General features: G+C 33.9%; 3 protein-coding genes and 1 non-coding gene across 5 annotated transcripts; 2 read left to right on the top strand and 2 right to left on the bottom strand.

Moving 5' to 3' along the window:
* The first annotated feature begins 430 nt into the window (after positions 1–430).
* Positions 431–537, top strand: LOC145633349 (small nucleolar RNA R71). Its single transcript, XR_014112680.1, has one exon. It is a non-coding gene; the product is annotated as a small nucleolar RNA R71 (small nucleolar RNA).
* Positions 538–25,393: 24,856 nt separating this feature from the next.
* LOC145632181 (DEAD-box ATP-dependent RNA helicase 35-like) lies at positions 25,394–35,134 on the top strand. Of its 2 annotated transcripts, none has more exons than XM_081684491.1 (3): positions 25,394–25,525; positions 27,733–28,642; positions 33,966–35,134. In XM_081684491.1, exons 2-3 carry the CDS (start codon positions 27,738–27,740, stop codon positions 34,828–34,830), a joined length of 1,770 nt encoding a protein of 589 aa, XP_081540617.1. In that variant the 5' UTR covers positions 25,394–25,525; positions 27,733–27,737; the 3' UTR covers positions 34,831–35,134. The 2 variants fall into 2 exon arrangements, with proteins under 2 accessions (XP_081540617.1, XP_081540618.1); XM_081684492.1 differs by having other exon boundaries at positions 25,398–25,525; positions 27,724–28,642.
* Positions 35,135–35,325: 191 nt separating this feature from the next.
* LOC145630877 (non-specific lipid transfer protein GPI-anchored 14-like) lies at positions 35,326–37,028 on the bottom strand. Its single transcript, XM_081683006.1, has 3 exons — positions 36,618–37,028; positions 35,944–36,012; positions 35,326–35,525 (listed from the first exon to the last, which is right to left on the bottom strand). Exons 1-3 carry the CDS (start codon positions 36,952–36,954, stop codon positions 35,395–35,397), a joined length of 537 nt encoding a protein of 178 aa, XP_081539132.1. The 5' UTR covers positions 36,955–37,028; the 3' UTR covers positions 35,326–35,394.
* Positions 37,029–42,659: 5,631 nt separating this feature from the next.
* On the bottom strand, positions 42,660–50,570 carry LOC145632182 (carbon catabolite repressor protein 4 homolog 1-like). Its single transcript, XM_081684493.1, has 12 exons — positions 49,812–50,570; positions 46,342–47,095; positions 45,870–45,956; positions 45,719–45,790; positions 45,552–45,638; positions 45,334–45,423; positions 44,370–44,423; positions 44,199–44,290; positions 43,983–44,097; positions 43,755–43,899; positions 43,495–43,650; positions 42,660–43,155 (listed from the first exon to the last, which is right to left on the bottom strand). The coding sequence occupies exons 1-11, from the start codon at positions 49,967–49,969 to the stop codon at positions 43,505–43,507; spliced, it is 1,800 nt and encodes a 599-aa protein (XP_081540619.1). The 5' UTR covers positions 49,970–50,570; the 3' UTR covers positions 42,660–43,155; positions 43,495–43,504.
* Positions 50,571–72,089: the final 21,519 nt, after the last annotated feature.

Here is a 72,089-nt window from a genome sequence, read left to right on the forward strand (position 1 = left end):
AGGATTGTAGGTGTTGGAGTATGGGTTATTCTGCCTATAAGCTTGGAAGGCATTAACTTGCTCCACGGAACTCCTGCAATCTTGCTCCCAATGACCTACAATACCACAATTTTCACAGAAAGCCTCATTAGAATTATTATTAATTGCAGAAATATTAGCTACATTAGCAGTGCTCAGATTATCTAATTTTTGGCAAATAGAGGTTAGTTGAGCTTGCAAAAAGGATACAGAGTCGACACTATGCTTCCCCTTGTTAGCAAATCCTCTGGGATTCCCATATTGGGAATTGTGTATCGCCATATCTTCAATAACCTGACCTGCATCATCAACATTAAGATTCATAAATCTCCCACTAGCTGCAGAGTCTAAAATTATTCTAGAGGAATTTCCAATGTCGTTATAAAAGGCTTGGATTAACTGCCATTGCGCTAAATTATGGTGAGGGCATTCTCTTTGTAAGTCCTTGAACCTCTCCCAAGCCTCATATAAAGATTCATCGGCTTCTTGGGCAAAGTTCTGAATCGCACTCCGTAGTACTGCTGTCCTCTCTGCAGGATAATACTTGTTATAGAAATTCAAAACAAGAGTTTCCCAGTCAGTTATACCAAGTGTAGTTCTATTTAAGCCATTAAACCACAATTTAGCTTTTCCAGTTAAAGAGAAGGGAAAGAGAATCTCCCTGATTTGGTCTTGAGTGACCCCGGCTTGCCTGATGGTGTTACAATATTGACAATAGTTGGCAATGTGAAGATTCTTGTCTTCACCCTTGGCTCCACTGAATTGCTTCCTCTCTATCATCGTTATAAATTGAGGTTTGATTTCAAATTGAACCCCATCAAGAGCCGGAGTGGGGGTGAGATGTGGAAAATTCGTAAGCTTTGGTTGTGAATAGTCACTAAGCTTCTTTGGAGCCGTCATCTCTGATTCTGCGTCTGATCATGTCTCTGAATCGCTAGAACCAGTTGGAGGATTTCGGTGATTATTGTTATTATCACCAGAATCCGCCAAGATTTGCTTGTAGAAATTTTTCTGTCTATGGAAGGAACGTTCGATCTCAGGATCGAATTGGATGTAACCTGATCTGGAACACCTGGGCATAAACAAAAACTAGAAGCAAATATGAGATTTGTCTTAGAGAACTAACGCTCTCTGAGACAAAAGGGAAATAATCTAGACTACAAAAACAATCATAAATAAAAATAAAACCATTTCCCTGGCAACGGCGCCAAATTTTGACATGGTAAAGTCGTATCCCCTAATCAAAATATAATTCCTAAGTCCTCTAACTAACACACATAGGGAAGTAGGGTCGATCTCCACAGGGAAACAAGTCTTTTTACTCCTAATTAATTATTATAATCTAAATTATTTAAGTAACCAATATATATATTCGAATAAGAAACTAAACTACTAAGATTGAGAATAGAGAGAGAACAATATATGAAAGGATTCAGGGTATAGGTTCACCAATAAATAATATACCAGGGTAGAATATAATAATCATTCATCAATGCATATATTAATCAGATTATAAAGGGCTTTCGCTACGTATTATAATCACACAATTAATTTACCGGTATTAAACCTCATCTTTCGAATCTCGACCTAACCATTTATAAATTAACCTGCCTATTGAAACTAGACCTAAACATCAATTCTCATCTGTCGAATCTCGAATCAATATTGTCAAACTCATGCATAAAAGATCAGGCCTAATCTAGTCACAGAGCGTTAAATCAATCAATAGGAAATTAATCTAGCATTAATAATTAACAACAATAAATTACCCCTTCATATTATTTATGGATCCCCATAAACCCTAGAAACAAAACTACTCACACATAATTAAATCTAAACTAATCAAAGTAATAAAGCAAGACATGATAAAAAGAATAAAGTAAATAACTAAGATTAAGAGAAGAGAAATCGTTACCAAAATAAATCTGGAATTAAGAGTAGAATTAAGAACAAAGGTTTAAGAGAAAAGAAATCTAAGAGAATAATTAAGAGAGTAAAGAAAGAGTAAAGAGTCGAAGAAGAGCTCCTAAAATCGTATTACGGAGGATTATTTATACTCCATACAAAATCCTAAATTAAAACTACGTTAAACATCTCCTAAGAAATACACGCGCCCGATCGGGCGAGGCACCGCCCGATCGGGCGCGCCTTTTTTTGCTCCTAATACTAAACTCGCGCCCGGCCAGGCGCGTCACCGGGCGCCAGCCAAAGCTTCTCCCGCCCGGCCGGGCGCGCCTCCGGGTGCCAGCCTTTTTGGCCGGGCGGCTCATTTGGGCCACTATTTGGACTTCGATTGGGCTCCAATTCTTCGAGCCAATCTGGGTTTTGACAGGGTAAAGTCGTATCCCCTAATCAAAAGTAAATACCTAAATCCTCTAACTAAAGTAGATAGGGAAGTAGGGTCGATCTCCACAGGAAAACAAGTCTTTTTACTCCTAATTAATTATTATAATCTAAATTATCTAAGTAACCAATATTTATGTTTGAGTATGAAACTAAACTACAAAGAATAGGAATAGGGAGAAAACAATATATAAAAGGATCTAGGGCATAGGTTCACCAATAAATAATACTCCAGGGTAAAACATAGTAATCAATCATTGACATTGCATAAATAACATGATTAACAGGCTCTCGCAATTTATTAATCAACATAGATCTAACAGGCTCTCGCAATTTACTAGATCTAAGTTCTTATTGAAAATAGCCTTTAATATCAAATTAACATCTGCTCGATTCATCAATTTAATATTGCTATACTTTTACAAGCCGCAATTGTAAAACATTAAAACAATCCAATAAGAAATTATCATGCAATACCAATAATTAATAATAGTCAATCATCAATGCATCAATTAACCAGTTTGTAAAGGGCTCTCGCTACGTATTACAATCACACAATTAATTTACCGGCATTAAATCTCATCTCTCGAATCTTGACTTAACCATTTATAAATTAACTTGCTATTGAAGCTAGACCTAAACATTAATTCTCATCTCTCGATTCTTGAATCAATATTGTCAAACTCATGCATAAAAGATAGGCCTAATCTAGTCACAGAGCATTTAATCAATCAATAGAAAATTAATCTAGCATTGATAATTAACAACAATAAATTACCCCTTCATATTATTTATTAGATCCCCATAAACCCTAGAAATAAAACTACTCACACATAATAGAAACTAAACAAATCAAAGCAATAAAATAAATCATGATGAAAGGAATAAAATAAACAACTAAGATTAAGGGAAGAGAAATCGTTACCAAAAAGTAATCTGGAATTAATGGAAGAATTAAGAACAAAAGTTTTGAGAGAGAATTCTAAGGGAGTAATTAAGAGAGTAAAGAAAGGTGAAAAAGAGAGAAGAAGAGGTGAAGAAGAAGAGATGATACTAAAATCGTATTACGGAGGAGTATTTATACTCCGTACAAAATCCTAAATTAAAACAAATTAAAACTACGTTAAACATCTCCTAAGAAATACACGCGCCCGATCGGGCGAGGCACCGCCCGATCGGGCGCGCCTTCGGGCGCCAGCCTTTGTTCTCTCGCCCGGCCGGGCGCGCCTCCGGGCGCTAGCATTTTTGGCCGGGCGCCGACCTTTGCTTCTCCCGCCCGGCCGGGCGCGCCTCCGGGCGCCAGCCTTTTTGGCCGGGCGGCTCTCTTGGGCCACTATTTGGACTACGATTGGGCTCCAATTCTTTGGGCCAATCTGGGTTTCCTCTTTGGGCCTTGAATACTCGGTCCAAATGCCCCGGTATCACCTATACCGAGCCCTTAATCACCAGTTCGATGGCTCTAACCGGCCCTAGGCTATAAAATCTGGTCGTGTTTCTCCAATGCTCGTGATTGCTCCAAAATATCTCGGGAAAATACTCCAAAAGCATAAATCCCTGCAAAAGTCAACCAAATATACAAAAACACTAGAAAACACCAATTAGTAATAAAAGTGGCTCTAAAGAGCCAAAAACACTACTAATTATGACCAAGGGACGGGGGTAAAATACTATATAAAATAGACACATCAAACTCCCCCAAGCCAAACCTTTTCTTGTCCCTAAGCAAAGATCTCATCAATGAATCAATAAATATGCTTCACCCCAAAAAGTAAAAATCAAGCACAAACGATCCAGGGTAAATCAAATAAACATGCTTCAAAGTCAACCAATCAAATCCATCCAATTACCTTTCTTCCCTAACAATTGTCAAATATAGCAAACCACAACAGCATATAGAATTCAAGACTAGTGCTCACACACTCGACTCTCATTTTTGTGGCGAGTAAAAGATGTACTCAATCGCTCTCCATCCAACCCCTTTATGTGAACAATGCCCTCCCAACTCACACTCTCGTGTGTTTAAAACAATGAACGCTCAACCTACTAGTCGACTCGAAATATGTCAAATCATAACTTGCATTGATAAACAACACTTTCACATTCATACAATTCTATGCACAAAGGTCGGAAGGTCTTTAAAGCTTGTAATGTAAGGCTAGGGTAAAGGGTAGGAATCATTTGGGAACAAGTGAGAGTAAAGCTATGCTTAAGGGAGCAAATCCTAATAAAGCCCATGATCAAAATAAATAATTATCAACATCTCCTACATAACCAACTCTAACATCAACCAAAAATACTCCAATCATAATAAATAATCCCAACTCTTACAATTTCACTCATAAAAATATAATAATGAAGAAGTGGAGTGAATAATCAAACTTTATTTCCAAACTTGAGTTTTTCATTGAAGCTCAAGTTTTTTTTTTTTTTTATCGACCTCGAACTAGATCATTTGAACATTGAACACTTTTCTTTTCTTTTAAAGTTCACTTATTTTTTTACATTTTTTTTCTTTGAACTTCTATTTTTTTCATAACATCATGCTTTATTTTTTCAAGAAAATATAACTCTCAAACTCATCAAAAATAAACATGATCAACAACAAAACAACTTCTCAAAAGCCCATCCAAATTGTGCAAATAATAAGTACACTACAAACTCCCTCACCTCACTCACTAATAGCTCCCCCAAGCCAAGCTTGGGACTAGTAACCAATGGGGCAAAATAGGCTTGTAATGCGGCTAATAAACAACAAAAGGTCAAGGCAACAACATGGGTAGCAAGAAGGGAACAAATGTATCTACAATATCTGGAGGCTACCTAAAAGAACAAATGCCTTCGTCCTCCACAATGTGCATAATAATGAATCATATAAATATTACTAATAGTAGCAAACCAATACTCAAATTCATTGACATACCAGGAATTATGGAACTATCACACATTCCTTACCAAATCAACTAGTCAAGCACTATATTCACAAATAGTTGGACAAAATTGACGCATGTTAAGGTTTCAAGACAATCAAACATCAAATCATGATCAACTAATCCACAATGCTTATCATCAAATACTAGGAATCAAAACAATTTTTCTCAAGTAAGGGGCACAGGGAAGCATGATTTACAATTCATTGGAACAAAACTAACCTAAGAAAGTAATAAAATCTATACTAAGAAAAATAAAAATAAAAAGAGAAGAGAGAGAGTGAAAGATGTACCATACGAACACGAGAACCTCCCCCCAAGCTAAATCAGACAATGTCCTCATTGTCTTAAAGGGAAGCTAGTAGTCAAGGTGACTACTCTTCATCATCACCACATCAATGTCACCAAAGCCTCGAGGATTGCAATGCATCTCTTTGGAACAAAATTGGGCAAGAAAGAAACAAAGTGTTAGTGGGAAAAAGTTCAAATTTGAGTCAAGTGCACTATTCTGATCATAACTTTTTATTTATAAATGATAATACAGTTATTCCAATTTCATTGGAAACTAGACTTGAAGAGCTTTCCAACGACAAGTCACACGCAAAAATCGGATAAAAAACGCAAAAGTTATGGCCTGTCGAAGTTGACGTAGTTTGCTGACGCGTACGCGCGCCCGATCGGGCGAGCTCTGCCCGATCGGGCCCGTGCTACTGATTTGACGGGGCAGCTTGCTGCTGCTAATTGCCCCGGGATTCCTTTAGCCCTTCGATCTTTTCTCAACTTTTCTAGTATCTGTGCACAAAATCACACTCCCACAAATATAAGATATACTCTCCTCTACCTCTCTAAAACAAAACAAAAAGAAAACACACAAACAAATAAATAAAAAATAAATAAATAAAAAGCAACAAAATACGGGTTGCCTCCTGCAAAGCGCTAGTTTATCAAGGTCCCGCTCGACCATACTCCTTCTCTCAATCGGAAGAATTCAATGCCTTGAGTAACTTATCAAACGCTCCTGCAAACATTTCATTAAGCACTATATAGGGCTTAATAGCAAGCACATTATTTATCCCTACAAAGAAAAAGTTAGGAGCACATAAAGAGAACTCAAGGTAGAAAGAAAAATCAAAAGAGGGAGATGAAAATACACCACAACCTTCTACTTCCTCCGCTAAAAATTTAGAATTAATATAACGAACATGGAGGTAGTCATTGTCTTTATCATCCAATAATGACTTTAAAATTTTACCCTCACAAATAACCTCATCATCAACAAAGGAATTATCAACAACCGTTTCTACAACTAATGATTTTTCAATCACTGATTCGTCAACCAATGATTTTTCAACCACAAACTCTATAACCGATGGTTCTTCATCCTCAATAACATTCATATTATTATAGTGTCCATAGACTTTTTCATCAAGAGCCTTCCAATAACTTTCATTAGCAACTAATCGTTTCCGAATATGATCATATGTATACGGAAAGACTCTAAAATCATCCGGAGCACGCACTAAAAACTCACTATAAGGGCATTCAGGATTTTCATGACAAAGACGTTGACAACTACAGTAGTTAGGTGCTGCATAAAAATTATATAATTCTTGTAGTGACATAAGCATGGATATTTTCAACTCATAAAAAAAAATTAAAATTAAAAAAATAATAATAATAATAATAATAATAATAATAAATTAAAAATAATCTAGACTCTAATAATAACTAGAAATAAAAATAAAATCGTTTCCCCGGCAACGGCGCCAAATTTTGACAGGGTAAAGTCGTATCCCCTAATCAAAAGTAAATACCTAAATCCTCTAACTAAAGTAGATAGGGAAGTAGGGTCTATCTCCACAAGGAAACAAGTCTTTTTACTCCTAATTAATTATTATAATCTAAATTATCTAAGTAACCAATATTTATGTTTGAGTATGAAACTAAACTACAAAGAATAGGAATAGGGAGAAAACAATATATAAAAGGATCTAGGGCATAGGTTCACCAATAAATAATACTCCAGGGTAAAACATAGTAATCAATCATTGACATTGCATAAATAACATGATTAACAGGCTCTCGCAATTTATTAATCAACATAGATCTAACAGGCTCTCGCAATTTACTAGATCTAAGTTCTTATTGAAAATAGCCTTTAATATCAAATTAACATCTGCTCGATTCATCAATTTAATATTGCTATACTTTTACAAGCCGCAATTGTAAAACATTAAAACAATCCAATAAGAAATTATCATGCAATACCAATAATTAATAATAGTCAATCATCAATGCATCAATTAACCAGATTGTAAAGGGCTCTCGCTACGTATTACAATCACACAATTAATTTACCGGCATTAAATCTCATCTCTCGAATCTTGACTTAACCATTTATAAATTAACTTGCTATTGAAGCTAGACCTAAACATTAATTCTCATCTCTCGATTCTTGAATCAATATTGTCAAACTCATGCATAAAAGATAGGCCTAATCTAGTCGCAGAGCATTTAATCAATCAATAGGAAATTAATCTAGCATTGATAATTAACAACAATAAATTACCCCTTCATATTATTTATTAGATCCCCATAAACCCTAGAAATAAAACTACACACACATAATAGAAACTAAACAAATCAAAGCAATAAAATAAATCATGATGAAAGGAATAAAATAAACAACTAAGATTAAGGGAAGAGAAATCGTTACCAAAAAGTAATCTGGAATTAATGGAAGAATTAAGAACAAAAGTTTTGAGAGAGAATTCTAAGGGAGTAATTAAGAGAGTAAAGAAAGGTGAAAAAGAGAGACGAGGAGGTGAAGAAGAAGAGATGATACTAAAATCGTATTACGGAGGAGTATTTATACTCCGTACAAAATCCTAAATTAAAACAAATTAAAACTAAGTTAAACATCTCCTAAGAAATACACGTGCCCGATCGGGCGAGGCACCGCCCGATCGGGCGCGCCTTCGGGCGCCAGCCTTTGCTTCTCTCGCCCGGTCGGGCGCGCCTCCGGGCGCCAGCCTTTTTGGCCGGGCGCCGACCTTTGCTTCTCCCGCCCGGCCGGGCGCGCCTCCGGGCGCCAGCCTTTTTAACCGGGCGGCTCTCTTGGGCCACTATTTGGACTACGATTGGGCTCCAATTCTTCGGGCCAATCTGGGTTTCCTCTTTGGGTCTTGAATACTCGGTCCAAATGCCCCGGTATCACCTATACCGAGCCCTTAATCACCGGTTCGATGGCTCTAACCGGCCCTGGGCTATAAAATCTGGTCGTGTTTCTCCAATGCTCGTGATTGCTCCAAAATATCTCGGGAAAATACTCCAAAAGCATAAATCCCTGCAAAAGTCAACCAAATCTACGAAAACACTAGAAAACACCAATTAGTAATAAAAGTGGCTCTAAAGAGCCAAAAACACTACTAATTATGACCAAGGGACGGGGGTAAAATACTATATAAAATAGACACATCAGGTTTCCTCTTCCGGTCTTGAATATTCGGTCCAAATGCCCCGGTATCACCTATACCGAGCCCTTAATCACCGGTTCGATGGCTCTAACCGGTCCTGGGCTATAGAATCTGGTCGTGCTTCTCCAATGTTCGTGATTGCTCCAAAATATCTCAGGAAAATACTCCAAAAGTGTAAATCCCTGCAAAAGTCAACCAAATCTACGAAAACACTAGAAAACACCAATTAGTAATAAAAGTGGCTCTAAAGAGCCAAAAACACTACTAATTATGACCAAGGGACGGAGGTAAAATACTATATAAAATAGACACATCACTAACCCTAGTAAACTACAGCACTAATAACTAATCTAACCTTATAACATTAAATTATTTTAAAAAATAATTAAAAAACAATATAAAAAAAAAAATAAAAAAAAAAAAAAAACTCCTCCCCTACCCCACCTAGCCACCAGCAACTCCTCCATCTATCGGTGGCCAATTGCCCCACCCACGGACGGAAACGCTTGGCCGACGACGCCTATCCTCCCCCACCCCCACCTCCTCTCTTTCCCTTAACTTGATCTCTGATCCCAACCACCTCCCATTTCCCTCACCGCCCCACTGCCCCACCGCTGACCTCGACCCCGCCCAACCCACCTCGAAAACCAGTCATCCTCCTCGTTAGTCCTCCTCCCCTGTTCACCGACCCAAAAATCCTAGACCTCACCCAATAACACATGAAAACCCAAACCCGTTTAGATTTTAAACCCAAACCTAGAAAATGGGTTTGGGTTTTCTAGTGGTTTTAGGTAGGGGCGGGGGAGGCTACGCCGCCGGCCGGGTAGGGAAGGTTGGGCGTTTCTGGCCAAGAGGTGGGCGCTTGGATGCTGACAAGGGAGGGGGTTGCTGGTGGCTAGAGGGTCAGGGAGGAGTTTGGGTTTTTTTAATTTTTTTTGTAAAAAAAATTATTTTTTTAATATAATTTTATTATTAGGGGCTTCTTAGTCATTTTGATTTTTTTTTAATTTTAAAGGCTAATCATGGTTAATAAATGAGTTAATATATCATTAATGTTACCAATAAATTATTAAAGATAATTAGGGTCTACCATTGATAATAAATTTTTAAAACGTTTATCACTTAGAAAATTAAAAAGTTGGAGTTACCAAAGAAAATTTCCCAAAAAAAAGCCAACCAAATGGGTGGGGCATTGATATTTTGGATTGTAAAGAAAATTGTTAACATAATATGTATGAAAAGAAAACAGAAAGTTAATAAAATAAAATAAATTGATAATAATGATTATAGACAAAATATTCCTCGATATACTTTTTGGTGACCGGTGTACTATTTTGCACATATAATACAAAAGGTAGTAACGCTAAAAGAAAATAGTTGAGTTCGTATTATTTTGCACACACCGTTAATAGTTGGTACTCCCTCCGTTTTTTTTTTTTATTTGCATCACTTGTGTTCGCGCGGAGTTTTAGAATAATGAATTTAGTATAATATAATAATGTACTATGAGTGGATAAATAATTTATTATGGTAAAAGTTAGGGGTAAAAGTTCGGTTTGCGGTTTGGATTATATTATTTAGAGTTGGGTTTGAGGTAAGAGAGAAAAATAATAAAATATAGTATAAAGTTTCTGGTTTTTTCACCACATACCCCTGAAATTTTTATTTATTCACCATGTACCCATGAAAATTGTCAAATTCACCATATACCCCTGAGTTGTTACAAAAATTCACCATATTCCCCTAATGACAACAAAATGAGTGGAAATTGATTAATTATGCATCTACACCACCTTATATCTCTTCTTTCATCCCTAAAACCACTCTGGATCCTCTCCTTTGTCTAATCCATGAAACCACTCCAAATCTCAATAATCATATCCGTATAATCGATTTTGAGAATGAGAAAAAGAAATTTGGCGTGGTTTTGAAGGTGAGAAAAAGAAATGTGGATGATTGCGGAGGTGGAGGAATATATTAAGGGTAGTTTTGGGTCATAAGTAACCCTAATAATTGATAAAGTTAACAATCATTAGTCATCAAGGGTATATGATGTATTTTTGTGAAAACCTGAGGGTATATGATGAATTTTATAAATTTCATGGGTATATGGTGAATAAACAAAAAAAAACTCAGGGGTATATGGTGAAAAACCCGTAAAGTTACTATATAAAAAAGTGATGCAAATAAATAAATAAATAAATAAAACATCCATAAAAGGAAAGGGTTGCAAATAAAAAAAACGGAGGAAATATTATATAAGCCAATTTTCCTATTATTAAAAGAAAACATGCTACTGTCATGTGTCACCGACTTCCATCTTTGCTCCTTTCCTTTCATTTAGTTATTAATTTATTTTTCACTGATATCTAATCTTCCAACTTTTAAATATGACATAATAAGTATTTTTATTTTATTCAATTTATTGCAATAAAACAAGTACTACCTCCATTAATAGTTATCTGCAACTTTGGGGTATTATTTGTGAGAGATAAAATATTCCAAAGTTGCAGATAACTATTAACGGAGGTAGTATATTTCTTCTTATTTTTATTTATAATTAGGCCTTGTTCACTTCACCTTAAAAAAATAATACTTCCTTTGTTTTTTTTTAGTTGACACATTTCTATTATCACGCTTGTCAACGCATGTTTTTAACGCTTAATAACTTCAATTATCAACATTGTAAAACTATAAAAAGTAGATAATAATAAAATATACATATAGACGATTCAAACAAGATCCCACATGATTATATTTTATCGTATCTATAAACCACAAAAGCGAGTCAAAGTGTAGTATGTTAATAGTGTAAAAGTCAAACGGTGTCAACTAAAAAAACGGAGGAAGTATTCAGTAAAAATAATTTCAGTTCAGCAAAAATAATTTATGTTCAGTAAAATTAATTTCAATTCAATAAAAATAAGTTCAGTTAAGTTAAAATAATTTTAGCTCAGTAAGAATCAGTAAACTTAAACAATAAATATAATAGAAAATAGGTAAAAATAATTTTAGCTCAGCAAAAAGAATATCAGTTCAGTAAAATTAATTTCAATTCAATAAAAATAATTTCAGTTTAGCAAAAAAAATTTTAGTTCAGTAAAAATAATTTCAGTTCAGCAAAAATAAGGTGTAGTGAACAGGGTCTTATATTTAAAAAACAAAATTGATATTCAAAAATTTTCTACACGTACTATAGTAATATTTCTTATGTTTATATACATTCTATTTATTTTATTGCATAGTAATGGATATAACTTTATTTGCTTAATATTTATTTAGTATTTGTATTTTGCAAGACAAACATAAATAGATAATAGAATACATATTTTGTTATCAGTTTTCAGGCCCCTTATATATTTAAGACAACTTTGATTGTTAGGTACTTGGGTTATTAGCATAGTGCAAATAGATAGTGCATACAATCTTTTATGTACTAAAAATGACTTAGAAGTTATATATTGCAATCATAAGTGTACGTCCTTCGCTCCAATTGGCCTCCAACCTATAATTATTCTAATAATTAGCATTTTTTTAACAAAATCAATCCAATTATAAAAAGTCACTCGACATCTACAAATGAAATCTTAATTAACAAATACATAAAATAGAATCAAATAAAGGTTTCCTTCATCAAATCTACGATCGTTAGAATATCTTGCACTATGGACCTATGGTACATCACCCGCATATGTCGCTGAATATGTAGTCTTTTCGAAGAGACGGTCTAAAGATTTGTTTTAGCCATAAGGATGACTATTATCTGATTCGGTTGAATGTATTTGAGAATTTGACAACCGCTGCGATCCCGAATAAATTTTTACCAACAAACTGATAATAGGGCTAAAATGATTACTTTTTTTATAAGCCCTGACACATATATAAACCCTAACGGAAAACAAACAACTATACAAACAAATATAAACGACTTTATCCTAGGGAGAAACTCCATAATAGAGAGGCGGGGGATTACCTACACTATTTATGTAGATTTATTAGAACCTACTACTTCTGACCTATACAGTATAAAATTATAAACTTTAGAAGAGAAGAGACATGAGATCAAAGAGGAGAATTTAATTCGTTTTAGAGGTGATGTATCCTAATAATTAGCATAAACCAATGAACAACGCATAAAGTGTCAAAATATGAAATTCATAAACATATATATTAGTCATGACAACGTTATGTAGGCCATAAAAATAGCAGGCATATCGATGCTACTTGCCGAATACTAGGTCATAAAAATGAAACATTCAAGGGACGATCTTAACCAAATGTTTATGGTGAATTGGTGATAATTAGAGCCCAAATTTTATTTTATAGGCTTTATGACGCTTCCTTATATAAAAGCTCTTTGTATTTGAAGTGTGGATGCGGTATGACCTTCTTATATCTATTGCTAAATTTTTCACATTGAAAATAAGGGGGGGATGAGAATTGAACCCGTGGCTTTTATTGTCACGTTGACTCCAATATCACGTCAAAGGTATAACCCAATTAAAAGTTAAAACTGATGATTGAAACCTCTGTATAGGTTTGATACTTTATTATAAATATACTTCAATTTTACAATACGTTTAGGGTTTGATGATTGAACCCATTTTAGGGTTTGATGATTGACTCCAATATGAAGTATATGACAACAATTTTACAACATATAATCATTAAGAGACATTGAATAATGATCAACAAAAAATATGGCAAGGAGATAAAATTAAAGTATAATTATATACTCCCTGTGGCCTTTTATTCGAGACTCATTTCTCTTTATTATGTGAGTAATAAATGTTAGAAATGGATTTCTAATAAAAGGACGGAGGGAGTAGTACTAGTTGCACTATTATAGAATTGATGTTACAATTGAATAGATAAATCTTAATAACAAATAATATAATTGGCACTTTAAATAATTCTCCCTCCGTCCCTTATTGATAGTTCCTTTTGATCAAATTTTAATCCCATAATGTTCACCTCATTTGCTTTTTCCAACTAACATTAATTTTTTTTTTATCAAAATCCCCTCCAATTTGCAACAATATTTGTACAAATTTATCTTTTCCATGTAAATTTTATTTTTGCATGTACTTTTATTATTTTCTCTCTCTACTTTTTTGCATACCCAATGTAAATTTTCCTTTTCAATGTACTTTTACTAGTATTTATATTTATTAATTTCCGTGAAAATTGCCCATAAGAGACTATCATCAAGGGACGGAGGAAGTATATAATAATGGAAGAGTCTACTTCAAATATATTAGTATAAAATTAGGGCATGTTCACTTTTACTTAATTTCAGTTTAGTTCAGCTCCAATCAATTCAGTTCAGTTCAGTTCAGCTCCAATCAATTCAGTTCAGTTCAGCTCCTAATTTCCCTCTCTCATAAAATATTCATTTCAGCTCAATTCAGTTCAGTTCATTTCAGCTCCAATCAGTTCAGTTCAGCTCAGTTCAGTAAATGTGAATAGGCCCTTAGTGATTGGAGCAATAATATCTGTATAAATAGAACCAAAAATATTGGGATACTCACAAAAACTTTTGCCAGTAGCGAATTACATACCAAAGTGCACACGAAAGTTTATTGGGTCTAATTTGAAAGAAAAATGGGGAGGAAGCACATCCAATTAGCATCATTTTTCTTCCTTGCCACAGGTATTAATTATATTTATTTATTTACTGTATGGAGATGGGTTCTATCGGACCAAAACCTCTCAAAGGTTAACCCGACTCGGGTTAGCGAGCTAGACAATTTGGGAGTGAGGGAAAGAGTAAGGAAATCCCCACCCCAAATTGCCTCTAGTGGGGTTTGGCTGTTTAATCTCACAACCTTTTGGTTTTGGTTGTGAGGTGCAGTGACAAATCTTACCACTAGACTTTGCTTAATATTACTTTTTATTTAATATGCTATATACATGTATATGAATGTGTACTGTATGCATTTTATTTTTATTTGTATGTGCTTGTAATATTGAAATTGCGTATTATAAAGTAGGATATTTTGTGAAAAACTACCTTTTAAATTTTGAATTTTGAGAAAAACTACCCTAAAAATAAAATGTTGTAATTAACTACCTTATAAAGTATAAAATGTTGTAATTGCCTACCTCCCACCGGAATAACACATTTGATTTTTATTTTCGGTGTTGACTATATCATGTGAGGATCACATGACCCTTTAATGACTTAATTCCCCCCTTTCTCCCAAATTTTCCCGCTTTATACCAACTCTTTTCCTTAACAATACGATTATTCATATATTATATTGTTTATTTGCAACCCCTTTGATAATTATATGGGCTGAATTGGTGTAAAGCGGGAAAATTTGGGGAAAAGAGGGGAATTAAGTCATTAAAGGGTCACGTGACATGGTCAACGTCGGGAAATAAAAGTCATATGTGTCATTCCGGTAGAAGGTAGTCAATTACAAAGTTTTATATTTTATAAGGTAGTTAATTACAACATTTTAATTTTAGGGTAGTTTTTCGCAAAATCTGGAGTTTAAAAGGTAGTTTTTTACAAAAAAATCCTATAAAGTAATATTTTTTTACATATATAGTGATTTTTCGTACTAATATTATACGAAGTACCAGTATTTTCGACAGTGATGGTGCAAATGCTATATGTGAGCGCAAAATATCCTACTACACCTTGTAGTGAAGAATTAGGGAAATGATTTTGGCACACCCCCAATTGGTTTTGGCATAACCCTATGTGAGAGCACAGTTTTCTATGCTCTTCTCACATAGAGGTGAGCCAAAATCAATAAAGGGTGTGCCAAAATCAATTTCCAAGAATTAGCATATGTATTAACAACGTGTGCACAGATTGTGAGGAACATGAAGGGCATTCCTGTGATGACTGCGAATGTTGTCCTAAACTAGCATGTCATCGAAACCCGAACCCGAATTCTTTTCCTACCAACATACGAAGTATGTGTTAGTTGTGTGGAGCTTCCAAGACAACCATGTACCCCGTGTAAACGTGAGTGTTGTCCGTATACAACATTGAAGTGTTATGGTGTTGGGTCTCACTACGAATGCCAATAATGATTTTGGATTACACTGCACGAGCACGATCATATATCAATCGATCATGCATCTTTTGGCTTTGCGATGCATGCTCTACGATGATATATAGGTGTCATATCAATGTGTGTCATGGTGTAATTTTCATTATGTATGTTCTTGTTTGTTGTTGGGTTAACTTCGTTGCCCTTTTTAGTTTGATAACATGTATGTTGAGTAATTAGGTTTTAATGATTATAAACTAATGATGATTATCTATTTAACATGTTTGTTTAGTTGTGCATAGAAAGAACAAATTATGCTTGGAACAGGGTACAAGGAACCTGGGTAATGACAGGTATATATGTAAGAAACTTGAGTAATATATGATAAGCAATATAAGGAACAAGCGCAATGATGAGTGATGGTTGATGAGCATGATGATGGCGAAGGATTCATGAAGGTAACTATGTAAATAGGTGTTTACATATGTTAGCTTCACGAGGTAAGTATCCTATGCATATATAGGTCATGTATGTGTAGGAGTCTTTTAATTTAGTTTAGTTTTCTTTATTGGTTTTATAAATGAAAAAACTAACCTTCTGTTTTACTTTGTTATCCTCATAAGTTTGTTCAGTTTGTCATCATCAAAAAGGGGCAACTTGTTGACCCTTATGAGGTTTTGATGATGATAGTTATGATTCAGCAAACTTCCATTTAATAAGGATTTTCTAGTGTTGTGATGTTTGCAGGTTTAGTAAATTCTGGGAGTTGAAGAAGGAACTGAAATAGAGGAACTTTAGAAGATCCATGAAGATACAAGTAAAGTTAGAAGAAGAGTTCCAGAAATGGAACTTCAAGAAATTTCCTAACAGGAACTTCGCAACGGCCAACGGGTTGTAACGACCTGGTTCCGGTGTAATGCTGGGGCAAACCCTAAGATCCAGAATATATCAAGACTATAGGATTCCAAAACAAGAGTTTCAGAGAAGCAACATGAAGACAGAGAAATAGAAGTATATTGCTCTAAGATTCATGTAAGTATGTTGGACATAAAAGTTGGTTTGGAACATGTCTATATAGAACCTAAGGTGAACTCCAGACAATCAATGAAATTAGAGTAACTGACTTGTGAGGAACTCAGAGACTGTTAGAGTTCAGGAACCTAATAGGAACTTAAGTATGCATGTCGTTAAAAGTCGGTTTTAATGATATATATTTACCTAATACGTGCATATCTTTTAGGGATTTGGTTTTACTGAATAAAGATATTTATCTTCTAATAAATTCCTTTTGGAAAAAGATAATTTTGTTTAAAAAGTATTTTTTTAAAAAAAATAAGATTGGAATAAAATCTGATTTTATGTTAAGTTTGTCTTATTATTATTGACAGATTTTATTTCCTAACAAAAAGATATATTTTCGAAAAACTGATTTTTAGAAAATATCTTTTAAACTTATCTTTTCAGAAAATCTATCTTTTTCAAGATGAAATGAATAATTCGAGTGTACTATAAATATGCTCATATGTATTCATTCAAAGTTGAGGTTGACGAAGTGTAGTGGTCGTGCTTAATGGTTTCATCCTTCACCACGAAGCTAAGTTAGTCCTCCCGGTCAAAGTTCCTATCAGGTTTTGGTTACAGTACGTCCAGTGAGTTATAGACAGATCTCGATTGTCCAAAATATTAGTTTTATTTCTTTATTCATAGATATGTATTTAGAGTTATTCGATGAGATCTTGTAATGGGAAAAAAGGGTTTGAGTATTTTGTGTTTTGGGGTGAGATTGTGAATTCTCTACAAATTCACGTTTGAGTGTATGAGTTTGAATTCTCTAAAATTCAAGTGGTAGTGAGTCAACCTGAGTGTGTCTTGGGTTGCATAGCGAGAAAGGAACCTGAGTGTGTCTTGGGTTGCATAGAGAGAAAGGAACCTGAGTGTGTCTTGGGTCGAGAAAGGAACCTGAGAGGTGTCTTGAGTCACCGCTAGGAAGTGTCCTGGGTTAAGGGGAAAAAGGTACCTAGGAAGTGTCTTAGGTCTGGTAGGAGGTGTCCCATCAAGTGGCAAGTGTCCATGGTGGAACTTGCAAATCAAAGGTCTGTGTAATAGGTTATACTAGGAGAGTTGCCTATTATAGTGGAATTTGTTTATAAGTCCCAATAAGGTCGAGGTTTTACTTCCAGCTAGGCACTGGATGGTTTCCTCGTAAAACTTGTTGTGTTTTTAAGTTCCTTTTATGTTTTGTTTTTAATTTCCACATAAGTTTCACGATTGGAACTTACTACCATTCACCCCCCCTCTCGTAGTAGTTCATCTAAACTAACAATGTACGTATGTATCTTGGTTCTATTCTATTCGCTCAACCAGTGGCGGATCTAGGGGGTACATAGAGTTACAACTGTACCCCCATTCTCCCAAAAAAAAAAAAAATCTATTAACCAAAGAGACATGTTATTACAAACAACTGGTCTCTTAGGTACTGTCATAGAAAGCATGTGATCTGATGGCCATGTTGTAGAGTGAAAAGAAAAGAGACCACCTACTTGAATCTTGAATAACAGTTCTGTTTTGTTCACTTTACCAAAATTACTATTTATTGTTAATACTTTGTATTTGCTTTGCGGTGTTTTTTTTCCTTATTTCTTTCTTCTTCTTTTTCATTCAAATACTTAAATCAAATCCTTTTTTTTTATTAAAAAAAATTGTATTAATCATAGTAATAACTTTTTTTTTGTCTTCTCAATTTTTTTTTTTTCCTTCACTTCTAGAGTTTATACTAATATGAAGTACGATGCTTATTTTAAAGTCAATACTTGAACATATAATACTACCCTCAAATATCAATTATTATAAATAATAATATAATATCTTACTTGATATTTCATATATATTGTTAATATTCTATGATTGTCAAATAATTTCTCATAATATAAAATTAAAATAAGAGTGCGTGCATTATTAGTTCTAAACTATAATTAGGGTAATCAATATACTTTTATGTTTTTGTTTTTTAAGTGTATGACCTTAAATTATGAACTATTACATTATATTATTGTAAGAAGGAGTATTAGTTCTATTTTAGTTAAGTAATACATTCAATGAATAATAAGATGGTGAAAACAATTAAAAAAAATAATAATTAAAATTTAATTAGTCAACTTAATTTCGTATTTTCACAAGCCGAATTTTTTACACCGTACCCCCATTCCAACATTCCTAGATCCGTCACTAGGCTCAACATTTATGAATTGTAATACCCCGTATTTTTATGTATTTTTATAAAGTATTTAAGTATTAATAAAATGTATTGTTAAGGGCTCAAGTATTTTAATTAAATATTTTAAAGGGTTAAAATAATTTAAATATAAGATTTTATAAAGAGTAAAATATATTTTAGGCCAAACGTTTATTAATTATTGGGCAATGTAAATTATTCCTACACATTCTTATTGGAATAACTCATTCCAAAACCCATAACTTAAGCCCACATTTTTATAAGCCCAAATTTAACCCTACACTCTCTACTCTATAAATACCCCATGAATCCCCAAAAATTCCCACACAAAAAGGTTAGTCTTATTTTCTTTCTCCTTTGTTTTATTAATTTGTGTAATTATAATTATTGATTTATGGGTTTTGATTTTATTGTTTGAAATTAATTTAATTAGTATCAAATTGTATTTTTGATGATTAAACTTTATAATTTTCAGATTTTGTAAATTTTATAACCTAGGGTTTTTAATTATTGAAAATCATGATTTTAGGGTTTTTATGAACAATTGATTTAGGGCTTTTATAGTAATGATGTTTTGAAATTTTGGTGATTATAACTACTGATTAGTTTAACTTAATTCCAGATTATTTTGAACACGTAAATTCGTGTTTTAATTATTAGATTTCCGTTCGTTAATATTAATCTCGTTTTAATCCCGATCAGGTTCTGAACTCATCCGATTTTGATAAATAAATAATAAAAAAAAAGTGATGTTTTTCGTGTGGAAATTACGTTCTAAGAAAGACTCACTGAGCACCACCCTCTCGTGGCCAAATTCAGCCTCTAAATATGATTTTTGGGCAGTTTTTGATTTTTAACGAAGTTTTTTTTATGCTTTAAATTTTATCCTTGAGTTTAAAGGTTAAGAGATAATTTAATGTTTTTATTGATAATTTAAGTATAAAGATGTATTTTGATGAAGTTTTAAAGGGTTTTTGATTAGTTTAAAATGCTGGAATTTTATTTAAAGTAGAATAATTGTGATTTTAATAAAAGGGTGTGATTACCCATTAAAAAGGAGTTTAATTAGGGGTTTTAAAATAATTTTCAGATTATTATAAGTTATTTAAAGTGAGTTTAAGTTGCTGGATATTGTGTATACAAGGGTAATTAATATAGTATTATTGTCCCTTTATGTAGGAGACTTGGTTCGAGAATTTTTGTAGAGTACTCGGTTATTTTAAGAGCTTATTTGAGGTACGTTCGCGTACTTAGTATATTTTGGTGGTGTAGTATTATGCTAGGCTTGATTTAAATCAATTACAAGTAGTATCATGCAAAGGTCTATGATTGGAATTGTGAATTATTAGTGTTGGTGATTGAAATGTGAAGCATGATTTATTTATGATGGTTTATGGATTGGAAAATTATATTTTGGCATGATTATATGGACTACACTTTTATTTATGGCATGTTAGAATGCATGTTTAATTAAACTACATGTTTAATTTGGCTTGGAATATTGAAAAAGAATTTTATTATGGCTCATATAATTTTTATTGATACTTTAAGCATGGGAAAGGAGCTATATAAGTGTCTACGTACACAAGGAATAAATTGTATGTTGGTGCCTTTGTGCACTTAAGGTGGCTTTAACACCGAGGGATAGGATTTTTGGCGCTTTATGCGTTTAAGGTGTCTTTGACTGAGGTAGAATTAAAAAGGGTTCAACATTAAATATTATGTGGTCACTAAATATTCACGAATTAAATTGGTATGTTTGTTTGATTGAATAATTGTTGTTGATTGAATCATTATGCTTTGAGAGTCATCACCAAAACTAATAATATGTAAATAACGTAAAGTGAAAGAGATTACGCACCAAAACTCTTGGAACGTATATACCTTGAGTAAGAACATATGGGGGGAGTTATGGGGTTTTATATTTAACCATAACTTCTAATGGAGTACAGGACGCTATACATTCCTTTTTATTTATTATTATGTGCAGGAATTCCGCCACCTATGTGTGGTTTTGTCGCTGGCATGGTTAGCTCCCGTGTCAGTTAATCTCAATTTATTTTGGGGAGGTAGAGTTGGAAACACGTTCGATGCGTAATCAACGCTAAATAAATTATTTAATGTCTAGATAATTAGTCTTATTGAATGCTGTGTGTGCTTGTAAACAGGTGCATGGAGGTAAGTGTGTGTGTGTTGATAGGTGAAAGCATGTTAGAGTGTTTAATTACGCTTATGTACTCAGCTTTGCTGATTGTGTGTGTTTGTGTGCTTTGGCCATGTCTTTATCTTGGCCCTATGATGACCCATTTTTAATGGAGAGTAGTGGAAGCAAGTAGAGATAAGCTTTTCAGATATTATAGCATATTTTTGACGGGGCATGAGTGAAGAGCGAATCATGCTAGTTTATATTAGTTTACGATGTGTTTTATGCATTGAATATTCATGGTGTTATTTTATATGTGGACTAACGCAAGGATTTGGATTTGGTTTGGTTTGAATAAGGGCCTTTAATGGTTCCAAGTTGTAGTTTGATTTTAATTGACTTCGTTTGTTTTGGTTTTAAACTTTACTTTCGTTTGTTGACTTTTAAGTTGACTTATTTTGAATGGTTTTGATTTTAAGTCTTCCGTTGTGTATCTTTGATAGTTGCCTTAGCCGTTTTCACGGTGACGATAATGTCTTAGATATTCCTATTCCGTATTTTTAAAAGGGTAAAAGAGGTATTTTAAGGAAAGGAATTTCTAGGGTGTTACATGAATGAATCAGCTTGTAATGAAAAATAGTAATGGACTTTCTCTTTCACACTATAGATATCAAAAAGTCTTTTGAGTTTTCAATGCACCAAATATTAGGAATTTTTGTCAGATACTCCTAATAAAATCCAAAATATTTTAGATGATACTAGCATAGTGCCCGTGCGATGCACGATTTATAAATCAACTTATTGATTTTTTGAATAAGGTATTATTAATCCCGTATGTAGGGAAAAAAAACTAACATAATTCAATTAGTAATAAAGGGTTCATTTTTACTAACAAATTAATTTTGTCATTTGGATTTATTTTATTTCCTTTTTTTATATAATGTTATTTGTTTAATTGAAAAATAAATGAATAATACTCACATAATTATAAGAGATATAAACTAAATCTTTCCTACCTCCCATAGATATAAACTAAAATTTTCTTAACATAAGCAGCTATACAATCGAATATTTGTTTTACTCGTTGTATTCACCAAATTTTAGACACAATAATAACTTACCTTATATTTGACCCACCACTATATACATTTTTCCTAAGCAAATCATTGTGTCAAAAACAATTACGGAGTACATAATATCCATACAACCAATCAATAACTGATAGAATATACAACACAAATATATAGATATGGATTTGGTAAATTTTTATACGAATGAAAGATATTTTTTAAGATTTTTAAGAATAAAAGACAAATTATTTCATCAACTACCCAATCATATATGTAAATATATTTTTTTATGGATATGTATTCTTATGCTATAATTATTTAAATTTTGAATATTAGCATTAAATTAGTAAGGAAATATGAAAAATTAATGGTTATAGAAAAATAATATTTTAAAAGTGTGCGAAATCTTTAATTATTATATATGCGTAAATTTTTGGCATAATTATTGTTAGGAAAATATTGTTTAACTCTTTTTTAAGAAAAAATTACATTAGATATATATTTTTAATCTAAGTTAATTTAAATTCAATAAATTGTATTCCCCTCAAAAAAAATTTCAATAAATTGTATATTAACAATTCATAGACTCTACATTAATCTAAAATTAAATTATTAGATATATTTTTTTTTTAATCAAAGTTAAATTAATTTATTCACCATGATTCTTTAAGAGGGGTATGGTCAAATATCATAGTGAATGTCATATTGAAGAACAATATATTAATCTTTCCATAATATAGATATATAATATGGCCTTGAAATGAAAAATATAAAGACATATATGTTATGACTATGGCTATTATTTATATAGATGATAATACAAAAAAAAAAAAAAAAAAAAATTGTATCTTATTTTATTATTTGAATACTATGATTTGAATTGAATATTTTAAGAATATTTTATTATTAATGTATTTTTTGAATATTTTATTTTTACCGTATCATGCTACCATTATATTTGTAGACTTTTTATTTATTTATTTATTTAAGAAATAATATTTCTAGACTTTACTATAATAGATGTTCTTACCATTATGCTCGTATTATGTAATATGAAATACTTGTATAATTCTTTCCTTTGTTCATTATGTCACAATAACATTGCTAGACTTTACTATAATAGATGCTCTGACCATTTTCACGACCATCTATTATAGTAACTGATAACATTATGACTAATGAGCAAAGAAATATCACTCTATGCTAGTATGCTATTAATAAAGGCAATTCCCAAAAATAATCCTAACACTATTTTAGAAATAATATTGCTAGACTTTACTATAATAGTTTATTTAGTTATTTAGAATATTTTTTTATATGGAAACATAAATGTATAATAAAAAATTTAAAAATTTAAAAAGACAGCGAATCATAAAGAGACATTTGTCAATCTCACATTGAGGCGCTTGTCTTTTAGTATAATATATAGATAGATGACAGATTATATTGAAAGAAATAGAGGGAAATTATTAACTCCGAGCAAAAAAAAAAATAAAAAAAAAAAATAATAATAATAATAATCATTTAAATTAAAACTTGTAACCCGTTATGATGGCTCTTTCCTTGGTTTGTTAGCTAAAGAAATTAAGTTGATTGCTATGTTTTTTGATAGTATTATTTTTACTCATGTTTTTAGGGAAGCTAATAGTGTAGCCCATGCTATGGCTCACCTTTCCCCGCTAGAGTACTCTACTAGAGTGTGGGTTGGGAGTTGTCCAAGTGTGGTTGAAGATGTAGTTGCGTTGGATTTTGTTTTGAACTCTAATAATATTTAGTCGTTTTGGTCGGCTTTCCTCAAAAAAAAAAAAAAAAGAAAGTGATGCATAATAAAAAACAAAAAACGGATAAAGTAATTAAAACCATAATAAGGAGGTTATGGTAAATTTAACAACCTGGTCAATTAAATTAACGGATTTTTCACCAAATACCACTGAGTTTAAGCTTAATTTACCGTATACCACCAAAAACTTTCTAATACACCATATAACCTTCAGTTTTATGGAAATGTCACAACATGCCATTAATGACCAACGGAGGTTAACACCGTTAGTCATTAAGGTTAATAATGCCACGTGGCACTCAATAATTGGTCCAAATAAAAAAAGTTAAAACAAAAACAAAAATATGTAAAAAAAAAAATGAAAAAAACCCACCACCCACCACCCACCCCCCAAGCCACCACGAAACCCTAACCCTTACCCTAGGCCCACCTAAAACTGGCCGGCCGCCACCCTAAACCCTCGAAATCGGCCGGCCGGAACCCCCCAATACAAACAACCACCCCGCCGATCTAAGTCCAACTTCGAAATCATCCCTTGACCCAAATCCTACCCCCGAAACCACCATAACCACCACCCTTAAAACACCAGCCAGCCTCGAAAAACCCCTCTAACCTTCGCAAATCACCGAAAACCTCCATCCCGGCCTCGATTAACCCCTCTAACCTTCGCAAAACGGCCGAAAACCTCCATCCCATCCCCGATTAACCCCTCTAACCTTCACCACGAAACTTGCCGAAAACCACCACCACGAAACCCCAAAACACCAAAATCGAAACCCTAGATTTTGGTTTTAGGGTTTCGGCATACGTGGTGGTTCAATGGGGTGGAGATGGCATCGGGACAAGGCGAATTCGTTCGCCAACGCGGGGGAGGGGGGTTTCGACGTCAACCGGTGTTTAGGGGACGGGTTTTTCGAGTGAGGTAGGGGGTTTTTGAGGTGATTCAATGGAGTTTTCGAGGGAGGCACGACAGTTCAGGGGAAGAGGAGGAGCGCCGGCGGAGGTCCTGGTCAGATTCCGCACCGGCGAGGGGCTTCGTTGGTGGTGGCTGACAGGGGGTGTCGTTGGTGGTGGCTCGCTGGGGGAACGTTGGTGGTGGTAGGTTTTTTTTTTTTTTTTCAATAATTAATTAAATAATTATTTTAAAATTAAATTATTTAGAAGGGAACAAATCACAAGCTGCCACGTGGCATTATTAACCTTAATGACTAACGGTGTTAACCTCCGTTAGTCATTAATGGCATGTTGTGACATTTCCATAAAACTGAAGGTTATATGGTGTATTACAAAGTGGTATTTGGTGAAAAATCCGTTATATTAATAATCTGACCGCCACATATTACATCCAACGGCAAATATTATTTATACGCATTGTCATTAATCTTCGTCTTATGATTTTTTATTTTTAATAATTTTTTCCACTTTACGCTGCATTTCGCTCCCTCTCTCCTCCATTGAAGCGTGCTCCGAGCTCTCCATTGAAGCAGTTTCTGGAATTTCTCTTCGCCATTGAAGCAGTTTCTGAGGTAAAATATATTCTCTTTTTTCTTTTTTAATCATTGAATATCAATTTCAAAATCTAGGGTTTATCGTTAATTTAGTTCAGTACAGTCAATCTAGGGTTCTTCAAAAGTAGGTTATTGAATTATTTATTATTAATTATAATTACTGTTGCTATGAAAGATATTAACGAGTGATTTTGATGCTATAATCTAGATTTGCAATTTACGTTGATACGCTTAAGTTAGTAGAATTTCATGCGATTTTTCGAGCTTAATTTGATAATTGAGTCAAATTTGGTTGCTAATATATTGTTTATAATCCTTCATGATTTTGATGAAACTATGAAATTCGACCTTTTCTCCTCGGGCTTACACGGCCGCTCCTTTTGCCCTGGCTTAGGGACCGGTTTGTGGAAGACTTTGGTTTATACCTTTAAAGTTGCACCCAACCTTTGTTTTATCAATATTGGCTCTACTAAGATGTTGCAATCTGTCACTCGGTTCGTTACCGGATTTGTAGGGGTGTCAATCGAGTTTTCGTTTCAGTTTTGGGTTCAGTTTATCGGTTTTCGGTTTCTAACGGGTCGGTTTTTTACGGGTTGGAATTATTAACGGGTCAGTTCGGGTCGGTTTTAAATAATTTCGGTTTGGTTTATTTTTATTACAGTTTCTTTTCGGGTCGGATTCTAATCGGGTCGGGTTATAATTGGTTCGGGTCATAATCGGTTCGGGTTAAATTCGGTTGGTTTAAAAACGGGGTTTGTCAGTTTAAAGTGGGTTTTGGGTCAACACATATTGGGTCTTAATCGGTTCGGGTTGTAATCAACTAGTTTTGCCAGTTTTAAACGAGTTTCGTTAACGTATATCGTCTAGTATATCCTCAATATTCTTTAATTAGTTATTCTAGTTGATCATATGGAGTATTAATTAGTTGTTTAACTTTATGTCCCTTTTTTGTATAATGATTTTAAGGATCAAATAATAATAACAAATCTAGAGTTAGCTTTTGATTTAGATTTTAAATTTTTTTTAATACAATATAGTGTTTCATAAGTCATTACTCATTAGAGGACGATAATATTGTAGCATAAGAGTTTCAATGACATCAAAATTCCAAACCTTTTCAATATAAATACTTTATAATTCAAATTAAACCCTTTTGTTTTGCTATTGATAAATATACCCAAAAAAAAAAGAAAAAAAAATTGTACGATCATAACGGGTTACGGACTTACGGATTATAAACGGTTCGGTTATAACCGATTACGGGTTGTAAATGATTCGATCATAACTTATTACGGGTTATAAACGGTTCAATCCTAACCAGTTACAAGTTGTAAACGCTTTGGGTTTATCGGGTTTTTGTCGGGTTCAAACGGTTTCGGTTTACAATGGGTCGGGTTGCTATCGGGTTCAAAAGTACTCGGTTCGGGTTGTTCTCGGTTTCGGGTTGTATCAGTTTGGCATGATATCGGGTACGGTTCATTAACGGTTCTCAAACATTCGGATCGGTTCAGTTTCAGGTTTTTAAAAATCGGGTCGAGTCGGTTTATGGTTTTAAAATAACAGGTTCTTAGCGGTTCGGTTCCTTTTCGGAACAGTTCAAAACGGTTCGGATTCACGAGTTCGGGTCGGTTTTTGACAGCTCTACGGATTTGCATTGACTAACTAGTCCAAGACTCCAAGAAAAAACTTTGTATTTTAGGGGAAAATTCAAGCTATAAGGCTGAAATACAAACTACTAAAATAGAGGAAAACCGCTATTTTAAGTAGTGGTTTTAGGTGTAGGGTAAAAATGCTACTTGAAGTAGTGGTTTTCTCTTGTTTTTGAAGGCTAGTTTGTGTATCAGCCTTATTAACCGAGGGTCCCTCGCATTTTAGCTGTGTATAAGAAGATTGAATTGAAAGCCTATATAATTTTGAGTGCTATGTAGAGTCAGTAGAGAAAAGGTTGTTGTAGAGTCTTCACTTTCATTGTTATGCTGTGAATTCTATATATCTTTTGAGCTATTTATTCCCTTATAGGTTATACATTATTGTAAATTGGTTCCATAATATGGGATTTTGAAGAACAATTATAATAGTTTATGAAGTACTTTTTAGATTGTGATTAAAGTCTGTCAATTTATTTATTTATTTATTTATTTATTTATCTCTCTTGTGCAAATCTCATTTTATTGTTATTGCTCCTTTCAATTTGGTGAAAAATTCTAAATTATTAGGTGTTTCAGAAAATATGGAAATCGCAGAGGATGATAACTATGAGGAATACATCCCCGTTCATAAGCGAAGGGCTATGTTAAAAGAAAAAATACTTCAGAAGGGGAAAGAATCAAACACAAATGAGGTTGAATCTGAGAAAGAGAAGACCGAGGAGGCTAAGCCCAGTCTTCTAGTTAAAGCTACACAATTAAAGAAAGATGTTCCGGAGATCAGTGCCACAGAGCAAATTGTCCTACAAGAAAAGGAAATGATTGAGAATCTTTCAGACAAGAAATCCCTGATGTCGGTTCGTGAGCTGGCAAAAGGTATAACATACACAGAGCCTCTTTGGACTGGGTGGAAACCTCCCTTAGCCATAAGGAGGATGTCGAAGAAGCAGTGTGACACCATTCGGAAGCAATGGCATATTATTGTTGATGGTGATGACCCTCCGCCGCCTATCAAGACTTTTAAGGAGATGAGGTTTCCTGAACCTGTATTGGAGGAGTTAAAATCGAAGGGCATTTTTCAACCCACACCAATCCAAGTGCAAGGGCTTCCTGTTATTTTGTCTGGTAGAGACATGATTGGTATTGCATTTACTGGTTCGGGGAAGACATTGGTTTTTGTCTTGCCCCTCATAATGTTGGCCCTGCAGGAGGAGGAAATGATGCCTCTTGAACATGGAGAAGGCCCGTTTGGGCTTGTAGTTTGCCCTTCTAGGGAGCTTGCGAGGCAGACTTACGAGGTTGTGGAGCAGTTTCTGATTCCGCTTAAGAAGGCTGGATGGCCAGAACTGAGACCATTGCTGTGCATTGGAGGGGTGGATATGAAATCACAATTGGACGTTGTCAAGCAGGGTGTTCATATAGTTGTTGCCACTCCAGGGAGGCTCAAGGATATGCTTGCCAAGAAGAAAATGAATCTGGATAACTGCAGGTAAGATTTTGAATCTTTTTAAATTCCTGTATGAATATCCTCCTGTGTTGTGTGTTATATACTTTCTGCAGAATGCCCACTTTCCTCTTTTCTCCCTTGAAGTGAAACATATAACCATCTTTGAAGAGATTCCTAAGATAATGTCATGGTATGACAGTTGATCGTAATTTTGTTGTTTGGATTAAGGAGCAGAGTTGTGTAAGTACTTTGTCCTGCATCTTGTCATCCCCTCTGGCCCTCTGGGGTCTCTGGGGTAAGTGTTAGGGTTCAACTGTTGGCTGAAATTGAAATTTACGCTTACAAATTGGAGCATGGTTTTTCAGGGTCTTGCATGTGTTGTAAGGGCAGGCTGAGATATATCTAGTTGCTCTGTTGCTCGTAATTTTAGTGTTTTCTAAATTGCTGTCTGGATCAATGATCATGATTTGGTTTTTGTGTTTAGATACTTTAAAATTTTATTATTTATGGGGTCCATGAAGGTTGTTTAAAACTTGTTAATGCAGGTTTTGTGTTATCCACTCCCTCCTATTGTTTGTCATGTACATGCCCCAACACCCTTCCTGTTTCTAATTCTCTCTTGAGGAAATCATTTTAATTTATGTGTAGAATTATGTAACAAATTGATGAATAATCAACTTGTAGGTGTTTTCTGTTCAAATTAAGTTATGGAGATGCTTAGATAGGCATGTATTTCTTGTTTATATTTTCTGGTTTGTTCTGGGGGTTTCTGATTGATGGGTTCTTTTTTTCAATGGTTTTGGTAATTAGGCTCTAATAATTATGGAACAAGGTCATCCATGTACCTTGTGGGATTCAATCCTATCATTTATAATTGGCTACATCTTCACTCATTTATTGTGAAGTAGAATTGAATCAAAACGGCCATAAATGAAATTTTGAGTAGATAGCTGGAAATATCTGAGATACATCATATTAAGACTCATGAAATTGAGTGATAGGCCATTGAATGTATGAGTTACTTCCCAGTTCATAATTATTCAACCATGACTGTGAACTGGAGATGTTTCATTTTTAGTATTAGCTTGTGTTCTGCATAAACATATTTGCTATAGTTAGAACTCAACACCATGAAGTGAATTGATCAAGTCATCTCCTAAATTTCCCTTAGTTTTCCTGAAATCTTATAACCTTATTTAACTCGTTGAACTGTAGCATTCATTGGATCCTTACAGCCTCGGACAGTGTTCTGTTCATTTTAGTTTTCTCTTTTCTTTTTAGCAACTCTCTCAGTAGTAGTTTTCACAAAACCAAAGACATTTAGAATCTTTTCCATGTCTTAAGCCGTGTTTTAGTTTCTCAGATGTCTGGAATCTGGATGCTTGAGAGGTATGCATCCTTATTTTAACTGTATACCATGTGATGATTCAAGTTATTCAAATATATAGGCACAAAATAGAAGCCTGAATAACACTCTAATTAGTTCCTCAAACAACATACTGTTTGCCTGAATAACACCAAATGAACCTAGAGGTGACAATCTGGTGGTTCTTGGTATCCTTCCTTTGTAGCCCAAGGTAATAGGATCAGCTCCGCTCCATATTTCCCTGTGAAGACTCTGCTTACAAGAAGCCCCGGGTTATTAGCCATTCTCCACCCTTGTCTTAGAAGTAAAGCCCTGTTTAGATGCAATACACTCCTTATCCCCAAGCCTCCATTGGATTTATGGTTGCAAACAACCTCCTTTCTTGCCCAATGAATAGGTTTCGAATTCTCTGAGTTGGTCCAAAGGAATCTTAGGATTAGGGACATGATTGCATTAGACAGGACTTTTGGGCACCTATAAATCGACAAGACATGTTGAAGAGAGGCAATCAACACCCCATTAATCAGAATAAGTTTTCCTGCCATTGTGAGATGCGAAAACTTCCAAGCTGAAATTACCTTAGAGACCTTGTCATGCAGGAATTTAACTTTCGAGGAAGTCCTACCATCCACATCCATGGGGCAACCTAGATAATTACCCAACTCCTTAGTACTCTTCACTCCTAGAGGCTGTCTTAAAATCCTAACAAACCTTGTAGGTGTATTAGGACTGAAGATGATAGATGATTTTTGCATATTGATCGCTTCTCCTGAAAGGTGACAAAAAGCATTCAAGGTTTCCTTAACAGTTCTTATCGCTTCTGGAGTTGCCTTGAAGCAAAATAAAGCATCATCTGCGAAGAATAAGTGGGATATTGAGGGTGCCCTTCTAGCAACCCTAATATCCTGCAATTTCCCCAGGCTTTCAAGGCGACGAAACTTAAGTGACAGACATTCCATTAGAATAATGAACAGATATGGCGAAAGTGGATCCCCCTGCCTCAGACCCACCTTAGGGATGAAGAACTTTGAGGGTTCACCATTCACCAGAACCGAATAGCTAACCGTGCTGATGCACTCATAAATCCACCCTATCCATGCCTCTGGTAACCCCATTTTCTTCAAGATCATCATAAGGAAGTCCCATCTTACCCTATCATAAGCTTTGCTTAAGTCCACTTTTAGGATATCCTCAAAACGCCTTCCCTTCTTTCTGTGTTTTACTTCATTTAAAATTTCATGAGCTAAGAAGCAGTTATCCACCATCATTCTGCCTGGGATAAAGGCATTCTGGAACACACCTATGACCTCCTTGAGGATTGGTTTCAACCTGTTGACCATGCACTTTGAGATGATTTTATAAAGCGAGTTGCATAGGCCAATTGGTCTAAAGTCCCCTACCCTCTCCGGAGATTCACATTTCGGGATAAAAGCTAGGAAAGTTCTATTGGTCTCCCGAAGCATGTGACCAGTTTTGAAAAAGTGCTGCACCGCTTGAATCCAATCTGGAAAGAAGGGAAGGCGTTTTGAGACTAGAAGCATAGTGAAAGCTGCTTTTGAGATGAGGAAAACATTGGGTTTTCAGTAGGGGATGGCAAAGATATTGATATTCGACAGGACATGGTAGAGAGAAGGTAACTATGCGGGAATTTGATGGATGTGAGGAAGTAAGAATGGTCTCAGATTTGATCACCCCTCAGAATATATGGAACTCTGCTCTAATCTGGAAAGCGTTTGCAGAAGAGGACGCTAGAAAGGTTTTAAGCATTTGCTTACCCTCGGATAAAAAAGATTGTAAAGTTTGGATTCCGGACAGCAGAGGTAGATACTCTATAAAATCAGGAAACTGGAGTCAGCTTGAGGAAGAGAGAGCGGGAGGTAGTGGGCAAATATTGGAGAGTAAGGTTGTGGCCGAAGATACTGCTTTTTGGCTGGAAGGTGATTAGAAATAAGCTCCCCACAAAGCAAAATCTAAGGAAGAGAGGACTATTGATGGAGGAAAGGTGTGTGTTTTGCAATATAACGGAGGAAACAGTTGAGCATTTGTTTAGGGACTGTGAGGCAGTGAAGAGAGCCTGGTGGGGATGGTTAGGTATTCGGACAGAGGTAAACAATCATGTTCATTTGGAGCAGTGGCTCATGGACCTGATTTGGTACTCTTTTAAGCTGGAGCAGGAGGGTATGGTCTCAGAAAAAATCTTGGTGTTGTTGTATGCAATCTGGCTACATAGAAATGAGATTATTTTCAGAGGCATGAGTGTTAGTCCAAGGTCAATCTTGGATTTAGCGCAGGTACATGCTCGTAGTTGGCTTAGAGCCTCAAAGCTAAGGGAGGAGGACCGCTTGCAACAGCAACCACAGCAAAGCTTTCAAGGAGCTTTAGTTCCTCTAATCTTTTCTGCAGGTACACCTTCGATCAATTCCAGGATTTCAATCATAGTGGATGCAGCGTGGAAGAAGAAGAAATATAAAGATAGACCGAGCTGGACTGCAGCCGTGGCATGGCAGACAGAAGACAGCAGTCAAGAGGTTCAGGGAGAAGCCAGGAAGATTCAAGCACAGGATGCAATCCAAGCAGAGGGTTATGCGATTTTTTGGGCACTCAAGGAGAATATGATGAAGTACCGCAACATAGTCATCAAGTCAGATTGTGAGCGGGTAATAAGGGCACTTATCAATCCATCCCAGGCTCCGCTAACTTTAAGGAGTATAGTGGACGAGATACGACTCATGGCAACAAAGATTGACTTCCTAGTTTGCTTGAAGGTGCAGAGGGATCTTGTTCAACCAGCACACTTAGTAGCAGGACAGATGCGAAGAAGTTAATTATCTTGTTTGTTTGTTCTTTTTATAGCCACTGTCTAAAAAAAAAAAAAAAAAAGACAACAATCTGGTGGTTTTGTTTTTGTGATAGTGAAGGTGCTTTACGGTTATGAGGTTACCAAGTCCTATGTTGAGACCAACTAGAGATCTAATGATCCTTTTAGATGCAAAAATTTTAGCATGAACTTTTAAGGGAGAATGGAGAAGCTGATGTTTATGGGGATCTGTTGGCACATCATAGAGGATATGCAGATCGTTTGGGTGAATAGTTCTGCTGTTCTTGGCTCTTCTGTTTATTGTCTGAGGCTACTTCGTAGGTTTTGAATATGAAGTATACTTTCTTGATTTAGTTGCTAAAAGTGTGCTTGATTTTAGCTTGAGGTGAAATGTGATTATTTCTGTCTTTTTGACAAATATTTTAGTAGGATGGTTTTATTTGTTTGAGGGCACAAATGATATTTCTTTCCTCCTGTATATATTTTAGCATGAGGTGAAACACATAGCACCTGATAATAGTTATATAACTGCTGCATAAAATTTATTAATGAGTAATAAGCGTTTGAGTCAAAATGAATATCGTAGAGAATATATTAGTCGGTGAGCAAACAGAGTAAACCAAAATTCAGTCATTAACCATATATGAGATGATTCAAAGCATTATCTTTGCTGGAGATCATGAGTACTTGTCACAAAATACAAATGTTTATATCACTGAATGAAAATGCCAATTACAAATCTTTCTTAGGGGGTGGGGGGAAGGGATTGTTAAGATGGTTGCTTGTATGTTACTGGCCTGTTATGTCAATATAGAATCGATAGTTGTGTGGGTCATAGCTTGTCTCATGTGTTATTGGTTATTGCTGGTTGCTAGTTACTTATCGACTTAACATGTTGGGTAGTGAGCCATGAACATGAATCTTCCTTTGGGTTACCCCAAGCCCAAAATATTGGACTTTAGTATTTGACTGATGCTGTTGACATGGGTGTTGGAAGAAAGACATAATTCTTGTTTTTGGTGTGGTTGATTGCCGAAGGTGCAGATTATATGGAACATGGCTTTCCAACATATCTTTAACTACCTTAATTCTGAATGTGCAGCATGAGTTGATTGTCCTTTTGCTTTTATGACAGAACTATCCTCTATTAAGGCCCTAACAATTTTTTTTTTTCCCCTTAGATATTTATGCTTGGATGAGGCTGATCGACTGGTCGATTTAGGATTTGAGGATGACATCAGAGAAGTTTTTGACCATTTTAAAGCTCAGAGGCAGACTGTCCTTTTCTCTGCCACTATGCCAACAAAGATCCAGAATTTTGCTAGAAGTGCATTGGTTAAGCCTATCGTTGTAAATGTCGGTAGAGCTGGGGCTGCTAATCTTGACGTCATTCAAGAAGTTGAGTATGTGAAGCAGGAGGCCAAAATTGTTTACCTCCTAGAGTGTTTGCAAAAGACACCGCCCCCAGTTCTTATATTTTGCGAAAACAAAGCCGATGTGGATGATATCCATGAGTATCTCCTTCTGAAAGGGGTTGAAGCAGTTGCCATCCATGGTGGCAAAGATCAGGAGGATAGAGAATATGCCATAAAATCTTTCAAAGCTGGAAATAAAGATGTCTTAGTTGCCACTGATGTTGCCTCAAAGGGGCTGGATTTTCCCGATATTCAGCATGTTATCAACTATGACATGCCTGCTGAGATTGAGAATTATGTCCATCGTATAGGTCGGACAGGAAGATGTGGGAAAACAGGAATTGCAACAACATTCATAAATAGAAACCAGAGTGAGACTACACTGCTTGATTTGAAGCATCTTCTGCAAGAAGCCAAGCAGAGAATACCGCCAGTATTGGCTGAACTTGATGACCCAATGGATGATTTAGAGGACCTTGTGGATGCAAGTGGAGTCCAAGGATGTTCGTATTGTGGGGGGCTTGGTCACAGGATCCAAAATTGTCCAAAATTGGAGCATCAGAAGACACAACAGCTTGTTAATTCGAGAAAGGATTATTTTGGTGGTGGTGGCTATAGAGGAGAAATCTGATGCTTTTCTCTGTTCAATTTTCTTAGTTTTCTTGTATTTTTAACATCTTGCTGTTTACCCCCCATTGATATCCTTGAGATCTTAAGTTCTTTATAATACATGTATGAAGCTCAATGTTTCACGATAGCTTAGGTTGTATAACAATATCAATATTACTTTTGAGGGATGAAGAGAGATAGATGATCCAAAATAGTTGATCTTAGATATTTACTAGATTTTGGCCTGTTAATGCTCTGTTTGTTGTATGAACAACCATTATAACTTTTCAAAGAAGACAAAGTTAAATTGCATAGCTGATTATAAAGTCTTTTTTTTTTTGACAAAAAAGTCTTTTGTGTTTAAATATGTTTTTGAAACAATATGACAATATTAATTTAGTGTATATGGTATATGCAATATAAATTGATCCTGTTGTTAGGTATTTTATTAACTACTCCGTATTATGATTCATAATTGGCGGTGTCAATAATATACGGGTACAACTGGTGTCTGGTGAACATCAATAGGGAAACGTATATAAACATAGTAGATTAACAGAAAGATTGGAATAGCGTCAGTACTCTACTACAGATTGAATAGAAACATCGAAAAGAAACACATAAGAAAAAATGCGTCATATATCATCATTTTACGCCATATATTCGGCTTTCTGCCATTGGAGCTGGAACTTGTGGGATCATTACCAATAGCATCAGCTGCAAGAAGCACCATAAGAGTCATATATTCAGCAAAAATTTGAGGTTTAACACTTAAGTACATGTCAAATACTCCATAAAAATTGTTACTTCTTCTGTCCTTTTATAATAGTCTCATCTTCGAAGATAAATTGTACTGGAGCATTGTTAATTAAAGTTGAATTTAAAATCACGGTAATGACTATAATTTACTTTTTCTGTTTGGGTAATGATATATGTAACTCTTAGAACTACATATAAAATAAATAAACTTTCTAAAATGGAATAAATTTAAGAATTTATGACAAAATCACGCACAAATCAGTATAATTAATGTTTTTCTATTGTTATATCATTTTCTTGTTTATAAGCATGCATGATGTTTCTAACAATATCACTCTTTACTTAATGATAATGTAGTACTAGTAGCAATAGTCACCTCCAGTAATATTGGCTGATTCAATGAAAATTCGAGCTTCAGGAGATTTAGGGTTCAACTTAAGGAGACCTGTGTCAAAACAGCAAACGAAGGTAAACGTAATGTACGTCAATATCATGATTCATGAATGAGCTTATAAACGCATATGAAGGATCACACCAATTTATTCAAGTACATGAGTTCAAACATCTTGCTAGTGTTCAATTTTTTACTGAATGTTGAGTGAAAGAGAATATCTAAATTTCTCCTTACAAGTTTAAGATTGGAGTACCAATAAAGTGTTGGCTCACCTTGTAGTATTCTATTATTCTTACCACATATCCTAAAGATTTAAGGTTCGAATCCTACCAGGCCAGGTAAGGATTTCCAAATATTGGACCAAACTCTGAGGGTTGAGAGCTAGTCATCTTCCTTACCACAAAAAAATAAATAAATATAAAAAGTTTAAGATGGCAGTTGCTTACAACTGTATTGACTTAAAAGCACCTTTGCACATACTATTCCGTAATATTTATTTTCATATACTCCGTATTAAAAATTCAATCAAAGTGAAGCATGTAAATTATAGAAAAAGTCAAAATGATGCTAATAATTAATCTAGAACATGTATAATATGTATATCAAAGAAACAATTCGAGTGATTTATCAATGAACTGACTAAGCTGGTTACATACCTATGCAATCCAAGGAACTCGAAACAGTATGACACATAGAAGGAAGCCTAAGAGCGAGAGTTCCATTGAGCTTAAGGCCGAGGCTAGGCTCATTTCGATCCTTAACAAGTATGCATAAACACTTTTTGGTCTGATTTAGCTTCTTGTACAAGACCGTGCAACACTGCGAAGATGGTGCTTTCGCCTCGCCGGTTACATAGTTGAGGCAAGATGAAAGACTGATTAGTTGTTGTTGACATTCATCCTTGTCCTTGCTGAAGTCCGAGCTCACAAAAGCTAGCATTGTTGCTAGTAATAGCAACAGAAATGTTGCTTGATTAAGCTTCATTAAACTCATTTCTTTGAAATGATTGATTAATTATTGATGTGTTTTGAATTTGGCCATAACATTAATATATAGACCTCTTTTTTGTTGAGTAATGCATGATTGTATGCCACAATTTTGTAGCTACTAAAAGCAGTTCTTTTTACCTGGCAGAAAGCAATAGAATTTGTCAAATAGTAATAGAATACTACAAGTCTCACCCCTCAAGTTAAAATAACGTGAGATTTGGGAAATGTAATACCTTATTATTTGAAATGTCTTGTACAAATAGGTATACTATAAGACCTGATTCAAAAAAAAGTTTTGTTTTATTTCTTAAGCTTACTCTGTGGGAGTCTTGCATTTGAATCAGTAGAATTTGTTATATATATATATACCCAAGTGTACCGTACACCCAACTACCCAATGTTAGTTTTTGCTCTTTATTTGATGATTACATGATTAATCATTAAAATGAGAACCAAATACACATGGGTGTATGATGCACCCGGATGTATATAACAATCTCTCACGAATCGGTTATTTATATTTAGGAAAATTTGTCTAAAAGGTACTTATATGTTTACCTTTTTGTGAAAAAGGGTCTTATATGTTCAAAGTGGTGAAAAAGGTCCTTATAAGTTATTTTTGTTGTGAGGAGGGACCTTGACATCGGAATATGACTGCCGACTTCACTTTCCCGGCATTGACCATCATGTAATATGCACGTGATGTTTTAAAATGTCTTTTCCTTCTTTTTTTTCTCTTGATTTTAAGGAAAGAGAAGGGATTTTGAGAAAAAATTTGGGGATAGTAAGAGAGAAAATGTGAAAAATGTGGGGAAAAAATGAACGAAATGGCCTTTTTAAAACATCACATATCACGTGTCACGTGGTGATGGTCAACACCGGAAAAGTAAAGTCAATGGCCATATTTTGATGTCAAGGTCCCTCCTCATAACAAAAGTGACTTATAAGGCCTTTTTTCACCACTTTGAACATATATATATAAGGTCTTTTTTCACAAAAAAGTAAATATATAAGTACCTTTCTAACAAATTTATCTTATATTTACCACTTACAAGCTAAATGGGGGGCATGGCCTTTTGAGGAATCCATATTAGGATAATGTGATGTTTGCTAAATAATTCTATGTTCTACTCCCTCTATTTTAAAATTGAGTGTCTATTACTAATTTCATGGTCAACGTATAAAAATTTTGACTACATATTCTCATTAAAATATACGTAGTATAAAAATAAATACAGTATCGTTGAACACGTCTCAATGTTTAATTTTTATAATATTAACTTTGTATAATTTTATTAATTTTAATATTAATGATAAAAAATGTGCATTGAAAATCGCGTAAAATAAAATAGGCACTTAATTGTGGGACGGAGTGAGTAATAGTTTATTGATTGTGTAAGCTGTCTTTTCCCTAAATTGCTCAAAGGGTGTCTGCTCATGGAATAGAAAGAGTTTTTTAGTAGCCTTTATACAATTCAATTTTGATAACAATAGTTTGTAAACTATAGCATATACATACTTCGTCCTTAGTATTTGTTGTTTATAAAGTGAATCAGATTTGTCTTAATTGAACGTGCAGTTGTTCAAAATAATTGAAAGGAAAATTTGACATTATTAACCCCTTACAATTATTGTCGTGGAGATTATCACTTACAATTTTATTTTATTTTTTAAATTAACCCCACCAACTATTTTTAAAACATCTCATTTCCCCATCAAATTGCCCAAACCTCCTATATTGGCTATATGACGTTACTAATATATTGTCATGCTATAAAGATTTTAATATTGTTAGAGAAACTCCAATGGAAAACTAATTGTCAAATTAACTTGTCATGCCTCATAACCTTTTAAGCTTTGTCATTTTAGCTCCAATGGTTAGCTAACAACTTACTATTTAAATGGATCACACGTCCTTAATTTAGGTCGATAAATTTCATTTTATTTATTGTAATTTGTTTTATTTTAGCAAGTTTTTTTCCAAGCAAATTTGCTTGACAAAGCTAATTGCATTTTCTAACTCCAATGGCTAAGCTAATAGCTAGGGATTATTTAATGTTACAAAAAAGTCTTTATCTACAACCATTTGAGTTGCTCTTAATAGCATGTCTCTAAATGACAAAAAAAAAAAAAAAAAAAAAAAAAAAAAAAAAAAAAAAAAAAAACTTAGTACTGTATGTTTGGGATCTTTTGCCAAAAGTACTACTTTAACCAAAATATTTACCAAAATGACTATTTTTAAAACGTAATTCCCAAACTAACTATAACATTGACTAAATAATGCATTACCATTTAATTATTTACAAATTTTGGAAATGTGTGTTTTACCAATTGGACCCTTTTTTTTCTTTTAATTAAACCCACTATAAGCTTCAAAGTCTAATATGATCTTCACCTATCTTAGATAAATACAATATGCAATCAAATGATCTTCTATACTAAATTAATAGAATAATAATTTTTTATAAGGTTTAATTACAGCATGCTCGCTGAATGTATTCATCATCATCTACATTTACGTTACCTACAAATACATATGCCAAAAATCAGTATTTTTTTTTTTTTTTTTGGGTGGCTATTTTGGTAAAAAAAAAAAAAAAAAATTGTAATTCCCAAACTAGCTACAAATAAATTTTTGCATTATTTAGTTAATATTGTAGCTAGTTTGGGAATTACATTTTAAAAAAATAGCCATATTTTTTGTAATCACAACGAGATTGTGTTATTTCTTTTTGGTATGAGGTTGAAAAATTATCATAGCATCAAACTTAAGAAGTGTTGCTAGTGATCACAACGGGATTGGAATCGACAGTTCCGAACCAAAAATGGATTGCAACCTCGACTATTGTAATTTTTTAGTTCCCAATTTTTATGAAAGTAAAAGCAACTCCAATGGTTGTATCTAGAAACTTGCTTACAATATTAAATAATCCTCAACCACCAGCTTAACCATTAGAGCTAGAAAATGCAAGTAGCTTGACCAAGCTAATACGCTTGGAAAAAAAATTACTAAAATAAAACAAATTAGAATAAATAAAATGAAATTTATCAACATAAATTAAGGAGGTGTAGTCCATTTAAATAGTAAGCTATTAACTAGCCATTGAAGCTAAGATGATAATTAGCTTAAAAGCTTATGTGGCATGGCAAATTTGTCATTGGAGTTGCTCTTAAATACCCGAATACCCAACAAATATTAACACAAACTTTTAAAAATAAAAAGTATATATGTTTAATTAAGGGTGTCAATTTAGAAAATTAGGTCAAATTTGGTTAAATTGAGATCAAAATTTAAGTCATGTTAAATCATTGTGCCCATATAAATCAAAATCTAGACCAAGTAATCTTCAAGTCGGATCAGGTCCACTTTGACACCTCCTATTAGAATAGTGGAACCAAAACAGTTACTAACGCCAAAGATAAATGCATGGCCCAATCTTTTTATATAAAAAAAAAAAAAAAAAAAAAACAAAAAAAAAAAATATCTAAAAAGAGAGAGAGAGATTACATTCTTACACTCAATCATTTCGACACAATTGTTGTGAAATAACAACTTCAAAGTAGATATTCCTTTTTTTTCAGTAAGGAGAACCATACTACACCAAAGGGTCCAAGACCTGTAACAGATAAACCAACCTATCTACACGGCTTGGACTCTTGGGGAATGAAGGGGAAGGGCAAACCTATGGTCGAGGTTAACTCCGACCAACAGCACCAAGTATTGCGGAGTACTTGGTAGATAGAAGTATAGAACCATTAGAATCTCTAATAGAATTATTAAACTTTCTCATGATACACGTACTTTCTAAATGATACAAATCAATAGGTAAATGTTACATATAATGTGCTGCCTAAAAGTACCAACAATCCACTAACGGTACTCAAATTAGTCAAATACTCAATACATACATAAATGAAACAAGGCTTGTTCTCATTGACTGAACTGAATATTTTAGAACAGGCCCACAATTGGTACAAAATTTACCATTAGAATCTTCTTGATTCTCTCTTCAAACTCAAGTAATCCCTTTTTACCCCAAAAATAGATGCCCAAATATATCCCAAACACACTACCAGAGAATGGCCTTGTTTGGCAATTGGCTGTTTTAGTTGGCTGGTTTGACTGGCAGTTTAGATTGGCTTTTGAGTTGACTGTTTGACTAAAGTTGTAGTGTTTGGTAAATTGGCTGTTAGGTGCTAGCTGTTGTTAAACTATATCAATACTAATGAACTAATATAGTATTTTAATATTAATTAAAATAATAAATTATTGGCAATAATAATTGTAAATTAATTATTAATTATTTACAATAAGTTTACAATAATTAGTTATAATTCAAATTAATTAATTATTGGTTATTAATTAACAATAATTATATATAAGTTATAAATTGATAATTATAAATAATAATATACTATAAATTACTAATATTACTCCATTTTAAAACTAATTATTGAATAATAATAATTAATTATTAACTATTAAATACTAATAATTTATGTTTCAAAAAATTATTAATTATTAATTATTAATTATCATATATTGACTAATTATTATTAATCAAAAGTTAATTATGTCAACAACCCAAAAGCCATAAGCCAAAAGTTGCTCCAACTAGCTTTTGGCTTTTGGCTTAAAAGCCAGCTTTTCAGCTAGTTAAAAAAGCCACTTACCAAACATGTTTTTGGCTGTTTGACCAACTTGAAGAAGTCAAAAGTCAGCTGAAAAGCTGGTTTCCAAACACCTCCAATATGAGCAAGGTAGAAATTATAAAGATGACTCGGCCAAAAAAAAATACGAACAATAGGAAGAGTTATGGAGAAACGAGGCCAAAAGAACAAATGACAACTACCCCCTAGGCATATCAATTAAACATTGTCCAAGTAATGACCAAAAAGAGTTAACTTACATGTAAATTATGGAGAAAGCAATCAACTACAACAAACTAGGTCTCACGTCAAATTTAGGAACACTAACGACGACCAAATGTAAGAACACAAACAAGCCAAACTTCAGCACCTTATAAAGCTCATACTATTATCATACGCTACAATTAATAACTTATCACAACGCATAGAATTCTCTTCGTTCAGAATATCCACAAGCTACAATTAATAACTTATCACAAGCTATACATAGTATAAATTTATCACTATTAACGCAAAATGCCACACCCCAAACCAACCATGACTGAATAGTCTTGTCATTTTATCAGCATCATCTAGTCTATTATTGTAATAGTACACCATTTGACTTTTCACCTATTCAACGGTCAAAAATGAAGAGACATTATATCGTACAAAATTCTACGTAAGAGAAATAAACAAATAAATCAAATTCCAAAAGTATCTGTATTCTAAGACAGAATTGCACATTAATTAATTTAAATTAACAGCCCTATAACCTGACTTGCAAACACTTGCAGAGATGTTCAACTAATTTATCTGCTAGTCTGCTGATGTACGACAGATGGGAATTATAAGAGCTGTAAAAGATAAATTGCAGAAGAAATTGCATAAACAGATCTTTTGAATGTCCAAAAACCATTTTCCACATTACAGGTACAGACATCCAAGGAACCCATTCCTGAACTTTGAACATGGCTATAATACGATGAATTCCAGCATCCCATTGGCATCAATAGGGTTCCATACAAAGTGAAAAGGAATCGAAACAATTTGCATATGGAACCAACACAAAGATCAATCTAAGACAAGAAAAATATTGTAAAAAAAGGAGGTATTTGCACCTTGAAAAGGAACTGGGGTGACTATGATACTATATTTTGACAGAAGCAGATAATCAACTGTATCTTTGTTATCTTGCTTTTGTACTAAGAAAAATGGGGGAAGACTATTACCCACTAAGAAAAATACAAGAAACCTACAGAAGTGAGCCCATCTGAATTGCAAACGCTACTGTATTGCTGTTGTAAAAACTTGACAGTAAAAAAACATCACTACTCACATCAAGCCCACAGATAAGCTGTGATAATTTCTATTATAAAAAGGGAAAATTTGAATAGGATCATATTTTCTATGGGACAAGGAAACATGATACAGGGCAGATCATAGCCGGATACCCCCTATGAGGTGGATAATACCTGGGGAAGAACACAGGCCTGAACCACCATTCTTAAAATGACTTCCAAAGAGATATATCCATCAACTCGTCAATTTTTTGTCAACATATCTTCAAGGCAGCCTGTTGATGGAAGAATATTCATTAGCAGACTAAAATAGAAACAACTAATTTAACCAAACATATAAACAGTATAATCACATTCGTAAAGTATAATGCTTAGCTAAAATCGCCCACAAATTCTCAAACCAAAATATGCAGTAATCCTGCAGGTACACAACAGGATACTTGCTCCAATTCATAATATCTAAACACTTAACTTTTATTCCTAAAAAATTGGTCTAGAACAATTGGAGCTTTATTATGCATAAACCCAAACTTCCTATTAAATTGGTATAACCATACAATAGTTGAAGTTTTATTTTTTGGGAGGGGCAGAGGAGAGGCAAATGTGTCACATACCCCTCGAGTGCTAACGTCGAATTCTTGATTTGCAACGAAATTCGGCTAAAAGTGCTATATGATCTGAAGACCACTCTGGAGAAGGAAGAGCTGTGTCCTTCCTTAAGCTATCCTCATCCAATAATTCAAGTAAAGATTCCACCGTCAAAGAGTCCGCTGAAACCACAAATTCAGCAAATATGGATTAGGAACTCTCAATGCAAATATTTAAACAAGTAAAAATAGCCCACAAAAACTATACAATAAGCATCATCTACTACCTGTGTAGAATATGTAATCATGGGTCCCTATAAAATCTCTTGTGCAGTTTGTAAATAGGGGCTCATTTGTTGAAGGATCCATTCTCCGCCTTTGCTGCTCTAAAGCTGGTCCCATCCCTCTTGCAAAGGATGAATATGCACTGACCTGAAGTTGCAAGTTATCGCTAATTAATAAAAGCCATGGACATTAGAAAGATCAAAAGCACAATGTTGGTGCTGAAATGTTACCAGTGGAAGCTGGTGTGCAAGCTTTGTATGAGGCCGCAATATTCCTAAAGGGTCCACGGCTAAATCGGGATGTAGTGGATCAACTTTACCCATTGCAAGAAGTGCATGAGGAGCACTGTAATGAAGGCAGAAAATGTGTTTTCAATAAATCCTCATAACATTTCAAATAATACCAACATTCCGAACACACTACTATCAAGAAAGCAGTATACAGACCTTGCAGGAGTTGAATTAAAGTCTCCACACACCAACATTGGAATATCAGCACTATTAGCAATCTTTTCTAACCCTTTCAATAAAGTATGAACCTGAAAACAATTTATTATATATATTAAATGAAATAGTCAAAGAACGGCGACAAAGATACAGAACATTTGCTTCGCATACCTGCCAAAGTTTGACATCCTTCAGTTCTTGATGCACATTTACATGTGTATTTGCCTGATAAAAAAGACAACACAAAAACACGATGATTAAAATTCTGCATAATTCAGATCATTTGTGTTTCTAGATCTAAGACTGCACGACAAGAAAAATGAACAAGTTACAATTCCCCGTAAGTCATATAAAGACCTCGAGAAAGTGAGAAACGTGAACAGTAAGAAAGGTTGTCGAGGGAGAATAAAAATTATGCTCAGCTGTCCTAAAAGCAGTTAATCTCTTTCTTCATTGGCATTATAGTGCCACAGCTTGCAAAATGAAAGTTAGATACACAAACACATTGATTTAATGGAGACAAACCTAAAGACTTTCCCAACGACTACTAGAAGGTCTAGAACCCTGCCCAAGTCCTCGTGTAGCCTAATACTTCAACATTCTCCGTACTCCCTTTACCTCAAAGAACAGGTACAACAGCCAGCTAATTAGGGAAGATATGAGCATACATAAAATAGGTAGAGCACTTTCCTTGCAACAGTTTGATTAATGCTGTTATCAGTCCAAGCAAATTAAATAATCAAGTCAATCATATAAAGTTTAGAAAAATAAAGGATTTATCAACAATATAAAGCATGAACTACAAAGGAGAAACTTAAATAGAGTTTGGAATGTAAATAAGAACATCAGCAGCTAAGCACCAAAAGTCACAAAATTGTAAATTTTCATAGTTGGTTGTAAGATATAAATCTTTCCAAGGCTACTAAACTTGAAGTGACCCTGTGCAGCTTTAAAACTGTAATAGCCTTTATGCCCTCTGATCCCTCTTAATGCAAGAATTGGTCTCTGATAACAAAATCAATGGTGGTCCAAACACAAGCCTCTTATGATGAGTTATTAATAAAAGGTATGCATGATTCCTAACATAAGAATTATTTTAAAAAGAATTAGGATTTTAAAAGTAATTGGTACTCACAACACAAAGAAGCTGTCGTTTTCCAGGGGTTGTATCAGCACCCTGTTGACTGAATTTGGCTTCCAAGACGGCGATTAGTGCAACATTATCCTACAAATTAAGTCACAAGAGATTTCAAGTTCAATTATAACATATATACAAGTTAAGCGAAAACAAAACTAATAATTAAAATTGTATGTAATAACATATACTTCATACCAAGAAGACATTACACTTACCTTGACAAGTCGATTCAAAGCAGTTTTCTTCTGGGTAGTAGGAACTACAGCCTCTGTTAAAGACTGTGCGGCCTTGTTAAACTCGACCTATAAACAAGGCTAATATCCATCAGAACACAACAAATCTGAAACATTAAGAAATTGTCAATAAAAAGAGAAAAACAGACCTCGTATTTTTTTACATGGGTAAATCTGTCTCTTCGGAAGAATGTGGCACAACCATCAACTGTATGAGTTACCTACAGAAATCAACAAAATGATGTTAGAAGAATAGAGGGTTTTAACAGAAAAACAAATCAGAATATATACATTGTATACCTCTGAAGTTTTCCTCTTATATAGAGCATGGTAGCCATGCTTGTCAAGCTCAGGAGAGAAGAATTCTTCAAAATGATCATATTGAACCTGCAACAAAACAGCTGTAGCCATCATTAGCAAGCAAGAAATGTCTAATAAGCATATCTAAAATGATAATCATGAGTGCGCAGAGTCTCAAGGTACTGCGAGAATTTCAGAAAATCTATTGCAATTCCTTCCAAACTAAACACAGGCCAACATTTAAGAACAAACTTTGGTTATACTGTTCTCTAAATTAGTTTTTTATGCTAAAAAAGGGTCTAATAATATAATTCCGTACTCCTTCCAACCAAAACTTTTTTTGGAAGATACAATTTTTATTATACATTAAGATTTAATAAGCAATGTCATAGTAAGCTATATTATCATAAACAATTGACAAACTAACAACTAAATGAAAAAGGACTTTTAAGTTAGGAGCAAATATCTGTACCTCCTGAAGACATACAATGTCTGCACGATAAGTAACAATTTCTCGCAACAAATTTTGTCTGCGATAAGGCCAGGAAAGGGCCCACGAAGGACAGTAACTATATGTATCACTAGTGGCATATGCATCAGCTAATATATTGTATGAAACCACAGTAAAAGTCCCGGCAGATGCAATACGCCCATCAGGATCCAAATGTCCCATTACATCTGCGCCACTAACTGAAATCATGCGACGAGGTGTCGGTGTAGGTGCAGGGATGACCCGAGATGTAGTAAGCGTCATTGGATGTCCGACAGTTTGCTTTGTCTCAGCATCTACAACAACACATTCAAATTTCAAAACATGACCAATATCATCAGCGGATGGTGTGTATGTCTTAGAACGTCCAACTTCAAACCATGTTTCACTGCCACTCCTCTGGGTAACAGCAACAGGATATAAAGATGTGGAGCCATTGGTCAAGTTGGGGCTAGATGCAGAAGGAGCCAAGCCGGCACTCAGAACTCCAGAACCTGAGCTACTTAAGCGTCCAAACATATCTTCCTCTTCACCCCCATTCTCATTCACAGCACTGGCAGCACGGTCATGCAAAACACGATGATGCTGCCAAGCATCTGAAAAGCACTTGGGAGAGCAATGGTAGCTTTTCGTCACAGGGATCTTGGCCTTAACACAACCAATACACTGCAGAGTGGCTTGCTCGGTCGGATGCACACTACAAACAGCAACTTTTTTGTCACTCTGTATACGATACCTGTTAACAACACATAAATAAATCAGGAATTATGTAAGAGAATTACCCGATCAATTCAAACTGTTAAGACTGATTAATTACCACAACATCAACAATGATCCTTTATAGAACCCTCTTGCATCAAAACAATACAAATTAAACAATTACAATTGGCACATGCTTCATTTGACAAAACAGTATTCCCTTTTAACTTAAAAAAAGTTATAATAACTGTAGTTAAGGCACAGTCATGGCAAATCCTAACCAATTTTCAGAAATCCATTTTGGAAGCTGCTCAACATTAAGATCAACAAGACACCCACACAGATACGCAAAAAATCTGAACAATTACGATCATTACTCGGTTCTTTATTGTCTGAAGAGCAGCATACCTTCTCACTTTTCATTGTTTAATATAAGTTTGATTAGTATTTTTCTATTGGTATGTAATTAGGCTATCTAGCCCCTTGAAACACGACTACGTTGTGGTTTTCGGACGAATAGGGGTATTTGCTATGTTTTTGCCCTCTTGTTTTTGAAAATAACAACTTGCTAAGAAAATCATGGAATTTGCACCAGATATTAATAAAGTAATAAATTGATGATCGGGTGATAGTAAACTTGGTATCCTATCAGCTCTCAATTACAATTGATGTTTGTCACCGTCAATCATTATTAGTGCACTATGTACCATAACATACTATACACACAATGCAAAGAAAACCTTAAGACACCTGTACTGATTACAATGAAAGGGGAAACACAAACTAAAACCACTAAGACCTATATTATACATTGGCCCTCCTTAAGTTGCTTTCTATGAAAAATGACTGTCCCATCATAAATTAACAGTAGTATATTTTACTTTTCTCTCACAAGCAAAGTGAAAAATAGGCCAAGAAAATAGAGAATACATTCACACAATCATCAACAACCAAATTGATGTAAACAAACTAAAGACTTTTGGTACAAATTTCAAGCTGGAACATGAACATTACAATACTAATTCATGTATGCTCGTAAATAATTCAATAAGTTACCTTTGATGAAAATCTAGTTTATTTATGTGCATGAACAAAATGCTGATTTTTAACCAAAAATATATCAATTGCTGATAAGTTTCCAATTCAAAAGATTGTTATATAACCACATGAAGCTTGACCACTATTCCAAACAATCACATTCATAAAAATTCGACTAGGGTAATAAAAAGCATGCTCATTTATACACCCCTTGTCCAATGTTCATGAAAACAGATATTCAACCCAATTTTACCTTGCATAAATATATAGCAAATTATTTGACATTAATGAGCATTCAAGAAAGAAGGTTAAAGTATATACAAAATTATTCTTACATTTGGTTTCACTTTACTTATAGTTTTCACTGGGCAAAGCAAAGCAAATCAATTATCCAAAGATAGCATAAAGCTAACATTATAATAACAAAGGCCAACATTAAATTTGGCCCAGGATTTTTATAGGTGCCGGGTGCCAAAATATATTCTTGTTTACAATACGTCTTTCCACAATTTAAAACAGATGCTCACAACTTGCTAGTTCCAATAATTAAGCTTATTTCAATCCACTTTCGAACACAATCCCATGAGGTATGATATTCTCTTTGATTCCCCTTTGATTTCAGTTTAGTTAACGAAAATGGGGTAGAGGTAAAAGGCATGGTGTCAGGTAAGAAGTCCATACCCTCAGCAAAGTGTCAGGCGTCCGACACAGAAATTTTAAAGTTAACAAAAGCGTCAAAACTATGCTATCAGCTATATCACCAATACCATCAGCTACATCACAACCAGAGAGAGAAGACTAGAAAATTAAAAGAAACTAAAGAATTGTGACTACCAAGCTCTCTGCTCTTCTACAACTATTTATAAGCCTACTACCCTTCAACTTCATAAATAGTTGCATAAAAGGAAGAAATGGCAAACTGAATTTCACAAGCTAGAATTAGGAACTGTTTAGTAAAGGCCAAGACATCTAAAACCAAATGTTTGATTCATTACCAAAAAAAAACATGACATCTGAAGGCTTCTTTATAGATACGCATTATAGAAGAATTGACCAGCAAATATTGTCCACACTCATGCTTGAATGAAATTGCAACTCAATTTATAAAAAAAAAATTAACAAATAATGGCAACAATCTGGCATGTAACACGATCAATGATTGACAGTGACAAACATCAATTCCACTTAAAAGCTGATCAACAGTGACAAACGTCAAAATCCCATGATAACCTTAGCAAGCTTAGCTACAAATACTTATTTTTAAAAAAAAACCTAAAATAATAGCAAATACACCTATGCGTTCCGAAACCACAACATTTTTGCAATTCAACAGGGAAAGACAAATGACATACCAATGCAAAGAAATTAAACAAATCTGCATTAAACAAGGGGGAAAAAACATGAGAAGAAAAGCTTCTCTTTAAACAATACGGTACCAATTAAAGACGGTCACATTCCTATTTCAACAAAAAGCTCAAGATACATTGAATTACAAACAAATTCACAAAATCTTGCCTCAATAAAATCAAAATCATACAAGGAAAAAATCACACTTCCAAAGGAAAAAAAAATTCAAAACATTACAAAAATCATAGATAAAAAATCAAATTATTATTAAAACATCTCAATTAATGACATCTCAATTAATACAAACACGAAAACTATTACAGTATAATACATACACAAACTAGTAAACCATAAATTATACAACTTACCACTTATATCTTAAGAACTGACCATCAATTGGAGCAGTCTCAGGAACATCATCGTTAATGACACTCTTATCGGGTTTTCGAAGAAGAACATACGGCGAAAGCTCACAACCTACAATGGGAATGTCGGACGGAAGGTGCACTCTAACCACGCTCAGCATACTTCTTCTTCTTCTCTATCTATCAAATATGACTTAGAACTATCCAAAACAAATCTTCGAAACCCTAAATTTTGAACGTTAATGGCTTCCAACCCAGAAAATGGTAGGCGGAGACCAGGCGGATCCGCCATTTACTACACCTCAAAATTCGCCAGCCTCGATTAATTTTTCAATTAATCACGAAAGATTAAAACTTTAAGCAAACCCTAAATTTCAATCAGCAAAAAAAATCCAAAAACAGTGAAAACACAAATTATTACAGCACAAAATTAAACAATTAACCGATGAAATTGCGATGAAAAAATTCAATCAATCAATCAATTATAGATCGATTAATTGAAATAAGATCGAAATCTGAGGAAAAATTGAACTGGGTATGTTTGATTTTGAAGGGGGAAAATGAAAAAGGAGAGAGAAAGAGGGAGTTTTGTAGAGAAAAAAGGGGGGATTTGGATAGTTAGGGTTTTACAGAAGAAGTAGAAGTCGCTCGAATTGTTTTTTTGTTGGTCGTCTTTCCATTATAATAGGAATAGGAATATGATTTGGGGAATTTTGATTTTTTGGAGAGAAAGAAAAATTTTTGGAGAAGGGGGGAAAGCCAAAATGTTTAGAGGGACAACTTTGTCTCTTTAAATTTTTTGGGTTTTTTTCATTTTTTCATTTCAATCATTCCCTCCCTCTTCTTTATACTTGTATAATTGTTCTTTTTTTAGGTCACAACACTCACAAGATGCTATGGGTCTAGTTTGTGAAAAAGGTATTTTTTTTAATGTTAAATAATAGAACTGAGATTAAAAGTGATTCTAATGGAAGATGTCGTATCATTTATAGAAGTTTTATGATAAAGTCACCATCTGATTTGTTTATTTAACGGTTAAATAAGCTATAGATTGGTTTGTCTTATCTACCATTTTAGACTGCAATTGTATTTTATATGGAGTTTAGATACGATCAGTAACTTAATTTAGATCTGGTTGTGTTAAATGGTAACTTTAAAATTATTGATTACTTAACCCTAGATAATGTATTTACATTTTTCAACAAACAGATTTATGGGGTAATAAATGAAAAACTCAATATCTACTAACTTAAAAGTGAAAATTAAACTCAATAGAGAAATGATTTTTTTCTTTCTAGATTTATTGGTTTGTTTATAATAATTTCAATGGTCCATGGAGTCGTACATGGGTCATGTTTGGTATATAGTTGTAAGCTAAAACCTAGTCATATACTCATATCCAGTTTGATTGACTGGTTATATAATTGTTTTATAAGCCTGATAAATCATAAGTCTCCAATACTGACAATATGCTAAAGGCCAGGCAGTGACGGAGCCAGAAATTTAAATCGGGGAGACAAATGAACATTATATAATTTGACCAAAATATTCGAGAAAAAACACCAATACTTAAATACAAAGAAAGTTCAATAGTTAACGAGTACTTAACAAAAGTTCAACATCATATATCAAATTTTACTCCAAAAATAATCGCTTATGAGTTCGGAATTTTGAAAAAAAAATCGAACATTAAATAATATAGGTTATTAAATGCAATAGTCATAATTTATAATTTCCTATGCCAAACTTATTTTAGGGGATTTTATTCATGCAATTTCATAATTTAAATTATTATTTAAATATATATATATATATATATATATATATATATATATATATATATATATATATATATATATATATATATATATATATATGTGTGTGTGTGTGTGTGTGTATGTTAATAATTAAAAAATGAAAGGAATACTTTTAAACATTTAAAAAAAAAAAAAAAAAAGTGAATGGAAAATGCTACACTAAAGTTCAATGACAATAATAATTTAGGGGTTTTGTTCATGCAATATTACAATTACAATTATGTTAATAAATTAGTACTTGTTAATAAATATATTGGAAGGATTTTCATTTAATAATAAAAATAAAAATAAAAATAAAAATAAAACAAATAAAAATGGAAAGAATACAACAACATGGTTCCAACTTTGTATCTTATAATTTCCCACACAATAATATATATATAGCTTTTTTTTAATTTTTTGGGAAGTGGGGGGACAGTTGTCCCCCTTTGGCTTTGCTAGTGAAGCCAGGTCTAGTTTGTGAAAATTTTGTTTTATAATGCAAGGGATATCAAAATTAGTTTTGGACAACATTTAGATGGAAAATAGCATGTATATAATATATTATTGAAGTTTCATAATTGTAGACACCTAATTGTGCCTCCCCAAAAACCAATTCCGGTGATAAATATCTTACACGTCATTGATTACGAATAAGGTGAAATGTGAAAAGTCTTGTGATGCGGTCGTTTTAATAAAAAAATTTCTTCCTGTTTTTGAAAATATTTCTTTTTGTACTCTATTTATGGAAGATGTCCTGTCTAGTTTAGTTTGATCCATGATAAGGGTCCAATAATAGTGTAGTTGTATAGGGTTCGAAAAGAGTTTTCCAACGACAATTCCGATGAATAATGAGGAAGTTATGACCAAAATACTAAATTGGGCCTGAAATGAGTTTTATATATGGCTCAATGATCAAGTGGATGGCCCATTATTTATTATTCCTAAAGTCATTAGGATTAACTTTAATCTACTAGAATAATCTAGAAGGTTCTTTTATATACTTGTGGAATTTGGATTAATAATTATATTTTTTAGAAAATAAAGAATTTTCTTTGGATAAAAACAAGTGTTTTAAAGATTAAATCTGGTTTTAATTATGATAAATACGGGGTCTAATTACTTAACTATATTAGGAAAAGGACTCTGGACAGAGTTTTTATCTTTTCAGCACCATCGCCAAACGACAGGTTCATCACGCCGCGATGGACACTGTCGCACTGTGATGGAAGTAGTTTTACTCCGAATCGAATTTGATCTTTTCCGATCGTTTCGGGACTGTTTTCTCTATAAATAGGGTCTTTATTCTCCGTTTTCAAATCATCAACTCTCATCTCTTCTCTCTCTTAAGCAATAGTTTGTTATTTCTCCCTCTTTCTAAGCTTAGCCTTTTTCAAACACGTACAATACTGCATTCACAAGTTCTTAACACACCTAGCCAAGCTCGAAGTTGCCTTCGCCGTAGACGTGAAACATTGATAATTTATGAGGATTTGGTCCAAAATCCTTATTTCAATTATTTAAATTAATTGTTTGATTTAATATTTGACAGGGTAAAGTCGTATCCCCTAATCAAAAGTAAATACCTAAGTCCTCTAACTAAAGTAGATAGGGAAGTAGGGTCGAACTCCATAGGGAAACAAGTCTTTTTACTCCTAATTAATTATTATAATCTAAATTATCTAAGTAGCCAATATTTTTGGAATAAATTCTATACTACGAAGAATAAGTTTAGGGAGAAAAGAAACAATAATAAGGAAGTCTAGGGTCACAGGTTCACCAATAATTAATATTCCGGGATAAAAATATAATAATTAATAATTAACATTGTACAAATAACAAGATTAACAAGCTCTCGCAATTTATTAATCAACATAGATCTAACAGGCTCTCGCAATTTACTAGATCTAAGTTCCTATTAAAAATAGCCTTTAATATTAAATTAACGTCTGCTCGATTCATCAATTCAATATTGCTAAACATTCACAATCAAATTACATCTGCTCGATTCATAATCTAATTGCAAAGAATTAAAACAATTCAATAAGAAATTATCATGCAATACCAATAATCAATAATAACATATTATCCCTTCATATTAATTATGGATCCCCATAAACCCTAGAATGAAACTACTCAGACATAATCATAACTAAACTAATCAAATAAATAAAATAAAACATAATCAAAGAAGTAAGTGAAATAATTGAAATTAAAGGAGAAGAAATTGTTACCAAAGGAAATCTGAATTAATGGAAGTAATTAAGAACAAAAGTTGTGAGAGAATTTAAGAGAGAGAAATATCCTAAGTAGAGAGAGAAAATCTAAAAAAGAAGGTAATCCAAAATTACGTACATAATTCGTACTTAAAACATTCCTCAAAACAAAAATTAAAACTAAACTAATCAGGTCTGAGAAAAACACGCGCCCGATCGGGCTAGAGGCCGCCCGATCGGGCACGTGTTTTTCTTCGTGCCTCTTCTCAGCAGCACCGCCCGATCGAGCTGGATGCTCGCACGATCGGGCGCGCCTTAGGCCACGCACCAACATTGCACGCCGCGCCCGATCGTGCTAGCTTGCCCGATCGGGCCCTTGCTTCTCTTCGAGGCTTGGACTTCGATTGGGCTTGATTCCTCGGCCCAATCCGGATTTCCTCTTCGGGTCTTGAACACTCGGTCCAAGTACCTCGGTATCCCGATTACCGAGCCCTTAATCACCGGCTCGATGACTCTAACCGGCCTTGGGCTTCAAAGATGGTCGTGCTCTTCTAATTCCCGTAGTCGCTCCATGAAAAACCCGAGAAAATGCTCCAAAGGTGCAATTCCCTACAAAACTCAACAAAGACTACGAAAACACCAATTAGTAATAAAAGTGGCTCGAAAAAGCCAAAAACACTACTAATTATGACCAAGGGACGGGGGTAAATTACTATATAAAATGGACATATCAATATTTTCATTGAAGTTACTAACGTGCGTATTGTTCTGATATAAAGAGATACGAGGCAACAAAGTAAGTTGTTTTATTGCTATATATTTGTAGAAAACATGCTTAAATTATTTTAATTACTAGTATCATATTAGGATGTTATTTATTGCTTTCTAGTATCATGTTTAGGTTGCTTCCTATTTTCTTCTATCATGTTAGGTCTAAATCTTTGATTTTTTTTATTGTTTAGTGACATGTTCGGATTTGTTATTAATCATGTTAGTATCATGCCGGGATCTTGTTAATATTATTATGCTTTGTTGAGATTATTATGATGATGATTGTTGTTATAATATTATTATGATGCTTGATATTATTGCTATTGCTTGATTACGCCCTTTCTTGCATGTTTAAATGGAATTTGTACTTGTAATCACGCTTAATAAGATAATTAATAATTTGAATTTAGGCTAATGTAATTTTAATTTTAGTGATCACCAATAATAGATTTGTTTGTGCATTAATATTCAACCAACATAGATTAAACAAGTTAGGATTAGTCTAACGATTGTATGTTAGTCAGAAAGTGCACATGAATATGAGAAGAGTAAAGTAGAGGCCTATTTAGGGTAGGTTCAATCTCTTTTAGGTTGGATTTGTACCTTCATCCTCGAATATTTAGTCATGGTTCAGGACCACTATGGAGTTAGCAATCTCATGGATCGTGAAGGGGTGTAACCTTCACCCTATGAACAGTTTTCAAATTCCTAAAACTTGTTGGCAACTCTTTTGCTCTAGCTTCCTTCCCTTTAGACGCCACCATGCTTAAGTGTATAATCACAGTGGGGCTCAAGTGTGGGATGATTGAAATATTCCCTACAATAATGTATATAAAAATATACTTCGTAAGTATTATCTTTTGACATAAGAAATTTTATCTAAATATATGACAAGTTTTTAGATAGCCACGTAAGATTTATTTTTTTTAGTGCGCCGTGTAGGATAATAAATTATAGCGGTAGCCAATTAAATACAAGATTATTAATTTCTTTTAGAATTAAATAATTTAAATGACACACACACACACACACACACATATATATATAGTAGCATGTATATAATATTATTATTGAAGTTTCATAATGTATATAAAAATATAAGTATTATCTTTTGACATAAGAAATTTTATCTAAATATATGACAAAAGAGAGGAAGTAGCTCAATTTGGACCCTTTAAAACCAAAATAGCCCCCAAAACCTTTAACGGAACATTTTACAACGCGCAAAAATCAATAAAAAAAATTATAAATTGGAGAGTGGGCCCCATTAACGGAATTTATTAACGGTGAAATAACAGCAAGGTTACTATATAGTCACTAAATAAACTTGTGGGTTACTATATAGAAGTGTTAAAAAGTAAGGGCACATCGTAGAATTTCTAAAAGTAGCGGGTTACATTGTAGAATTTCCCAACAATAATCAATGATCAAATAAACAACTCCAAGGGTTAAGATTCGTGTGATTACATATAATAAATAATAAAATCAAATTATAAACAAATAACTCCAAAAGATATAGTGTGATTACCTTTTAACGAATCACAATAAAACTGTCATATACATAAGGGATGAAATAGCTCGGCAACAATACTATTCAAGGCATGCAATCAACATATAGATCAATTGTGAAGGTTTTATGTCTTCGTCATGTGCAATTACTAGATATATAAATGGATTAAATTAAGGAGATAATTAAGTTCGTACATTTGAGTCGTCGTTATATTATAGCTAGAGGTACTAACGATCTTTAGGCTAGTAAATTAGGCCAAAGCCCAATTGGACGGATCCTATAAGGTCACACAAAGGGTCTAGATCGAGCACAAGAGGACGATTCCCATGATGGGTCTCATCCCCTATTATGGCCGGCCATGTAAAGGGTTCAGAGAGTTTTCGGGCTTCTTAACCTAGTCTAATTATAATATGATTATAAGTAGACTAGGTGCCTAGATTATTCCACAGAACAATTTTACTGTTAAGTTGAAACCCTAATTAGCAAACACGAAACCAGCTTCTCTAAAAGTCCTCTCTCTCTCTCTCTCTCTCTCTCTCTCTCTCTCTCTCTCTCTCACGCCTCTCTCCTCCTCCCTCGGCGCCGGTTGTGGTGGTTCGTGGTGGTCGGTTAATCCATTAAAGGTGGTGATCGCGGTTTTCCCTTTTACTCGACTAATCTAGTATTGGTGGACGGCTCGTTTGAAGCTCGTAAACTAAGTAGAGGAGCAACGCTTGGGGATCTATTCTCTCCCTGATTTGTCAGTTGAATAGCTTCGTGGAGATCGCGCTTCAAAGGTATGATCAATGTTATTAAAATCGCGATTTGGATCTGTAGACACCCAAATGTGTCCCCCTAAAACCAAACCCAATGATGAATACCTTTCACGTCATTTGATTATTGAACGAGGTAAAAGTGTGGAAAGTCTAATGATGAGGATGTTTTTATTAAAATATTTCTCTTTCTGTTTTCCTAAAATATTTCTTTTCTTACTTCTATTTATGAAAAATAGCCAGTCCAATTTGGTTTTGTCCATAATAAAGGTCTAATAATAGTGTAGTTGGATAGGGCTCGAAAAGAGCTTTCCAATGATATATTATAGGCCCAATTCCGATGACTTATGAGGAAGTTATGGATTAAATTAGATTAGGCCCAATGATTTTCAAAGGTGGCCCGATAATCTAGTGGAGGGCCTATTAACTATTATTTTAAAAATAATTTTTTATTTAGAATAAAATATATTAAATTTGATTTCAAAAACTGCTCGGACGCATGATTACCTGTAACCGGTGTTGAAGGTAATTACGCGTGGGAAAGTGCGTTGACTTTTGGACCAGCGCGAGACAACAGAGTCATCGCCAGGCGTTGGCCTTCGTCGCCTGGCGACGAGCTCGTCGTTTGGCGCTGACTCCTGTCGTTTGCGATAGGAGGAGTTTTATTCCGAATATGATTTTCTTTGATTCTCGTGCTATTTTTCTTATAAATAGGGGTCGTATCTCCCTGTTTTCAAATCATCTACATCTATTAACAACAAACATCTCTCCCTTTCTCTCTCTAAAAGCTAGAAGCTTATTCCTTCTCTCTCTATTCTTTTTTTAAACCTTTCCTTTTACAAAATTCCTCATACATTAGTTCTAGACACACCTAGCCAAGTTCAAATTAAGTTTCCTTCTCCATAGACGTGAAAGGTTGATAATTTCTGAGGGTTTGTTCCCTAATCTCTATTTCAATTATTTGCTTTGATTGTTGTTTGATATTTTCCTTGAAGTTACTAATGTGTGTATTTTGTTATCAGAAAGAGATACAAGGCATCGAAGTAAGTAATTTAATTGCTTCATTGATCTTTTGATATAGAAGTCATGCTTAGATTATTTTATTGATTCCTAGTATCATGCATGTTAGGGTGTTTTGATCTTCCTAGTATCATGTTTAGGGTAATAACTAAAATTTCTAATATCAAGTATGATTATTATGATGCTTCCTATTTCTTTCCTAATTTCATGTTAGTATCATGTTAGGGCTAAAGCTTTGATCTTACTTTATTGTTTAGTGACATGCTAAGGTTTGTTATTAATCTTGTTAATATCATGCCTAGGATCTTGTTACTAATATTATGCTTTAACATGATTATTTTAATTATGATTATTATGATGATTTATTGATATCATGTTGCTTGATTTATTATTATTGTTAGTGCTTGATCACGCCTTTTATGCATGTTTAAAGGGAATTTGTACTTGTAATCACGCTTAATAAGATAATTAATAATCTTGTTTAGGGTTAATATGATTGTAATTCAAGTGATCGCCAATAATAGTTTTATTTATGCATTAATATTCAACCAACATAGATTAAACAGGTTTAGGGTTAACCTATTAATTGCATGTTAGTCAGAAAGCGCACATGAATACGAGAAGAATAAAGTAGAGGCCTATTATTAGGCCAGATTCAATATCTTTTAGATTGGATTTGTACCTTCATCCCCGAACTTCCAGTCATGGTTCCAGACCTATTGGAGTTAACGATCTCCTGGATTATTAAGTGGTGTAACCTTCACCTTGTGAACGGTTTACAAGTTCCTAAAACTTGTTGACGACTCTTTTACTCTAGCTTCCTTCCCTTTGGACGCCACCATGCTTAAGTCTATGATCACAGTGGGGATCAAGTGTGGGATGACTTGAAATATTCCCTACAGGATCGTAGAATCGTACGATTCTACGATCCTAATCCACTTAAACGATGTAAATCGCTGGTAGAATCGTTATGCTGTAGAATCGCTCATAGAATCGATAGAATTGGTTAGAATCGGTGAATCGGTACTGATTCTACGACTCTATACCGATTATACTCCTACATAAAACCTGATTTTTCGAAACCCATAACTTTTGATTCCGAAGTCGGAATTAGGCTTATAATATGTCATTGGAAATATCTTGAAGTCTACTTTCTAATAAAATTGGTTTCGTACCTATATCATTTTTATATTTTATGTTATAGACTAAAGAGTGTAAGGGTGTCATAGTTGAACCTAACTTTAGTCAATGACTTACATATTATTCAATCTAAATCATAATAAAGCTTATGAAACATCAATTTAAATAACTTTTAAGATTCTATATATCCAACCATTTAAATTTTGTGGGCATAAGAATGTATTCGTGAATCTCATGCACTCAACTTTGGGCATATAAAAAACACTTTTATAACATGAGTCTGTTGTAGTTGTCATTCTTTAGCTATCTCGTTAAATTAACTAACTTGACAAGTAGTTTTCTATCATTATTGGATTTTTTTTTTTTCAATTATGCATGGGTCTAGGGAAAACAACTTTACGAGTCAACAACGTTATATTTTCATAATTTAACAACTGTCGTGTACTCTCATGGTTAAGAATGTGTACCAATAATCCGACTTTATAGTTTAATTTAAAGTGTATTGTTTGAGTTATGGGCGTGCGAAATTACTTGAAAAGCTATTTTATGTTTGTATGTCAATATTATGTTATTAACAATATATATTATTATCATTCCCATTGCTATAAAATTATGTATGTAGTCATTTGTTACATTTTGAAGCCCAATTTTACATTTTGGTAGAATCGTACGATTCTACGATTCGACTCTACCCCACTCACCGATTCAAAGAGAATCCCGATTTTGATAATTTTGGGTATGATTATGTGTCTTGTGTGTTATGCATGCGATCTTGGGATTAGGTGCTTTATGAAGTGATTCATGATTTTCCGCTTTATAGTGCCTATAAAATCCTACAATGGTATCAACTAGCCTCTTGCATGAATACCCTTGATGATAATAATACGATTATTATGTTCTTAATTTTATAATCAATTAAGAGGGAGAAATTAATTTAATTATGGTTCAATTATTATTTTTAATGTAATTAAACTTTTGAAATTGATTTAATATGATTTAATTATACTCAAAATAGCCATGAAGAAGACCGAATTAAGCCCTAGAACATTCGAAAATTTTGAACACCCTAACCCTAATTTTCGGATTTTCGAAAATTCACAGCCTTAAATATGATTTTTGTGCTTGATTTTGAATTTAATTCGAATTGTTTTATGTTTTATAATTTTAATTGGATTGATTTATGTATAAAAAATATTTTGTGTATAATCATCGATTTAATTTTAAGAGTTAGAATTAAATTGGGATTAATTTTATGATAAACCCTAATTTTAAATTTGAATGGGATTTAATTTTAATTAGTGGACTGATTTAATTTAATTTTGAAAAATGTTACTTTAATTAAAACAAAAACCAATAAATAAAATTATGTAAGGCCGATAGCCGCGACTGGGTGGCGCAGCCACGGCGGCTGCCGACCAGGTGGTAGTCCAAGAGGGAGGGGAAGGGAGGGCGGAGGTCCGGGTGGCCGTGACAGCAGCGTACAAGAATTGCACAGCTGCTGCCACGATTGCAGCAGGGCTGCTGCTGTTGCAAAGCATCTAGCCACCGTGGCTATCCAAGGCTGGACGTTCACGGTGGCCTGCAGCCCAACAGTAACTACTGCCACGCTGCTGCCCTTACGGCAGTGGCTGATGAAATAGGCAGCCAGCCACCGTGGCTAACTTCGGTTAGCTAGCCAACCACGGTGGTGGCTCGGTTTTTCAAAAAAAAAATTATTTTATTTAAAAATATTACAAGATAAATATGATTTATTTTGGGATAAAATAAAATTTTTGAAATATAATCTTTTGATATGAAATAAAATCTTTTGTTTTAGGATAAAATCAAATATTCAAAAGTTGTTATATTTGATATTAACCATTTTTAGTTTGTTAATTTTGGTAATTATCCATAATTAAAATGATTAATATTAGATAAGATTTGTTAGGATATTATGAGAATATTCCAAAAGGATAATAATTGATTTAAATAATATGATTATTCCGTAATTAGATTAGGATATAATTGATTCTAAAATTATTTAATTAGCTAGTAATTAGGATAGAATCTTCTAAAGTTGTTAGGATAATCATGGAAGATTAAATATGATTAATATTTCTAGATTAAAATATGATTTGATCCTATCTCATACCTAAATTAAAATATATTATATTTATAATTGGTCATGAATAATATACGATATTATCAAATTATGATTTAAAATATGAGATATTTTAGGAAATGCGTTGACTTAATTATGAACATTCGATGTTTTAGTTTAGACAAGCATGTTGAGTGATTTATTATATGACATTTTATATGATATATGATATTATGTTGCTATATATAGACTAGTATGACCCATAGATTCTAAATACGATCTGCGCATCGTGATGTATTTTTGTATTCAAAATACGGTCTACGAACTGTTAAGTATTTTTGTAACTTTTATTTAAAGTAAATAAATTAGTTATTTAAATAGTGTTAGTCCAAAGAAATCGATGAAGTGAAGGCCCAAAGGAGCAAGGTGGATGAAGATCCATGATGATTTAAGTGGGAGCTTTTCATTTCTAGTTTTCTTAGGACTAAGGGGCCATACTATGTCATGTTTTCATTGCATTATTAGATTATGCATATTAGATTTTATTTATGTTGATTGATGCTGCGCTAGAGTTCACTAAATAATCACAACATAATAAATCTAGGTCCCAGTAATATTGAGATTGCTCTTCCCAATTAGATACCCAACAATCCTTCGATCGTGAGTGATGGGTCGGCCTCAACAGAGTGTCACTTGTTACCTTAGGTAATTTGGGGTAGATCACGTTCTACATATTTAATTGGTTGTGCTCAACAAGGTTACCTTATTCAACCATGTGATGGTTAATTAAACATGTGATGGTTAATTATTCAACCAAGAGTTACAAGAGTTGCAATCAGTAAGAGTTTACTCACCTTGAAAATGTAATGCTTGATGATAGAGCCTCAGTCCGGTCAACTATTACACAAATAAAGGGTCTTGGAATCACTTAAAATTCAATTGGGATCAATTAATATTTAATAAAGTGTGTTAAAGTTACCAATGTAATTCGGTTATGGTACTTTACTTATTTTACTTAAACATAATTATTAAACTTTGCCTTATTTTGACATGGATGGGTAGCCGTAACAATCATGACAATAATGCTTTACCACCAATAATGAAAACAAGGATTTATTTTCTCAACTTCAACGATTGGGAAAGTGAACTTAGAAGTGTTCTAAGGAACGAAAATCTTGAATTTCGTTTAGACTTACCAATCGAGGGCAGATTTAGTCCAGGCATGACTCCTGAGAAGCATTTGAGAAATGTTTCAGATTCTAAGAGAGTCGCATATGTAATGTTATCTTCTATTCTAGAGGATTGGGGTAAAAGATTCATGGATTATGAACCTTATCTCTTATTCAAGTGCTTACGTGATGTTTGCAATGGAATACTGAATTCCCAGGTTGATGGAAAATTTGATGGAAACATCGAGGAAATTATTAATATGGTTCCCAAGAACGACGACTCCTGGAATGGAAATATTAGGTTTGAAACCTACAAGATCGATGGCGAGATAATTTCGAGAAAACTCATGCCATGACAGTAAGTACAGATTCATGTGGATATGACCGTTTAACTATTTAACCGCATGAGTATGTTAGGGAGACCATACAAAGACCATCAGATTCATGATATAATTATGCATTCTCTACATGGTGGTTTTTACCTCGAGAAACTTTCTCAAGATGATGAGAATTCTGCGGTCAAGCTAGTTGATTTACTCAGGAATCATGCAGATAATTACCTGAAAGGAGAATAAGCAATTGCTTGAACAAGGATGTCTCTACTACGATGAAGTGACAGGTAAAAGCTACCTAATACTCTTTTTATAAACATTTTAACTATCACCTGGGTATGTGATACCAAGTTGCAGTGCTTCACATTATTAATGTTGTGCAGAAGGTGCAAAGAAGTGAGGCTAGCAAGGAAATGGAGCTAAAGGGTGCACGTACTAGAAGTGTTCAAGTGACCAAGAAAGCTTCATAGTTTTAATTTCTGATTATTTTATGATGATTTTAGACGATTTTTGTTTTTTGATGAGACAATATTTCGGTTTCCTATTAAGATACTGATTTGGTTTTACTTGGCATGGACAAGTCTTGATCCATAACCAAGGTAATAAATTGTTTTCATTTTTGCTAGACATGAGTTAATTTTGTTTTATGACATTGATATAAGTAAATCACAAAAGCAAAATTAGATGATAAACTTAATTATAACAAAGTAAGGTTAGGTACATAAACCATCTGCAAATCCAAAGATTACAATTGGATAGACTCCTATATATTCTAATTTGATTATGAATCAGTTGAGAATTAGAAGTCATGCTTGATAAGGAAATTAAAATGACCAAGTCGCCTTTTAGTTGAAAAGGGTGAAGAAGCTAATGACCTTTTGGAACTCATACATATGATGTGTGTGGACCAATAAGTTCAAGAATTAGCAAAAGATTTAACTATTTCATTGCTTTTACTAACGATTTAAGTAACTATATCGATAATTACTTAATGAAGTAAAGCTTGGAATCATTTAAAAGTTCAAGAATTCCAAAATGAAATGTAAAATCAATTTGAGATGAACAATTTAACACCACAATATGATTGTTGTGAAACATATTTAACTCAAAATTAAAGATCATCTAAAGGGAATTGTTGAATTAATTCACAATCCAGAAACACTACAATTAAAATGTGTGTTTAAAGAAGGAATCAAACTTTGCTTGCCATGGTTCGATCCTCGATTATCTTTAATAATTTATTAATATCATTTTGAGGATATACATTAGAACAACAATTGCAAATACACTAAACATAAACTCAACCAAAGCAATTAAATAGACGTCATGAAAGTTATGATTTGGATATGTTCCAAAAGTTGTCTTTTCTAAACAAGATTAAGGGTTATGAAATCGTTTACAAAGATGATATAATGCACCCTAAATCAAGTAAATAGTTCTTCGTGGGTTTTCCCATGGAAACCAAGAGGTATTATTCCTACAATCGCGTAGATAACAAAGTGTTTATTGCTTGCAATAGTGTCTTTATAGAAAGAAATCTCTTCCTACAAATCCAAGTGGGAGTAAAGTTAGATATCAATGAGATTCGAGACGAGCAACAAGTGGATGTGGATAACACTACATCAGAGACGAGTGCGTATGAAATCATCTAATTTGATAAATCATATGTCGAAGCAAGCTAATTCAACTAGCAAGACTTCTATTGTCCCACTTGAATGAAAGACTTCAAAGAGTTGAAGAGAATAATTATATTATTGCTCATACCTATTGTAGGTTACTTAGGATCAAAACAAATAGTTTGTTGAAACACTAAGAAAAGGTGGATTCTAAAATTTTCCTATTAGAATAGTTAGAACACATACCCTACAAGCAAGAATTGGGTAAGTGCCAACTTAGGAAGTGGCTTAAAGCCATGAGATTTAGAATGGACTCCACGTCTGTAAAGATGTGTTAGTCCATGATAGTCTTACGAATGAGGTCAAACCTATTAGATACATAAGCCTATTCGAATTATTCTAGTGATTGATTGCTGAAATTTTCAATTACGAAGTTTAGCATTGGATATTAAAATCACCTTCTTGAAATGTTCTTGATGGAAGATATATGATACAACCTAAGAGTTTTGAAATCTAGAAATCCTAGAAAGTTTTGCAAACTTCAAAAATTCATTTAATGGATTGAAGTAATCATCAGGGAGTTGGAACATTCGTTCCAATTAGGCAATCAAATAGTTTGATTTCCTCAAAGAACAAAAAGGAATTTTTGTAGAGACAAGAAGTTTAGTGGGAGAAATTGTTCTTCTCAGTATCGTATGTAGATGATATACAGTTCATATATTTGAAATGACATATCAATGCTTGAATCAGTCAGGTAATGGTTACAGAATTGTTTCTATATGAAAGACTTAGGAGATGTTGAGTACATATTGGGAATCAAAATCCACGAAATGAATCTTGAAGAATGATTGGACAACTTTGAGAGACTTATGTTGATAAGGTTCTTGACAAGTTCATGAAGCAAGACTCTAAGAGAGGATGTCTTCCCATATTTCCTGGTATTACGCTTAGTAAGACTCAGTGCCTTTAAAAACTAGTAGAGTTGAGTTGTATGTATAGTGTGCCTTATGATTTTGCAAAAGGGTCCATTATATGCCCCATGATATGTACAAAGCAAGATGTTACATATGACTTGTGCATGTGTAGCAGGTTTCAAGCAAATTAGGGATAAGCATACTGAAAGTTACCAAAAGCAAACCCTTGAGTACTTGAGAAGGACTAAAGGAATGTTTTTGGTTTATGATGGCAAGAGTGAACAAGTTGTCAAAAGTTTATATGGATGCAAGTTTCAAACAGGCAAGATAACTTTAGATGTTGATCGAGATGCAGTTTGTGTCTGTATGGAGAAAGGACAGTAAGCTTGAAGAGTTTAAAATAGAATGTTGTTGCATACTCAATGTTAGAATATGTGTTTTTAGCTACAGTAAGAGTAGTTAAGGAGGAAGTTTGGATCAAATTGTCTTGTGACTAAAAGGTCACCTTTGCTAAAACAAAGGAGCCGGGGTCACATCACAAATCCAAACAAATAGATATGAGATATCACCTCATTTAAGAGATCAATGACAAGCAGGATGTCATGATCATTTGCAAAGTTTTATTATGAGTGAGAAATCACTAAACCCCTTCCACAAACTAAGATATGAGAGTCATATTAAAGTCTTGGATTGTAGCAAATTATATTAATTCAAGTTGTGTATGTTTAGTGAAAACATATTACATAAGGAATGGATATATTTGCAGAATTATGTTTAAACATAAAGTATTATTTCTCTTATTTAATTATGATTTTGGAAATTTAATAATTGATGTGCTCATCAAGTTGATGACCTGGTGAATGAAACCTCACAGGTGAACAAAATTCATATATTATTTAAGTTCCTAGTTTGAAAATATTAAAGTGGACATAAATGATTTTAATAAATGGACTAGCATGTCAGATTGATTGGATGGCGCAGTTTCATGGGCTATAGGGGCATAGTGATGCTCGATCAATCACTTGGATATGCATGAATGATGCATGATCGAACTATTGACCTACTTTGAAGTTCAAGTATAGAGCTTCTAGATATACTAGTGGATTCCTTTGACATGAGTGGAATATTGATTTATTCAATGATTGATTTAATTATAGTACATTCAAAAGTCTACCCGTAACTGGAGATTATAAAGGATGTTTCCTGGTTACTTCAAAAAGTTAAGTGGGTGCTTTGTTGCTACAAGATTTGATTCAGTCTACCTATTAAATTAGGGAATGTGTCATGGCCACTTAAAGAGGGAGAATTAAGAAAATACGTGGCCGCGTTCAAATGCATTACTCAATAATCATTTGGTTTTGTAATTCGAACTCAGATTTCAAGAAACGATTTGTAGATTAATATGATCTCGACATGTGATGCAATCATACTATTAAATCGACACACATTGACTTAAGGAATTTGAATATTGCACACTTGACTCAGACAAGTGGGAGATTGAAGGATTTATGTCTTCGTTATGTGCAATTACTAGATATATAAATGGATCAAATTATGGCGATAATTAAGTTCGTACATTTGGGTCGTCGTTATATCATAGCTAAAGGTACTAACGATCTTTGGGCTAGTAAAATAGGCCAAAGCCTAATTAGACGGATCCTATAAGGTCACACAAAAGGGCCTAGATCGAGCACGAGAGGAAGAGGCCCATGATGGGCCTCATCTCTTATTATGGCCGGCCATGTAGAGGGTTTAATTTAGAGAGGTTTCGGGCTTCTTAACCTAGTCTAATTATAATAGGATTATAATTAGATTAGGTGCCTTGGTTATTCCACAGAACATTTTTACTATTAAGTTGAAACCCTAATTAGCAAACACGAAACCAGCTTCTCTAAAAATCCTCTCTATCTCCTCCTCCCTCGGCACCGGTTGTGGTGGTTCGTGGTGGTCGGTTAGTCCATTAAAGGTGGTGATCGCAGTTTTCCCTTTCACTCGACCAATCTAGTATTGGTGGACGGCTCGTTCGAAGCTCTTGGACTAAGTAGAGGAGCAACGCTTGGGGCTCTATTCTCTCCCTGATTTTCCAGTTGAATAGCTTCGTGGAGATCGCGCTTCAAAGGTATGATTATGTGTCTTGTGGGTTATGCATGCGATCTTGGGATTAGGTACTTTATGAATATGATTCATGATTTTGCGCTTTATAGTGATTATAAACTCCTACCAACTGTGATGGTGGAGATTATAGAATAAACCAAAAACATTAAAAAAAAAAAATTGGATTCACTGATTTATGAAACCAGTGTATAAGCAAATAGGATATAAATACTCCACGATTAATAAAACTAGCGTATGCCGTTTGTTTTAATAAAATAATAATTTAGGGTTAAAGGATATAAATACTTTATCATAAAAAGATTCTAACCAACATAAGAAATATATTTTAGAATTTTATCAAATAAGATAAGAAAATAAAATTTTAAAATATACAACTCTAATTTTATAATTTGTAAAATCATAAAATATCGGGGTATTACAGTTGGGGGATTTTGCAAATAACTACCATTTAAATGACCACTTTTGAGAACAACTACCATTTAAAATTTTCTTTTGAAAAAACTACCACAAAAAGTTTGAGTAGTACTACCACATTTATTGTTTCAGGCAAGAATCTCCGTTTTTGGGGCATATTTTATAAAATTTCCCTAAAAAAACCCAAATTAAATGATAATATATTGCACTACATTAAACCTTAATTGGATTTTACACTTCAATTGCCCCAAATCCCCCAATTTCGTAAGCCCTTAATTCAATTTTTTGACCATAAACCCTAAATTTAAGATTTAATTGAGAAATTAAATAAACTATAATGCAAAATTAAAGATAATTGACCTATAATTGTGTTTTACTATCGAAATCTCTTGTTTTCTATACCACAATTGATTGAAATCTTATAAACTAGGTTTTCTCAACCGGAAATTCTTCCCGGAAAATAAAACGTGGTAGTGCTACTCAAAGTTTTTGTAACTTTGTGGTAGTTTTTTTTAAAAGAAAATTTTAAGTGGTAGATGTTCTTAAAAGTGGTCATTTAAAAGGTAGTTGTTGGCAAAATTTCCTTACAGCTGTAATATTTTTTGGGACCGTGCTTGAGTTTTAGAACTTTAAATGCATTGAGTTTTTGAACTATAAATGCATTTTTCACCATGCTAAAATTAATACTTTATTTAAGCTGGACTGGATCGGACTACTTATGATTACCTCTAAATTTAACTTGGGTTTGCGGGAGTCATAATAATTTTGTCCTAGTCTTTTGAATTGTAGGGAGGATAGTAGATCATTTTGACCCCATGTTTATGCTATATTGATGTATACATAAAAAATAAAAAAAAATTGTCAATTAGGTAATTCTTAAAACGGATTTTTCACCAAATACCACTGAGTTTAAACTTAATTCACTGTATACCACCAAAAACTTTGTAATACACCTTGTACCACTCAGTTACTGTACATTAACACGAAATGCCTTTTTCCTTAACTTCCGTTAGTTTGCCGTTTGAGGGAATTTACCAATTTGCCCTTATACATCAAACTGGCGCCATCAATAGGGTTGACTCCCCCAAACATCACACTTGCAATTCGAAAAAATTGACCCCCCATTTTCCCTTTCCATTGAAGCGTCTCTCTGTTCTTCACCATTGAAGTTGATCCTCAAAAATCAATCCAAAAGCTGTAAACTTTCTTCGATCTAAAGTAGACGTTGCTAGTAGGACGATAATTAGGGCTTTTCGATTGAACACGGAACCTGGTTGGTGCGGTTTGAGAGAGGAAGTTGTTCGTGACTGAATTTTGCTCGAAATTCTCACCTGGGCTGGGTTAAGCTTTCTAAAGGTAATATTCTTCTCATTAATTTGATTTTCGAGCTCTGGTTTTGTTTTTTTTGCGAAATTGAGTTAGGGTTAGGGTTTATTCGAAAATGATTATGTTAGTTTGGATGTTATGCTATTAACTTTGAATGATTAGTTTGGAAGTTGTTAACTGGTGATTAGATTAAGTTTGATGTTAACTGGTGATGTGATGTTAATTGTTGTTGCTTATTATTCATTGTTAGGATGTGTGCATTGTGGCTATTAGTTCGTTTGCTGATGTGTTTATTTTATATAGTATTTTACCGCCGTCCCTTGGTCATATTTAGTAGTGTTTTTGGCTCTTTAGAGCCACTTTTATTACTAATTGGTGTTTTCTAGTGTTTTCGTAGATTTGGTTGACTTTTGCAGGGATTTATGCTTTTTGAGTATTTTCCCGAGATATTTTAGAGCAACTACAGAAGCTAGAAGGACGCGACCACTTTTGGAGCCCAGTATCGGTGAGAGCCGGTGATTAAGGGCTCGGTAATTGGGATCCCGAGGCGTTTGGACCAAGTATTCGAGACCCGAGAGGAAACCCAGATTGGGCCGAGAAATCTAGCCCAATCGAAGTCCAAGCCTCAAGAGGAGCAAAGACCCGATCGGGCAACCTCTAGCCCGATCGGGCGCGGCAAACCATAGGGCTGCATGCTAAGGCGCGCCCGATCGTGCGAGCATCTAGCACGATCGGGCGATGCTGCTTGGGAAGAACGCGAAGAAAAAGGCGCGCCCGATCGGGCGGCCCTTCGCCCGATCGGGCGCGCGTTTCTGGAAGACCTGATTTAGTTTAGTTTTAATTCTTATTTTAGAAAACGTTTAAATACAATTTTGTACGGAATTATTAGATTATCCTTCTTTCTTAGACTTTCTCTCTCTACTTAGTATTTTTCTCTCTCTTAAATTTCTTTAAACTTTTGTTCTTAATTCTTCCTTTAATTCCAGATTTATTTTTGGTAACAATTTCTTCCCCTTTAATTTCAGTTATTTTATTTGCTTCCTTGATTATGCTTTTATTTATTTATTTGATTAGTTTAGTCATGATGATTTGTGAGTAGTTTAATTTCTAGGGTTTATGGGGATCTAATAAATAATATGAAGGGGTAATTTATTGTTGTTAATTATCAATGCTAGATTAATTTCCTATTGATTGATTTAATGCTCTGTGACTAGATTAGGCCTATATTTTATGCATGAGTTTGACAACATTGATTCGAGATTTGACAGATGAGAATTAATGTTTAGGTCTAGTTTCAATAGGCAGATTAATTTATAAATGGTTAAGTCGAGATTCGAGAGATGAGATTTAATACCGGTAAATTAATTGTGTGATTGTAATATGTAGCGAAAGCCCTTTACAATCTGGTTAATTGATGCATTGATGATTGGCTACTATTGATTGGTACTGCATGATAATTTCTTATTGAATTGTTTTAATGTTTTACAATTGCGGCTTGTAAAAGTGTAACAATATTAAATTGATGAATCGAGCAGATGTTAATTTGATATTAAAGGCTATTTTCAATAAGAACTTAGATCTAGTAAATTGCGAAAGCTTGTTAGATCTATGGTGATTAATAAATTGCGAGAGCCTGTTAATCGTGTTATTTATGCAATGTTAATGATTGACTACTATGTTTTACCCCGGAGTATTATTTATTGGTGAACCTATACCCTAGATCCTTTCATATATTGTTTTCTCTCTATTCTCAATCTTAGTAGTTTAGTTACTTATTCGAATATAAATATTGGCTACTAGATAATTTAGATTATATTAATTAATTAGGAGTAAAAAGACTTGTTTCCCTGTGGAGATCGGCCCTACTTCCCTATCTACTTTAGTTAGAGGACTTAGGAATTATTTTTGATTAGGGGATACGACTTTAGTTTGTCATTTGCCAGGTGGTAGTTTTGATGTTAGGGTGGATGACACTAATAAGACCAATTTGATGGAGTTGTTTGAGTATATGTTTGAGGATTCAGTAAAGCAGAATGTTTTCCTCCCTAAGTACTTCACTTTGTTTGTGAGTAAACCTAGAACTAATCGTAAGCTAGAGTTAGTTGATGATGGGGCAATGTTGAAAATGTGGGAGTGGAATGAAGGGAAGGATGAAATAGAAGTGTTCATAGAAGAGACAGAAAACCCATCTGTTGTCTTCCAGTCTGCAGAAGCTAGTTGGGTAAGAACTTTGAAGATCAGGGCTGACAAAATTAGGCAGAAGGAGGAACAGAGAAGGAGAAATGCAGAGGCTGAAGAAGTTGAGGAGGAGCTTAATGCTCAAGAACCATTTACTGTTGCTGTAGAGGTCCCTGTTGTGAATGCAGAAGAAGATGTGACTAAATATGTTAGGGTATTCCACACTGCAGCAGCTGATGAGTCATTTCCAAGAGATTCTCAACCTCAACCTTCACAAAATGAACCATCTCAACCCTCAAATGAAAAAAGTAAGACACCATCGCCACCCAAAAAATCTCCTAGAAGGAAAAAAGTAACTCCAAGGAAGAAAAAAACCCAACCTAAGCAGTCAACTCAACCAAGTCGGCCTATATCTCCACCAGCAACACCAACACACCATGCTTCCCCAAATAACCCACACATGCATGAATCACCACCCCAATCTAGGCAGCCTACACCACCCCCACCACCCCAACCTACTGCTGCTTCTAGTTCTGTTGCCAAGCCTAAAGTGCAATCTAGAGTTAAACCAAAAGAGTGGAGGGTGCCAAGAAGCACAGCAAAAAAGTATGGTGTTGAGGTTGTGAAGAATAAAAGAGGAGGGAGGGAAGTGAATACAAGGAGCAAAAAACCTGTGCAAGTTAAGGACAGTGATAGTGAATCTGATCCATGGCCTTCTGAGGATAGTGAAGATGATGACTATGAATTTTCAGAAGCTGAGGATGATTTGGATATGGAATTGAACCTTGATGATGAGTATATTGTGGAAGAAGAAGACCTAGCTGATAATATACAAGAGAAGACTTTTGAAGACTACCTGGATGGGACTCATGTTTTAGACAAGCTGTACAAAAATGGGAAGGTCTAGTCTAATTTACCATTTGGGTCAATTC

Source organism: Chenopodium album, chromosome 5, assembly GCF_948465745.1.
Source record: "Chenopodium album chromosome 5, dcCheAlbu1.1, whole genome shotgun sequence".
In the NCBI taxonomy this organism is placed as follows: Eukaryota; Viridiplantae; Streptophyta; class Magnoliopsida; order Caryophyllales; family Amaranthaceae; genus Chenopodium; species Chenopodium album.

Excerpts from the sequence above, each read along its gene's own strand:
- LOC145632181 (XM_081684491.1), top strand. The coding sequence starts at position 27,738 with ATGGAAATCGCAGAGGATGATAACTATGAGGAATACATCCCCGTTCAT. Across the intron at positions 28,643-33,965 it reads ATGAATCTGGATAACTGCAG|ATATTTATGCTTGGATGAGG; the intron begins GTAAGATTTTGA and ends TTTTCCCCTTAG.
- LOC145630877 (XM_081683006.1), bottom strand. The coding sequence starts at position 36,954 with ATGAGTTTAATGAAGCTTAATCAAGCAACATTTCTGTTGCTATTACTA. Across the intron at positions 36,013-36,617 it reads GAGTTCCTTGGATTGCATAG|GTCTCCTTAAGTTGAACCCT; the intron begins GTATGTAACCAG and ends GTTTTGACACAG. Across the intron at positions 35,526-35,943 it reads ATCAGCCAATATTACTGGAG|CTGATGCTATTGGTAATGAT; the intron begins GTGACTATTGCT and ends TGCTTCTTGCAG.
- LOC145632182 (XM_081684493.1), bottom strand. The coding sequence starts at position 49,969 with ATGCTGAGCGTGGTTAGAGTGCACCTTCCGTCCGACATTCCCATTGTA. Across the intron at positions 47,096-49,811 it reads CAGTTCTTAAGATATAAGTG|GTATCGTATACAGAGTGACA; the intron begins GTAAGTTGTATA and ends TGTTGTTAACAG. Across the intron at positions 45,957-46,341 it reads ACATTGTATGTCTTCAGGAG|GTTCAATATGATCATTTTGA; the intron begins GTACAGATATTT and ends GTTTTGTTGCAG.